Here is a 72,089-nt window from a genome sequence, read left to right as displayed (position 1 = left end):
AGGACACCAGCATCACCTTCACACAACCACAGAGCAGAAATAATGTCTCTTTCCCACTTCTTAGGGAGCCGAAGGCTCCAGAGTCAAGAGGGCAGAGCCAGGTTCTAACTCAGCTGCTTGGAGACAAATAGAAATGGCCCTGCCTCATTTTGGACTGGGGATTAGAATTAATGATGTGGAGAATGAAGGAAGGAGAAAAGACTGGCAGAGGTAGAAGAAGAGCCTTCAAATCTGATAGATGGAGAGTATAAACCCACTCCCTAAGACCAGAGAGCAGCGCATTTCTACTTTGTTCCTCCCCTCTCCCTCACTAAACTGGCTCTCTATTGGTAACCTAAATATAGCCTGAGGCTCTCTTCACCTCAGCGAGGAAGTTTAGTCATTGTTTGAGGAAGCTGAGAAAAGCCTGACCCTGGTGTAACTAACAAATGTTTCAGGTTTCCCCCATTGCTGGCTGTGCCTGGGATGAATGAAGTGGTTTTGTAGCTCAATTCTCTGTTGAGTTTCCGTATTCTGCCTCCTTGTCCTCTTCACCTAGCCTGGCTTTTGAAACTGTTTTCTGTCCTTCAAATACATTGTTACACTGGAGTTCTTCCTGCTAACTGTGCCAGGGCTTGGATCCTGAGAACTTCATTTGAACCCAGGATGGGGCAATGGGTCAAGAACCCTAAGAACATTTAGAGTAACTTCTCATCACCAAGGGAAAAACAAGAAGCTCTTGAACATCTGACCTTGCAGACTTGGAAGTCAGAGTGAGCCCTGGCTGGCTTCAATGTGATCCTGAGACTTCAGCCTCCTGAACTAGGGTGATGAGCAGGAGCTACTGGTGCTCTGATAGGTTCAGACATGTAATAACATTGACAATACCAGTCAACTGCTTATCACAAAGGGCTTGAGGAGCATATTAAGCCTTTCAACAATGGACTTTTCAGAACCCTGTGGACACAGGTTACAAAGCTAGAGTCTGTGAGACTGAGCATGTGGACCTGCTACACTTAAGCCTGGAGGTCTGACTCCAATTCTGGTGTATATCAGCATTGATTTTCCAGAGAATGTTATCGTAAAAAGCAATTAGGAAAAGTACTTTGATTAACCCTCAATTTTTTTTTCCAGTTGTGTGTCTTGTATCAACCCTGGGCACTGTCCCTGAGCAATTCAGTCAAGGCTAATTCTCTACCACTTGAGCCACAGCTCCACATGGTATTGTTTAGTGGTTCATTGGAGATAAGATTCTAACAGGCTTTTCTTACCTAAGCTGTATTTGAACTGTGGTCTTTAAATCTCAGCCTCATGAGAAGGTAGTTTTCCAGGTGTGAGCCACCAGCATCTGGCCTATTGCTTTTGACAGTCATAGGGAATGTTTATCTCAATGCTAGCACTCTACCCTTTTAGCCACTCCACTGTGTCTGGCTTTTTCTTAGTATGTGGCGCTGAGGATTCAAAACCTGGTATTCATGCATGTTGAGTGAGCTCTTTACCACTAAGACACATTTCTAGCTCCCCCCTTACAATTTTAACCCACAACTTGCCTGTCCTCAAGAAAAGGCTTCTCATGAGGGAGAAAAAGAGGGAAGACCACTCCTCCCCTCCGCCCCCCAGTACCAGAGATCTCCAGGTAGGTGGAAATGCTAGCTCCAACTCAGGCCTTGGAAGAAAATTAGAGTCATTTAGCAGGTCACAAGAACCTAAACTGACCTGCCAGACTCAGCTCTACCCAGGGAAAAGTCACCTAGCTCGGACGCCAGCCCCAGGAATGTCTTTCTTCACTGGGTAATCAGAGCAAGAGTCTGCTCCTCCCTTTGGCAGCCTTGACAATCAATTGAAATTCAGTAAACATAAACCCTGAGAGTGGCTCCAGGCTAGGTTCTGTGAGTTTCTCACAAACTAGCCCCCGGGAAAAGCTACTGTTTGCTGAAAGGTTTCAAATCTACCCAGAACCTAGCCTCATCACAGCATTTCCAAACTTGAGGAAAAAGCCATCTCCCTCTTTTGTGATATTCAAAGCAGATCTCCCTCCCATTGAACTGAGCTGTGAAGAGGATCACAAAATCCTGGGTAAAGCAGAGCATTTTTCTGCCTGTTCAAAAAACTGATTTAAGAAACCAACCAAGCCACAGGAAAATCAAACACCACAAGCAGACCAGAGACTCCAACAAGAGGCTGGTTATGGACCAAGGGAGATACAGGATTTTCCCCATCCCTCCTAAAAAAATCAAAGAACTTTTTTTTGGTAACTTTTATAAAAATTTTTTTCTAAAACTTTTTTTTTAATTTTTAATTTTTACCTTTTTTTGTAAAAAATTGTTTTCTAGTAAATTTTTTCCTCTTATAAATTTTATTTTAGGGGTATATGTGTGTGTGCATTTTTCTTTCTTTTTTCTTTTTTTAAAAAATTGTTTTTGTTTTTTTGTATAGCTCTACTGAACTTCTGATCTTTTTTCTTTCTTTCTTATCCTTTTCACCTTTTCTTCTCTTTCATTCTTCTTTATGTGACTTAATTGTTGTTCTGCACATCCTCAGATAAACCCATAGTTGATTATTAGACCTTATCCCCCACTGTGTACACACTTAATCCACAAATTTATTACTCAATTCAAAACCTCTTAGACTTAAATTCCTTAATAGCAGTACTACCTCTTTACACCTATATAATATTTTAAGTATTTTTATTTTGTTTTTCACATCTCCTTTATATCCATCCCCTTCTCTCAGTATTTCCACGTTCTTCTCCAAATATTTTGTTCAAAAACATAATATTTTTAAGTCTTACTTTTCTATATTTCCTGGTCTCTTATTTTTCCCTTATTCTGTCTTCTTTTTATTCTCTCTCTACTTCCATCCTATCCAACCTATTTCCTGCTTTGAGATTAGGATTTAGTTAAGTTAACTCTCCCTGTACCTTCCCACATCACTCTATTCCTATTTTTACCCACATCTCTCCCTAAACCTAATAATTTCTGATTTACCAAATTCTTCTTTGTGCTTCGTAGCCCATTAATATATAGTTGTTTAATGTTGAATAGATGTGTCTGTTGAACTAGATTGTATCTGCAGATTTATGACTGTGCAAATACAGACTTTGGTTGATGCTGGCCTTAAGTTAGTGTTCTAGAACAAAACTGGTGTTATTTTCATCCCAAATGGGCAGAGTAAGCCGGTAAAACACAAGAAAAATTGCAAATCCGGGTATCTCCACTCCCACTAATGATAATCAGGGCACAGAACAGATAATGAATAATCCAGAGTAGAGTTCCCAAATAGCTCTACAAACACTGCTGTCAAACATACAAAGGACTCTGTATGAGTGTGATAAGGAGAGAGTGGAGGCAAATAAAAGGTAAATGGAGGCAAACAAAAGGTAAATGCAGGAAAAGACTGAAAGCCTAAAAAGGACTCTGTATGAGCGTGATAGGGAGAGAGAGGAGGCAATCCAAACGTTTATACAGGATATCAATAGCGTGAGGAAGCTACTAAGAAACTGATAGAGGATTTGCATGAGCAGCTTGAGAATACTCTAAGAGAAAGGCAGGAATGGTGTGAGCAGGCTGAGAACACTGAAAGAGAAATACAGGAATGGCATGAACATGAGGAAGCTAAGCAAAGTGTAATACAGGAATTGAGAGAGCAGGATGAGAATACACAAAGATCACTAAAGGCACTCATGGAATCCATTAACAAAGAGCTGAAGGAAGTCAGGGACCACAAAGGGAATGCTGAATGGAATCAAACAGATTGAATGGGAGTCCAAGGAAACCATAGCCAATCAAGTAAGTGATTTGAGAATAAACACTGAACAATAAATTAAGGAAGTAAAGAAGTTCATACAAGATCTAAAACAAAGCTTCAACAAAAAATTTGAAGACATCACAGCTTACAAATTAGAAGGAAAAGAAATAAAAAAAAAAGTAGAAAGTCTTGACAGCAGGTTAGAACATGCAGAAGATCGAATCTCGGGGATTGAAGACAGCCAAGATATTATAGAGAAAGAATGTACAACCATCGAAGACAAGTTCAAGAAATATGATAGATCTATCCAACACTTGGAAAACACCATTAGAAGGCATACTCTAAGGATAATGGGTGTAGAGGAGCACCTAGAAACAGAAGTTAATGGTCTAGGAAATTTGTTTAACAGGATCCTAGCAGAGAACTGCCCAAACATGCAAAAAGATAGGCCTATTCAGATACAAGAAGCTTGTAGAACTCCAAATAGAACAGACCAGAATAGGATATTCCACGGTCACCTTATAATCCATAAAAGATCAATTCAGACCAAGGAAAAGATCCTTAAAGCTGTGAAGGAGACAAGATTAATAACCTATAAAGGGAAACCAATTAGAATCACCTCAGATTTCTCAGCAGAGAAAATCAAAGCAAGAAGAGCCTGGACTGATGTATGCCAAGCCCTAAAAACAAAAAAACTATCAACCAATATACTGTACCCAGCTAAACTCTCCTTCATAACTGAAGGCCAAATAAAAACCTTCCATAGCAAAGAAAAATAGACACAATAAATCTCCACCAAACCAGCCCTACAAAATATTCTTAAATATGTCCTACAGATAGAAAACCAACAAGACCACAATAAAGGCCAAGAAACTGCACCCAAGCTGAAAATCCAAGAACCATGGGAAAAACCCAGTTTTCGCAGCCCCCAAAAAGGTGGATAACATGTCAAGAACTCCCGAACACCTCTCAGTCCTATCTCTCAATATTAACGGACTTAATTCTCCAATTAAGCAATATAGACTGTCTAGTTGGATTAAAAAGCAAGATCCATCTATCTCCTGCCTTCAAGAGTCACATCTTGCCCATAAAAACAAACGCAATTTCAATGTTAAAGGCTCGAACAAAATCTACCAAGCAATCAGAACCAATAAACAGCCGGGAATTGCAATTCAAATATAAGATAAAATAGAATTCAAATTCAAATTTGTGAGAAGAGATAAAGGAGGTCACTACATACTAATTAAGGAATCTCTCCTTCAAGAGGATATCACAATTCTAAATATTTGTTCGCCAAACTACAGAGCACCCAAATTTATTCAAGAAACACTATTTTCCCTCAAATCCCACATAGATCCAAAGACATTAATTGTTGGGGATTTTAACACACCACTCTCCCCACTAGATAGATTAACTCGGCAAAAATTCAACAGAGAAACTGCAGATCTAAACAACTGCATATATCAACTAGATTTAACAGACATCTACCGAATATTTCACCCAGCAGCATCAGAATACATGTTTTCTCAACAGCACATGGAACATTTTCTAAAATAGACCAGATTTTAGGCCACAAAGCAAACCTGTCCAAATTCAGAAACTGAAGTTATACCTTGCATTCTCTCTGACCACAATGGAATAGAATTAGAACTCAACACCAAAAGCCACCAAAGAAAGTCCGGTAACACATGGAGGCTGAACAACACACTGCTGAATCATGAGTGGGTCATGGAAGAGTTTAGAAATGAAATTCAAATGTTCATGCTATTCAACAAAAATTAGCAGAGAGATTATCTCTCCTCTGGGACACAGCAAAGGCAGTACTCAGAGGCATGTTTATAGCTCTGAGTTCCTACATCAACAAATTGGAGAGATCTGAAACCACCAATTTAATGAGACATCTGAACCTCCTTGAAAATGAGCAGCAAGAAAAACCCCAATCAAGTAGACGGAAATAAATAATTAAAATTAATCAGAATTAAATGAATTAGAATCCCAAAAAGCTATAGAAAGAATCAACAAAACAAAGAGATGGTTCTTCGAAAAAATGAACAAAATTGACAGACACTTAGCAAATCTTATCAGAAAAAGAAGAGAACACACCCGAATAAATAAACTCAGAGATGAGAATGGAAACATCACCTCAGAAACATCCAAGAATCAAAACAATATAAGGGAATAGTTCTCAAAACTTTATGCTAATAAGCTTGAGAACTTGGCAGAAATGGACCTTTTCCTAGCAAATATTGATATGCCAAAACTAAACAAAGATGAGTTAAACCATCTTTACAGGTACATATCAAGCATTGAAATAGAAACCGCAATAAGAGACCTCCAAGCTAAGAAAAGTGCAGGACCAGATGGTTTTACAGCAGAATTCTACAAGGCCTTCAAAGCAGAGTTCATACCAATACTCCTCCAACTCTTCAATGAAATTGAAAGAGAAAGTTTACTACGAAACACTTTCTATGAAGCCATGACAACCCTCATCCAAAAACCAGGCAGGGACTCATCAAAAAGGAGAATTATAGACACATTTCTTTGATGAACATTGATGCAAAACTTCTCAACAAAATTTTAGCCAATCGACTTCAACAATTCATCCAAAAAATCATACACCATGATCAAACAGGAATCATTTCAGGGATGCAAAGCTGGTCCAATATACGCAAATCAATGAATATTATTCATCACATCAACAGGAGCAAGGATAAGAACCACATGGTTTTCTCCATAGATGCAGAAAAAGCATTAGACAACATTCAACACCTTTTTATGATGAAGGTTTTGGAAAAAATAGGAAACCATGGAACATTCCTCAATACAATAAAGGCCATATATGACAAACCTACAGCCAGCATTATAATTAATGGTGAAAAACTACAGCCATTTCCTCTTAACTCAGTAAAAAGACAAGGATGTCCACTCTCTGCACGTTTCTTCAATCTAGTATTAGAATGCCTAGCTACAGCAATAAGACAAGATGCAACATAAAGAGGATCCAAATAGGGAAAGAAGAAATAAAACTCTCCATCTTTACAGATGACATGATCTTGTATTTAAAGTGTCCCTTAGACTCCACTCCCAAATTACTCAAGCTGATTCAAAATTTTGTCAAAGTAGCAGGGCATATTTTTAATGCCCCAAAATCAATGGCTTTTCTGTATGCCAACAATGAGAAAAGTGTGGCTGAAATTAGGAAAGCAACTCCATTTGTAATAGCACCACAAAAAATAAAATACCTAGGAATTAATGAAATTAATAAAATACCTAGGAATGATGAAAACTTTAAAAACTTGAAAAAGGAAATCAACACAGAACTTAGAAAATGGAAAAACGCCCATGCTCCTGGATTAGAAAGATTAACATCGTGAAAATGGCAATATTTCCCGAGGCTATCTACAAATACAATGCGATACCTATCAAAATTCCAATGTCATTCTTCACGGAAAAAGAAGAGGCAATCAAAAAATTCATATGGAACAATAAAAAACCCCGTATAGCAAAAAACAATCCTCAAAAGAAAAAAATACTGCTGGAGGAATATCAATACCAAATTTCAAACTCTACTATAAAGCCATAGTAATCAAAACAGTAATCAAAACTGGCACAAGAACAGACCTAAGGATGAGTGGAAGAGAACTGAAAACCCAGAAATGAACCTACAGACCTATAGCCATCTAATCTTCAATAAGGGAGCTAAAAAAGTAGAATGGAAGAAAGACATCCTCTTCAGTAAATGATGCTGGCAAAATTGGTTAACTACTTGTAGAAAACTAAAGCTAGATCCTTATATATCACCCTGCACCAGAATCAACTCCAAATGGATCAAATACCTTGAAATCAAAGCAGACACTCTGAAAACATTACAGCATGGAATAGGAGAAACCCTAGGTCTCCTTGGCACAGGCCAAATTTTTCTGAATAGAGACCCAGAAACACAACAAATCAAAGAAAGGTTGGACGAATGGGATTGCATGAAGTTGCAGAGCTTCTGCATGGCAAAGGACATAGCTTAGCAAGATCAATAGAAAGCCCACGAATTGGGAGAAGATCTTCACTAGCCATACATCGGACAAGGGTCTCATATCTAAAATATACTTGGAACTCAAAAAATTAAATCCCCCAACAACAAATCCTCAAAGAAACGACTGCCCAATTAATAAGTGGGCTAAAGACTTAAAGAGAAACTTTAAGAAGGAAGAAGGATGGCCAATAGACACATGAAGTAATGCTCAACATCCCTAGCAATAAAGAAATGCAAATCAAAACAACATTAAGATCCCATCTCACCACAGTTAAAATGGCAAAATCAAGAACTCTTAACAACAATAGATGGTGGTGGGTATGTGGACACAAGGGAATCTTACTTCATTGTTGGTGGGAGTGTAAACTTACAAACTTACAAACAAGACCACACTAAATTTACCACCACAACTATGTTTATTGCAGCACTATTTACTATAGCTATGATATGGAACCAACCCAGATGCTCCTCAGTAGATGAATGGATCAAGAAAATGTGGTGTACATAGACTATGGAATTCTATGCCTCCATCAGAAGGAATGACATTGCCCCATTTGTTAGGAAATGGAAATACTTGGAAAAAATTATATTAAGTGAAGGAAGCCAAGCCCAAAAAACTTAGGTCCTATGGTTTCCCGTATTTGCAACATCTAGTGTATGTACGAATCAAGCAGAAAAGGTCAGATAAGGTGATGTTAGGAAAATGAACCCTAAGATATGTATTTAATTTTTTTCTTTATTGTATTTGTTTCTAACACATTTATAAGATTATTTCTTTGTTGCTTTGTATGTTCCTCCCCCATAGGATAACCCCTGCTTTCACTGTATTTGATGTCGGTATAATTTGTGGAGGGGAAGGGGAAAAACAAGTCGTTTAAATAAGGATACAGGTAGACCCTTTGCAGCAATGAGAAATACAAGTTTTCATGTCAAAAACGAACTTTATAACTTTGGTGGGCGTGGGATTAGGTGGTGGGAGGGGAGAGGCTGGTAATGGATGGGAAGGGGAAACAAAGGTGGAGGCTACAATGCTTGATAAGAAATGTAGTCATTATCTTGCCCATATAATTGTAAACCTTCTGTAAAGTATTTTCACAATAAAATATAAATAAAATTTAAAAAAAGACTTCCTTGTATAAATCATCTAAAGACATCCCTATAGGAAGGTGTCCAAAGATAAATAAGACAAAGCTCATTCTTGGGAGAGACTCTAAACGTGAGAAGACTGTGACAAATGCCTCTATTTAATTATGTATCATGTTTCAATGCAAAATTTTTAATGATAAATGAGTCAATGTCCTAAATTATTGTGTATAATTTTATAAAAATGTGCAAAATGTAAATGGGAATGATAATATAAATAAAATAAACATTAAAAGATTGAATCAAATAAAAAATAAATACAAAATCATCAATAATGACAATCATAACATATAATAAACATACATATGTAAGTATATATCATATATTACACATGTATAGAAATACCTTTTCCATTGCAAGACCTTCATTCAGGACATGGGAACACTAGCCTGAATTTCTTTTCCTCAAATGACAGTAAATTTTTCCTTCACCCATGGTATAAAAGAGTTACCTGGACGGTGAGAACAAATCCCACCAATGGTATAAATACTGGCCCCAGTTCCAAGACAGTAACTTAATTTTGTAATGGAAGCAGTTTATTCAGTTCCATACTGAACATTAAATAAAAAGCAGTATAGAATTTTGTACATCTATTCAGACATCCTTCACTTAACCCAAAAGTGCTTCTCGGAATACTACATTGTTTCTGTTTTTATATGTTTTTTATTGTAAAAATGTTGTACAGAGTGGTCACAGTTACATGAGAAAGGTCATGAGTATATTTCGTATTGAGCATTGTTCCCTCCTCCTTTCTTTTCCCCCTATCATCCCTTACCTCCCATCTCCACAACTACTCCCCCTGCCAAGCTCAGTGACTTAATTTTTTAGTTTTGTCTTGGCACGAGGTTTGAACTAAAGTAGTAGCAAATCTGCACTTCCCTCACATTGCTACAAGTTCCTGAGTTCAAATCCCAGTCTAGAAAGAAAACTGGCAGAAATTCAAAACCAGAGAGCTCGATTATTTTTAAATTTAGTTAAATAATCAATTAATTTTTGTCTTTTTTCTTTTATTTTTTTTAAGGATGAAAAGAATAGTATTCCTTTAATTATGGTACAATAAATACCTAAGAGTTGGTAGGAATATAGTGTAGGTCATTCAATCATAGATAGGTGTCTATGGTGCTTTTTACCAACATATATTTATTTGTACAATACTCTCTGTCTATCCTTTTATCGCTGTTTTGGCCAAACCTGGGTCACGATCTCAGCACCTGGGAACCACCTCACAGCTTCATTGGCTAGAGGCTGTTGTGCACACACTCAAGCATTCATGAATTATACCTGATAGGCCCTGAGTTCAGATCCTAGCACTGCTAAAAATTTAATCTCAGAGTATGAAGCCAAGTGTGACACCTGTTTTCCTTTTCTGGGAGACTCCTGGGTGTCAGGCATAATGGAGAACACATCTACAAATCTAGATGATATGTGATCTTATGTAAACAATGTAATAAATAGTTAGGATTCATCACAGTCAATAAAATAAATGGTAAGTTAGAAATTCCAAACTCTACTATAAAGCCATAGTAATCAAAACAGCTTGGTATTGGCATAAGAACAGAGCTCAGGACCAATGGAATAGAATTGAAAACCAAGAAATGAACCTACAGACCTATAGCATTCTAATCTTCGATAAGGGAACTAAATCAATAGAATGGAAGAAAGACAGCCTCTTCAGGAATTGGTGCTGGCAAAATTGGTTAAGTACTTGTAGAAAACTAAAGCTAGATCCTTATATATCACCCTGCACCATAATCAACTCCAAGTGGATCAAAGACCTCGAAGTCAAAGCAGACACTCTGAAAACATTACAGGATGGAATAGGAGAAACCCTAGATCTCCTTGGCTCAGGCCGAAATTTTCTGAATAGAGACCCGGAAACAAAAAGAATCAAAGAAAGGTTGGACAAATGAGATTGCATAAAGTTGCAGAGCTTCTGCATGGCAAAGGACATAGCTAGCAAGATCAATAGAAAGCCCCTGAATTGGGAGAAGATCTTTACTAGCCATACAACGGACAACGGTCTCATATCTAAAATATACTTCGAACTCAAAAAATTAAATCCCTCAACAACAAATCCTCAAAGAAACAACTGCCCAATAAATAAGTGGGCTAAAGACTTAAAGAGAAATTTCTCTGAAGAAGAAAGAAGAATGGCCAATAGACACATGAAGAAATGCTCAACATCCCTAGCCATAAAAGAATTGCAAATCAAAACAACATTGAGATACCACCTCGCTCTAGTTAGAATGGCAAAAATCGAGAACTCTAACAACAACAGATGCAGGAGGGGATGTGGACAGAAGGGAACCTTACTTCATTGTTGGTAGGAATGTAAACATGTTCAACCACATTGGAAAGCAGCATGGATGTTCCTCAAAAGACTTCACATAGATCTCCTCTATGACCCAGCAACCCCACTTTTGGGCATCTACCCAAATGTTTACAAACAAGACCACACTAAAGCTACCAGCACATCTATGTTATTGCAGCATTATTTACCAAAGCTAAGATATGGAACCAACCCAGATGCTCCTCAGTAGTAGATGAATGGATCAAGAAAATGTGGTATATATACACAATGGAATTCTATGCCTCCATCAGAAAGAATGACATTGACCCATTTGTTAGGAAATGGAAAGGCTTAGCAAAAATTATATTAAGTGAAATAAGCCAGGCCCAAAGAAACATAGGTCCCATGGTTTCCCTTATTTGCAATATCTAGTATATGTATGAGTCAAGCAGAAAAGGTCAGATAATGTGATGTTAGGAAAATGAAACCTTAGATATGTATTTTAATTTTTTTTGTCTTTCATGCACGTGTTTCTAAAGCATTTAAAAGATTATTTCTTTGATGTTATGTATGTCTCTCCCCCACAGTATAACCCCTGCTTTCACTATATTTGATGTCAGTATAACTTGTGGAGGAGATAGGGAAAAACAAGTCGTTTAAGGATACAGGTGGACCTGTTGCAACAATGAGAATTACAAGTTGTCATGTCCAAAACGAGCTTTACTACGTCGGTGCGGGGGGTGGGGGTGGGGAGTGGGAGGGGGGAGGCGTGGGAAGGGATGTGAAGGGTAAACAAAAGAGGAGGCTGCAATGCTTGGTAAGAAATGTACGCATTATCCTGCCCATGTAATTGTAACCCCTCTGTACAGTATGTTCACAAATAAAATAAAATAAAATTTAAAAAAAAATAAATAAAAGTTAAATTAATGAAAAATATAAAAAAGTACAATGAATAACCACACCACACATAATATAGACTGAACATCTGTATGGAAGTTTAATCCTATCTTTAAAATGTATATAAAGAGTACGTTTGCCAGGTCAGGGGCTTGAATTCAGGCCTAGGGAACAGGCCTGACTTACTGGTCTTCAAGCACGGTGAGCTTCCCCTTTCCCCACAGTGCAACAGAGTTACCCAGACCCCGGTTTCAAATTCCAGGACTTGCAGACAAGAAAATGGCACACATTCCAAACCAGGGAGCTTCCTTAGCATTTTTAATATTTTTTTTTAAGTTCAGTTAGCATTTATTTGATACATATTGATTTTATACCATGAGAGGTTTTCAAAAAAGGGGTTTAAACTTTGACATTTCAGCATAGCACATTGGTGTTTCTATTATGACCATCTGCCCTGAAGAGTGAGAACAAAAATAAGGATATCATTTCTCTCTAGAATGTCGGGACACTTGAATTTATTTCTATTTAGAGTTATTTCTACAATTATAAACTCTCTGCATTTGTGTCGTATGAGTTTTCGTCAGTGCCTACCACGACACACACTAGGGGAGTCCTCATAGCACAAAAAGTTTGGTTTCTGAATAAAACCTCACTTCTGTGAGGACAGTAGGTACTTCTAAGTATTTTGGGAATAAACTGGATTGTTAAATGAAAAACGAAAACAATGGGACTGTGATGTATCTCAGTAGTGGAGTACTTGCCTAAAGAGCATAAGACCCTGGCAGAAAAGGTTCCTAAATCTCAGGATTTTAGAATTTTATGATCTGCAAGAACAAACTTCTTTTTTTACTTATTTTTTGGTCCTGGGGCTAGAACTCAGGGGTTATCCCTGTGCTCTTCAGCTCAAGGCGAGTGATCTGCTACTTCATTCACAGCACGACCTCGGTTTTCTAGTAGTTTATTGGAGATAAGAGTCACTCGGACTTTCCTGCCTGGGCTGACTTTGAACCACCAACCTCAGATCACAGCTTCCTGAGTAGCTAGGATTATAGGCATGAGTCTCCGGTGCCAGGCACGAACAAATTTCTTAAAGATTGATTCTGAGAAAAGAAACTTGGAATACACTTTTAGTATAAATAATTTATAATGCCATGTTTAAGGCACTAATTCAGAAATATTTATTCCTTGGCTTGTTTCTTATTTTATTTAAAGATATATATATATATATATATATATATATGCATTATTAATATATATACATATATATTTTTAAAAACATAGCTTAGAAGTGCACCTAAGAGCTTATGTGCTCATGAAAAGTTATAAAACTGCACAAGCTTCATTTTTTTTCAGTTTGGTTGGTACCTTAAATTAGGTGGGATTTGTGTATTGACTTTTTGTTCTCTGTTTTTGGAGGATTTCTTTCCCTTTTATCCCCCTAACTCCTCTCCTCACATTTGAACACAGCTTGCTTTTTCTTGGCTTCATTGTTCATTGTTGATTTTCTACCACTTCAGCTATGCCTGTAGCCTGGCATTTGCCAGTTAATTGGAGCTGATATCTCTCAGGCTATTCTGCATTCATTGGCTTTGAAATTTCATCTTCAGTTCTCAACCTCCTGAGTATTTACAGATGTGAGTCACTGTGGTGCCTAGGGATAAATTATACTTTGGTTGGTGTATTATTTTTGTTTTTCTAAGCATGGGATCATCTACTATAGTATTTCTCTTAATGTCCTAGGTCTGAAGTAAGATATAATACATATGTAAATCTGTATAATTTTCATAAGATGTAGTAAATTTAATATTTGTTATAAGTGTAATAATAGTCAGTAAATATAATTAATAAATAATACAAAAAGCAATATGCAGTAAACATAAGTATGTAGATATTAATCATTTCAAATGTGGATGAAAATTAATTTACAGTGCTGGGAATTGAATTCAGGCCTAGGGAACAGGCTTGGATTGCTTGTATTCAAAGAGTGAGTTTCCCCATTCCCCACAGTGCATTAGAGATTCCCAGACTCCAATTTCAAATCCCAGGCCAGGCAGAAAAAAAAATGAGCATGCATTCCAAATCAGGGAGCCCCAATAGTATTTTTAATATTTTTGAAATTTATTTTATTTTATTTTCTATATATTTTAATATTTTATTTATTTATTTAGCCTTGAAGTTAGGTCGTGGCAACTCTGCCTCAGCTTCCATCACCCTAGTCTGGGTTGGTGCAGCCTCTGGACACACACCCCATCCTGGGATCCTAGGCCTCAGGGGCTGATAGGAAAAAAAAAAGTGAAAATGGCATGGAAAAATAGCCAAGAATTGTGAACAGTTAGAGGTTTCTTGGTTTTCCTTCCTTGCATGGTGACCATGCCGGGTACAAATGACAAAACTGCAACCTGTAGGTCACCTGGCATTGCTGTCAGCTGGCTGTCAGCGAAGCCATAGGCTTCTGCACAACTAGGCCCTGAGTTTGAATCCCAGTCATGACATTTACACAGGGATGGAGAGCCTAAGAAACTATTGCCTGTACATAGGAACACCAGAGAAATGTGGTCAATGTCATGGTTGGATGAGTAGTTTGTCAATTAGTCTAGCAAAAATTAAATCCAGTATTCACAAGATGTGGATTGATTTTAATTTATAGTTTATTATGTATTAAAAATTGTGTGTGTGTGTGTGTGTATGTGTGTGTGTGTGTGTGTGTGTGTGTGTGTGTGTGTGTGTGTGTGTTTTGTCAGTAGCGGGGACTGAACTCTGGGCCTGGGCGTTGTCCCTCAGCTTTTCAGCTCAGGGTTAGGGCGGTAACATGTGAGACACTGTGCCATTCCCTGCTTTTGTTGACCATGTGTTTGCTGAGGAATCGAATCTGGGACTCTTGCATGCAAGATAAGCACTCTCCCACTGAGCCACCTTCCCATCCCCTAAAAGAATACTATTGATTAAATGGAGTCCTCACTAAATACCTGAGAATCACTAGGAAGGTAGTATATGTCATTGAATACTAGATAAACATCACTCGCAGTATCTAAATATATATTTATTTGTATACCACCATTTGCATAGAAATATACTGCTATTTTGGCCAAACCTGTATCTCCATCCTAGGTCCTGGGATCTACCTGGCACCTGAATGTGCTAGCGGCTGCCGTGCTGACACTCACCCATTCGTGAATTCGGCCTCTAGGCCCTCATTTCAGGTCCCAGCATTGCTAAATGTCTTCCTGGAGTAAGATTGCAAGTGTGATACCTGTTTTCCTTTTCTCTGCAAGTGCTGGGTGTCAGGTATGATGTTTATAATATGTCTGCAAAGCTACATGCTATGGAATAGATTTGAATGAATGTAATAAATGTTATAGGTGCACTCACAGTCCATAAAATAAATGGTAAACAAATAAATATATAGTAAAATACAATGAATCATTCCAACAAACAAGATATAGACCGAATGTATGGATGTAATTATAAATGATATAATAAAAATGTGTATAAATGTTATGTTCTCCAAGGCTCAGGATTGAATTCAGGCTTAGGGAACAGGCCTGAATTCCTTGTCTTCAAGGGAGGAGAGCTTCCCTTTTCTCCCATCCCCTGCCCCAAGTGCATCAGAGTTTCCCAGATCCCAAGGTGACATCCCTGGCCTGGTAGACAACAAAATGTCACAAAATCCATGACAGTGAGCTTCAATAGTGTTAATTAATTAATTTATTTATTATTTTTTGCCAAGCATGGGGTTTGAACTCAGTTTGTGGCAAATTCTCCTCAGTTTCCCTCACCCTAGCCTGGGATGGTGCAGCCTCTGGACCCACAGCCCATCCTGTGGTCCTAGGCCTCAGGGGCTCACAGGAAAAGAAAATGAAAACAGCACCAAAAAAAAGCCACAAACTGCAGACGGTCAGCAGTTTCTGTTTTCCTTCCTTGCACATTGACCATACTGGATGTGAGTCATATTTCTGCAACCTGTAGGTCATCTAGCATTTCTGATGGCTGGCTCTATCAGTGAAGCCATAGGCCAATGTGGACACTAGGCCCTGAGTTTGAATCCCAGTCATCCCACTTACAAGGGACTGAAGTGCCAAAGAAACTATTGTTTGTCCAGAGGAATGTGATTAATGTCATGGTTGGATGAGTAGTCCGTCAATCAGTCTTGCATAAAATTAGACCAAATAATCACTGGACAGGAAGTGAATTTAATTCATAGTTTATTATGCATTAAAAGAATACTATTGATTAAATGGACTGTCAAATTCTCTATCTTGGTGTGTGTGTGTATATGTGTGTGTGTGCGTGCGTGCGTGCGTGTTTGTGTGTGTGTGTGTGTGTGTGTGTGCGTGTGCCAGTCCCAGTGTTTGAATTCAGGGCCTGGATGCTATCCCTGATCTTTTGTGCTCAAGACTAGCACTCTATTACTTCAACCACAGCTCTACTTCTGGCTTTTTGGGTGTTTAATTGGAGAAAAGAGTCTCATATAGACTTTCCTGCTTTGCATTTGGCATCCTCAGATCTCAGCTTCCTTTGGAGCTAAGATTAAAGGGGTGAGCCAACAGCACCTGCCCTCTACCTGTTACCCATAACCTTGGCCCTCTTCTAAGTCTCAGTAGAAAATGTCTCACCATGCTCACTTTTTTTTTGGCCAGTCTTGTGGCTTGAACATCTATCTATCTATCTATCTATCTATCTATCTATCTATCTATCTATCTATCTATCTATCTATCTATCTATCTATCTATCTATCTATCTATCTATCTATCTATCTATCTATCTATCTATCTAATCTATCTATCCACCACTAATATTGCTTGATCACAGGTTCTCAGAAATGGCTGGCAGTTCAGTTTGCAAAGGCTTTTCTTTTACAACTTACCCATTCATGATTTGTGCACTGTGGGTGTGAGTTCAAATCCCAGCATGGCCTAAAGTTTATATGTGGAGTCAGATGCCAATTTTAACTCATTTTTTTCCTTCTCTGTTAAAGTCCTGGGTCTCTGTATTATGTATAATCTATATGCAAATAAATCTATGTCATAAGATGTAATAAATGAAATAAATGTTATATATGTAATAATACTAAATAAAATAAATAAAAATAAAGGTAATAAATGTCATATGGAGTAAACACATGTATGTAAATAGATCTCATGTGTGAATAATATTTTTTCCAGTGCTGGGGCTTGAATTCAGGCCCTGGAAACTGGTCTGAAATTCTTGTCTTCAATGATGGTGGGTTTAAGCCTTTCAACAATGTCCCTTTCAGAACCTTGTAGGATGCAAGTTTATAATGCTAGAATCTGAGAGGCTGGGATTATGGATGTGCTACACTTGAACCTTGAGGTCTGACTCCAAATCTGGTGTACATCAGCATTCATTTTCCAAACCATATTCTCATAAATAGCAAATAGGAAAATTATTTTGATTATCCCTCACTCTTTTTCCAGTGTGTGTCTCAAACTGAAGCCTGGGCGCTGTCCGTGAGCCATTCAGCTCAAGGCAAACACTCTACCATTTGACCCACAGTGCCACATGGGTTTTTTTGATGGTTCATTGGAAGTAAGAGTCTAACAGGCTTTCCTTCCTTAGGCTGTCTTCAAACTGTGATCTTAAGATCTCAGCCTCCTGAGAAAGCAGGTTTCCAGAGCCACTGGAATCTGGCGTATTGTTTTGCCAGACCTGGGGCTTCAAATTAGGGTACTGTCTTTGAGCTTCTTTTTCTCAATGCTAGCACTCTACCACTTGAACCACACCACAGCTTCTGGCTTTTTCTGAGTATGTGGCACTGAGGATTCAAACCCTGGCATTCAAGCATGCTGAGCATGCTCTCTATCACTAAGCTACATTCCCAGCCCCAACCTTATGATTTTATCCCTCAACTTGCCTATCCACAAGAAAAGGCTTCTGAGTATAAATCATCTAAACAAATCCCTATAGGAAGTTGTCCAAGATAAATAAGACAAAGCTCATACTAGGGACATACTGTAACCATGTGATGACTTGACAAATGCCTCCATTTAATTATGTATCATGTTTCAACACTTAATAAAGTATTAATGAAAATGAGTCAATGTACTGAATTATTGTGTATAATTTTATAATACATGTACACAACATAATAAATATTATATGTATAATAATACTAAATAAATAAACAATTAAATGAATAAAAAATTACATACAAAACCAATAATAATCATAATATGAAATAAACATACATATGTACCTATGTACCTATATATCTTATATTACACATGTATACAAATATTTTTTTCAATTGCTGGGCCTTAATTCAGGCCCTGGGAACACTAGCTTGAAAATCTTTCCCTCAAGGACAAGGAGCTTAGCCTTCACCCAAGGTGCAAAAGAGTTACTTGGAGAGTGAGCTCAAATCCCAGCAATGGCAGAAATACTGGCCCCAGTTCCAAGACAGTGACTTAATATTTGTAACAGAAACAGTTACGTTTATTAAGTTCCATACTGAACACTGAAAAAAAATCAGTGTAGAATTTTGTACAGCTATTCAGATATCCATCCCTTATCCCCAAAGTGCTTCTTGAGCACTACATAATTTTTTGTACGTTTTTCATTTAAAAATGTTGTACAGAGTGGTCACGGTTACATGAGCAAAGTAATGAGTACATTTCCTATTGAGCATTGTTGCCTCCTCGTTTGTTTTTCCTCTACCATCCCTTCCCTCCCATGTTCACAACTAACTTCCCTTCTGAGGTCAGTGACTTAATTATTTATTTTTGGCTTGGCATGGGGTTTGAACTCAAGTAATGGCAACTCTGAGCCTTCCGTCACATTGCTACGGATTCATCAAGACTCTGAGTTGAAATCCCAGGCTAGGAAAGAAAACTGGAAGAAATTCCAAACCAAGGAGCTTTATTATTTCAATTTAGTTAGTTAGTTGGTTAATTAATGAATTAATTAGTTAATTAATTTTGCCAACCACGGGGCTTGAACTCAGGTCATGACAACTCTGACTCAGCTTCACTCTCCCTAGGATGGGGTGCAGCCACGGGACCCAAAGCTGATCCTGCGACCCTAGGCCCAGAGGGTTTGCAGGAAGAAAAGAAAAGCAGAACAGCACAAAAAGTGGGGAGCTGTAGTGGGCTCAGGGTTTTACAAGTTTTTCTTTGCATGGGGACCATCCTGGGTCTGAATGACATGGTTTCAAAGTGGACCTGGCCTGCCATTGCTGATGGCTGGCAGGCTATCAGGGAAGCCATAAGCCATCAGGTCAACATAGGCTCTGGGTTCAAATCCTAATCCTTACACACTAATGGCAGGAGATCACAAGAGATTCATTCCTATGCATAAGAATACAGATTGAAAGAGTAGTTCATGCATTTGTCTAGTCTAAAATTGGATGCAATAATCCTAGGATGCTGATTGACCTTAATTAATAGTTTATTAAGCATGAAAAGAATAATATTTTTTCAATGGAGATATAATAAATACCTAAAAGTTGGTAGAAACGTAATAGATGTCATTCAGTCATAGATAGACTGCTCTGGAACTCTTTAACAATATATATTTATTTGTATACCACCTTCTGCCAATCCATGTATTGCTGTTTTGGCCAAAATTGGGGCTTGATCTCAGTGCATGGGAACGACCTCACAGCTTCATTGGCTAGAGGCTTCTGTGCTCACACTCATCCAATCATGAATTGGGCCTGCTAGGCCCTGAGATCCGATCCCAGCACTGCCAAAAATTTAATCTTTGAGTAAGAAGCCGAGTGTGATATATGTTTTCCTTTTCTGGGAGAGTCCAGGGTGTCAGACATGATGGAGAACACATCTACAAATCTAGATGGGATGTAATATGATGTAAACAATGTAATAAATGGTAGAGGTGTCATGAAAGTCAATGAAATAAATCGTAAATAAATGAATAAAAAAGAAATAAAATGAATGACCACACTAAACATGATATGGACTGAACATCTGTATGGAAGTATAAATCCTACCACACCAAACACGGTATCTACTGACCATTTGTATGGAAGTATAAATCCTATCTTTAAAATGTATATATGGAGCCGGGCGCTGGTGGCTCACGCCTGTAATCCTAGCTACTCAGGAGGCTGAGATCTGAGGATCGCGGTTCAAAGCCAGCCCGGGCAAGAAAGACAGTGAGACTCCTATCTCCAATAAACCACCAGAAAACCGGAAGTGGCGCTGTAGCTCAAGTGGTAGAGCGCTCGCCTTGAGCTGAAGAGCTGAGGGACAACGCCCAGGCCCAGAGTTCAAGCCCCACGACCGACAAAAAAAAAAAAAAAAAAATGTATATATGGAGTATGTTTTCCATGCCTGAAGATTGAATTCAGCCCACTCCCATGAGAAAGCAATGGCGGGAAATCCTGAGATACAGAAAAAGTCATGGAATGCGATTGATATCATCGAATAAGTAGTTAATGCATGATGTGACTAGGAAATGATAGGCAAGACTCATGGGGTATCACCTATTTGTAAAGCAGTGTTGATTAAGCATGACAATAATCATCATAGTCATGAAATGAAGGCATCTGGAAAGATCCAAAAATCAGTAGACACATGGTAGATTGGATTCCATCACAGGTTATCATCTCTCCTACTCTCTACAATTGTGTACTTATTTGCATACTACCTTCAACTTATGAATGGATGACTGCTGTGTGCCCTCCACCCAAACCCTCACCTGGGGGTCCATCTCAGGTCCTGGGAATGGCCTTACTCCTTAGTGGCTCACATTCGTCAGTTGGGTCTGCTGGTCCCCGAGTTGAGATTCCAGCAGTGCCAAAAGATTCATCCTGATGTCAGAAGCCAATTGTTGCACCTGTGTTCTTTTCCTGTGCAAGTCCTGGGTCTCAGCTAGGATGAAGAATGCATGGGCCACCATGTGGCCACGGAAATAGGTTGTTATCATGTGAGCCCAGTTATACCTGTCATCATGTACTGAAGAAAATACACAATACATCCATGAATAGCATACAAAATAGAATAACTACACTAAATGCACAATGCAGTCCACACATAGATTTGAGTATACATCCCATGTTTAAATGATGCATTCAGGACAATTGTGCCCCCCCCCCCGGTGCTCTATCTCTGTTCCTGGGAACGGACCAGCTCCTTAGTGGCTCACAGTCTGGTGTGATCACGTGTACCCATTGGGCAGTTGGACCTCCTAGGCCCAAAGTTCAAATCCCAGCACTGCCAAAATTCACCCTGATGTGAGAAGCCAGTCATTGCACCAGTTTTCCTCTGCTGTGTAAGCCCTGGGTCTCAGCTAGGATGGAGAATGTATATGGAACTCTATAGTCATGGGAATAGTTTGTCATCCAGGTCACCATAGTTATATCTGTTATCCTATACTCAAGAAAATACACAATACATGAATGAATAAGACACAAAATAAAAGAATGACTACACTGAATGCAAGATGCTGCCCATCCATGTATGGAAATATAGATCCTCTGTTTAAATGCTGAATTTATGACTATATTGGCCCCAACCAGGGCTTCATCTCAAGTCCTAGGAATGGCCTACCTCCTTAGTGCCTCACAGGCTGGTGTGTTCACTGTGACCCATTCACCAATTGAGCCTGCTAGGCCTTGAGTTCTAATCCCAACACTGCCAAAAGATTTACATTGATTTGAGAAGCCAATCGATCCACCCGTTTTCCTGTCCAATGAAAGTACTGGGTCTCAACGAGGATGGAGAATTCTATATAGACAACTCTATAACCATTCAAATGGGTTGTTATCCATGTCAGCATAGTTATATCTATTACCATACACAATAAAATACACAATACATCCATGAATAAGACACAAAATAAAAAGAATAATTACACTGAATGCAAGATGCATACCACACTTGTAGGTAAAGAGAGATCGTATGTTTGTTATTTTGTCCAGTGCTGGGGCTTCAAATCAGGCCCTGGACCAGGCCTGACATTGTAGTCTTCAAGGATGGTGAGATTTCCCTTCCCCCAAAGTGCAACAGAGTTACCCAGACCTCAGTTCAAATCCCAACACTGACAAAAGATTCATTCTGTTGTCAGAAGCCAGTCGTTGAACATGTTTTCCTCTCCTGTGAAAGTCCTGAGCTTCCACTCGGATGTAGAATGCATAGGCAACCCTATAACTATGGGAACAGGTTGTCATCCATGTCCACATAGTTATACCTGTCACCATACTCAGTAAAATACACAATAACTCCATGAATTCAACACAAATTAAGAAGTGCACCGAATGCAAGATGCTGTCCACACAGGTATGTAAATATAGACCCTATATTTAAATTATGAATTCATGACTATCTGGACCTCCCTGGGACTTGACGTCAGGTCCTGGGAATGGCCTATCTGTTTCGTTGCTGACAAGCTGGTGTCCTCACCTTGACCCTTTCTCCAATTGGGCCTGATAGGCTCTGAGTTCAAATCCCAACACTGCTAAAAGATGAATCCTGATGTGAGAAGCCCATCGATTCACCTATTTTCCTGTCCTGTGAGAGTCCTGAGTCTCAGTTTGGATGGAGAATGCATAGGAAACCATATAGCCAGGGCAATAGGTTGTCTTCCATGTAAGCACTGTTATATTTGTTACCTTACTCAGTAAAATACACAATAATTACATAAGACAGAAAATAAGGAGAAAAAGTACTCCAAAGGCAAGATGCTGTCCAAACATACATGTAAATATTGATCCTATGTTTTAATTATTAATTTATGACTATCATGACCCACCCTGGGGATCAATGTCAGATCCTGGGAATGGCCTAACTCCTTTGTTGCTCACAGGCTGGTGTGGTCACTTTGAACTATTCACCAATTGGTCCTGCTAGGCCCTGAGTTCAGATCCCAGCACTACCAACAATTGGATCATGCAGTAAGAAACCAAGTGTGAAAGTTTTTTCCTTTTCTCTGAGAGTCCTGGGTGTTAGGCATGATGGAGAACACGTCTACAAATTTAGATTCCATGTGATAGGATGTCATCAATATAATAAAGGGAATGGGTGTCATCATAGTAAAATCAATGGTAAATAAATGAATAAAACAAAAAGTACAAGGAACAACCACACCAAACGTGTATGGACTGAACATCCATAGGTAAGTACAAATCCTGCATTTTCAATGTATATAAATAGCATGTTTTCCAAGGCTGGGGCTTGAATTTTGACTTAGAGTACAGGCCTGACTTTCTTATCTTCAAGTACGGTGAGCTTGCCTTACTAACGCAGTGCTGCAGATTTACCCAGAACTTGAGTTCAAATCCAAAGCCTGGCAGAAAAACGGGGTGAATTGCAAGCCAAGGAGCTAATTTCTTTTCATTATTTTTTGCTCAGTAGGGGCTTTGAACTCAGGTTGTGGTAACTCTGCCTCAGCTTCGACACCCTATGCTGGGGTGCAGCCACTGGACATACAGTAGATCCTGAGATCCTAGACCCCCAAGCCTTGTGTGGCAAAAATGTACAGAAAAAATGCAGCGAGATGGCCTTTTTATGTTTTCTTCCTTTGCACGGTGACCCTCCTGGGTCTGAATGACACTGTTGCAAAGGGTACTTCACCTTGCATTGCTGAAGGTTGTCAGAGTATTGAGGAAGTCATAGGTCCACGTGGCAATGTAGGCCTTGATTTCAAATCCTAGTCCTGACACCAATCAATGGCAGGAGATACTAAGAGACTCGTTCCCATCCATGGGAATAACAAGGTAATATTATCAATGTCACAGTTGAATGAATTGAGGGTGAATGATGCTCCTATAAAATTAGACAGCATCATTTCAGAAGACTGATTTTATTTAATATTTATGAAGCATTAAAATAATACTATTACTTACAGAATGTAATAATTTCAGGATATTGATTGATTTAGTTAATAGTTTGTTAAGAATGAAAACAATAACATTAATTATATGGAGGCATTATAAATATCCAAGAATTGGTAGGAATGTAGTCTATATAACCGAATAATGTATAGACATCTCTGACACTTTATAAGGATATATATTTATTAGTGTACTACCATCTGCATGTCAATCTGTTCTTATTTTGTCAACCGCTGGGGCTCGATCTCAGGTACTCGGAACTGCCTGTCAGCTCAATTTGCCACAGGATGCCAGGCTGACACTCACCCATTCATGAATTAGGCCTTGTAGGATGTGAGTTCAAATGCCAGCACTCCCCAAAAATGAATCTTGTATTAATAAGTTGATGCTGACACGTTTCCTTTTCTGTGAAAGTCCTGGGTGTCAGGAAGGACGTGCCATACATATGCAAACCTATATCCTATGTAATCAATGTAATCACTGTTCTATGAGTCATAATAGTCAATAAAATGAGAAGTCAATACATGAATAAAACAAAAAATAAAATAAAAACTACACTGAATGCAATATAGAATCAACATATGCATATAAATATAAATCATATATTTAAAATGTACACAAATAGGATGTTTTCTAGTGGTGAGCATCGATTTCAGGCCTAAGGAACAGACTTTGAATTTCTTGAATTCAAGGAGGCTAGCTTCCCCTTTCTACACAGTGCAACAGCAGGGATCCCTAGGCCATCAGTTGAAATTCCAGTCCTGGCAGAAAAAAAAATAGCATCTCCATGCTATCTGATGCCCAATTCGTAGGTATTTCATTTGGCCTCCATTTAATGAATGTGATTGTTTAAATGCTTCATAAATTATTAATTAATATCGACCAGTGTCCTATAATGTAATTGTGTATAGTTTTATCCTCAAATCATTCAAGTACTGCCCATTTAATCATGATATACATCACATTCCTTTGGTAGTCATATGAATAGGAATGAGTTTCATAGGATCTCCTGCCATTTGTTGGTGGTAGGACCAGGATTCAAACTGTGGGCTCCAGCTCCTACCACTTCAACCTGAGGATAGGGAACTCACAGGTCTGTCAAAGAACATCAGCAAAACCAATGATTAGCCAGGCATCAGTGGCCCCCAGCAGTCCTCCTTAAAACATAAAAGGTTGTGAAAGGAGGATCATGGTCAAAGTCACCCTAGACAGGAAAGCCCTTGAGACTCCTGTTGAATTAGTGCCAACAAAGCCAGAAGTAATGCCATGTGGCTCCAGTGGTAGAGAGCTAGCTTTGATCAAAAGCAACTCACAGATTGTGCCCAGATCCTGAGTTCAAGGTCTGGGAACAAACAGACATAGACAACAATCTGTGCAGCCATCCGGCTAAAGCAGGTCACCCTCTTGTCCCCAACTGGCATGGACAGAGTTCCCTGGGAAATGGGCTGCGTCATTTTGACTCCGCCCATTCTGTCTGCATCACAGGATTCCAGCCACACCCCCATTGTTTCATGGTGATTTCTGACCAATAGGATACAAGAATGGTGGCCACGCCCACATTCCATGTAGACCAGTAGCACCATGATTCCCTCTGTTTGTTGACACCACTACCAGCAGTTGAGGAAGGTAGAGGTGGCTGAGTGGTGAGCAAGATACTCGAGGCCTAGGAGGAAAGGCCTTCCTCAGGCCCATCGTGTGCCTGCCTGAGCCCTGGTCCCCTCCCCCCTTCCCCATGGAGCAGCATTTCAAACCTGGTGCTGTGGGCTCAGACCCATGGTTTCCTCAGGCAATGGTGCAATGGTGTGCCACGAGCCAGCTTGCGGCCTTGACCTGGTCCTGGCTCCCCTGTCCTCTGCTCAGGGCCTGAGTGTGTGTCATGCCTCTGCCATTGCTGCTTGCCCCACCTGTAGCAGCTGCCAACAGCTTCTGCCAGCAACACATGTGAGTGGCTGCCACACATCCCTGCACCTTGCACCCCATATCCCCTCCTCTCTGACCCGGACCCGCGCCTCCCCTGTGCCCCACAGTCTGGCCCCCGCCCTGCCACAAATGTGCCCCAGGGGTGGGGGTGGGTGTTGGCCCGAGGATCTCACCCCCATCCCCAGCAGCTAGTGTCCCAGGAAACCGGGAGATATATGGTTGAGTGAGGAGTGGGCGCCGGAAATCCCCTGGCCTGGAGAAGTGGGAGCCACACTGCCGCACATTTGCACCCGTCCTCTCCCTGGTGAATACCCGGTGGCTTTAGTCAGAGGTGGGGAGGAGCATGTCTACACCTGCCTTCTGGGGTATTTTTCTTTCTTTCTGGGGATGGGAGGTGTTGGATGCAGAAGATAGACACCCTTGCTGTGTGAGCCCTTGTGTTCTGTGTTCGGTCAAACTTTCACATGAAGACAGAGAGACAGAGAGACACATAGAGAGAGAGATAGAGAGACAGAGAGAGAGAGATAATATTTTTCCTTGTACAACCTTACTGTGCTCAGGGGAGTGATCAGTTGGCAAATTGCAGGTGCTGCATGGATGAGTCTTCTGTCACCGTTCTGGATGTGTGTGTGTGTGTATGTGTGTGTGTGTGTGTGTGTGTGTGTGTGTGTGTGTGTGTGTGTGTGTGTGTGTGTGTGTGTGTGTGTGTAGAATTGGGTTGTAACAAGGAGGAAGAATGCTTTGGTAACTTCTACCTGCTATCTTTGAGGCATGTATGGGCTTCACAGCTGAGGTCTGGGGGCCTGGAAAGGTGTGAGGCTTGAAGGGGACACAGCACTGTTAAATTACAAGAACAAGCGATCTGTGTGCAATGGAGCTGGGTACTCCCTTGAGCCTAATTGGTGGCAGTGGGAGATTTGGAGGACCTGGGAGTGTGGTCTGCAGGGGATGGCTTCCCAGGGGGACAGAGAGCATGACCAACACTTAGTAAGGATACGAGTTCTGCTAGTATGGAGCGCAACAGCATAGGTCAGACTCTGGGTCTTCTCATCATGAGGTCTGATGGGCGAGGCCAACCCTATCTTAAATCTTGAGCTGTGATCTTCAGATCTCAGCCTCCTGAGTACCTAGGATTATAGGCATGAGCCTCTGACACTGGCACTCTGGTTCTTTTTGGTATATTAAGGTTAAACCTAAAGACCTTAGGCTTGCCAGTCAGGTCTTCTACAATGCGAGTCAAGCGTTTCTGTCTTGGGCTTTTCTGAGATGGAGAATTAACATATGCTCAGGCTGGGCTGGATCATGGTCCTCCTATCTGTGACAGGCATGAGCCACCAGGCCCGGTCTAGTGTAGTTGGGAAGGTAGACATGTAGCACCACGCTCAGTCATTAGTTTAGATGGATTGTCCCAAACTCAGTCCACGGCAGCCGATTCTTGACCAGAGGTGAAGCTCTGGGTTGGGCCTCAACCATTGGACTTCAATCTCCTCCTGGTACAGTTGAGGAAACAAGGGATTAATATAGAGGGATCTCTGCAGCAGAGACAGGCACAGAGGGAGGGGCCATCTGATCCTGTTCTTGGCAATTCTGTGACCATATGATAGGAAGAGTCCCAGAATGATCTCAGATGGTGTGTGTTATTAATGGTGAAACAGGTATAGGATTATGAAACAAAACATGGATCTCTTTCTTTATTACCCTATCCCCATGAGTAATGGGATCCTTCATTTTGTTCACTTTTGAAGCTGGGGAAACTGAGGCACAGAGAATCCAGGTGACCTACTAATGACTCCTAGCTGACAGGAAGCTCGGCCTGACTTCTCTGCCATGCTCCTTAGGACAATGGGTGCTATTCAGTCCACTTCTTGTGTTGGGAAGTCCACTTCTTTTCAGTCATGGGCTTGAACTTTGGGCCTGGGGCAGCTCCCCGAGCTCCTCAGCTCAAAGCTAGCACTCTACCACTTGCGTCACAGCACCACTTCCAGTTTTCTGGTGTTTTTTGGAGAAAAGAGTTTCACAAGTGTTCCTGCTGGGCTGGCTATAAACCACGATCTTCATATCTCAGCCTCCATTGTACTTAGGATTATAGGCCTGAGCCACCGGCACCTGGCTTAAGTGTAATTCTGACCTTCTTTCTTTCTCTTTCTCTCTCAGGAACTGATTCAATGGGTGCTGGAGGAGGTGGCCGAGCATCCCCATATGGTTGGAACCAAGGTGGCCCTCTCATTCTGGAGGTAGACTGTGGCAAAGGCTCTGTCATGCTCACTCTGTTGTACCAGCTCCATGAGGTAATTCCCTCTGTGCCCTCGCTACACTGTGACAATAATCCATTGTCCAACTAGCCTTACTGGACTCAGTACTGTGTTCAATGCTCTTTTCTAGCAAAAATTTCTTGTTAAAATTATGATACATAGTTACATAATGAAAATGTAATGCCATCTTAAGAAAGTCATTTAGGGTTCTGGGAATGTGGCTTCATGGTATGGTGATTGCCTAGCATGCATGAAACGCTGGGTTCAATTCCTCAGTACCACATAAATTGAAAAGGAATCACTGGAAGTGGTCCTGTGCCTCAAATGGTGGATGGTTAGACTTGAGGGGGAAAAAAGCACCGAGTTTTAGCTCCAGGACTGCCAAAACAACAACAGCAACAACAAGAACAACAGTCTAAGTGAGATTTGGAAACTCTTTTGGCAAGTCATCACACCAAAAGGGCAGAGGCTAATTAACAGTTGTGACAGAAGAGAAGGAATAACTCCTGATGGAAAGAAAAAATGATAGTAACTAAGGTATAGCAGAAACCGTTCTAGGAAACCATTTTTGGATATTGAAGAACTAGTTATCAACTAGGCTTATTCCTCATTGCCTTTAGCATTCAAAATCTCCTAGGCTAGTTCTTAATCTCTGTGTGATAAATGTATCTCCTATGCTGTTCTTTCATACCTGATCTCCTTTGCTTTCTAAAAATCTGTCTTTCTATATTTCTCTGTGAACATTTTCTGATACTAAATACACTTACAAAGATGGAAGAGGATGCTAATGTAAGAGACCCATAGCTCATGGGTCATTAATGTAACAAAATGGGAAAGGAGGACATATTTATTGCTAACTCAATCATTCTGACAAGCTTCAATGTCACATCATTTGGTTCAGATTTCCATTCTTTGTCTACATAGTGACATTAAGTGAACATAAATGCAAATATGAGCCGGGTGTTGATGGCTCATGTCTGTAATCCTAGCTACTCAGGAGGTTGAGACCAGAGGATTGTGGTTCAAAGCCAGCTTGGTCAGGAAAGTCCATGAAACACTTACCTTCAATTAACTCCAGAAACTCGGAAGTGGTGCTGTAGCTAAAGTGGTAGAGTGCTCAATTTGTGCTGAAGAGCTGAGAGACAAGGCCCAGCATCAATATTCAATAATCACAACCAACAAAAAATTACAAATATGGCTTTAAGTTTCCCTCAAAGGAATGATGAAGTCAATAGTAATCTTCCCAAATGATTTAGTAGTGCACCTACTTTTGCTGAGTTATTTTTTATGGCTTCTTTGCTAAACATATTCTCTTCTTTAAAAATTGCCAAATAGTAACTTTATAATAAACTTCATCTAATATTTCTTGGTTCAAAAAGAAGTACATACAGTTGATGTCACTTAGCTTTCTTACTGTCTTAGTTCAAAGCCAACCAAGGCAAGAGAGTCTGTCAACCCTTATATGTAATTAAACACCAAAAAAGCCAGAAGTGGAGGTTTGGCTCATGCAGCGGAGTACTAGCTTTGGGCCAGGTGGGAAAGAAAGACAACTGGTTAGGGACAGGGGCCAGTCTCTAAGTTCAAGCCCCAGAACCAGCACAAACTAAATAAACAAGGAAACAAAACAAACCCTGGGTATTTCTTTGGGACTCTCCTTAAAATAGTGGTGGTCTGAAAATAGGCTGCTTTTTCTGATCATACTCACTGGATCCTGCTTTTTTGGAATCCTTATTGCTATGGAAAACTCAGGACCAGACTAAAGGAATTGATAACTGATTCCTGCAACAAGAGAATCATCTCAGGAGTGAAACATCCATCCATAAGACACTTTAAAACCTCCATATCTTTGCTTCTTTGCAGTAGAACATTTTTAAAGTAAAGTGACTTCCTTTTGTTCTATACTGGGCTTCAAATGACACATTGTTTCCTTTTGTAATACTCTCAACCAGAAGTTCACAGACAAGTTTTATATGAGTAAAGGACACACTCACAAAAGTCAGGGACAGAGTTTCCTTCCAGCCTAGGATCCTTTTCTTATACAGTAAAAAAGAAAGCAATAGTTAACTTGAACTTTGTCATTTCTCTATGTTCAATTCCTCTCCTAGGATCAGTTTCCACATCCAGTAACAGTTACTTCCACTTTCTTCCAGTAACAATCTATGGTACTGCTCCAGAAAAAAATGAATGTTTTCTGGCTTCATTGAAATAGCACAACGATAATTTTGGCCATGAGGTAACACGTGTTTCAGAGACAACTTAGTAAAGAGAAATGAAATTTAAATTGCTTATAAATACATTATCCATGAGAACATTTTGTTCAAACTTCCTATGTGCTCTGTAAATTAAGGTGAATTTTAAATAGGAAGAAGGTTCTCAGATCATTTTTGTGAGTCTATGTGCTGTGCATTAATTTCCCAAGTGTACATAAGTTAAGAGTAAGACAAACAATAGCAATTATAGGAGAAAAAGAATTTCTGTGTTTATGTATAAGTGTTCAATAAAATATAGAAGACTCAACAAATCAGAACACATTGAAAAAATAAAGCCAAATCCAATATGTAGATTTATGGGAGTGATATAGAGAAAGCATTACTCCTAAGTGGAACATGAAGCATGAGGCCACTGCCTTTCTAAATCACGCTTGCTAATCACGTAAATGTGCAAAAAGGAGAATGGAAGAATGATTCTGTTTCCAATGCAAGTCAGATATATGAGAGTAGACACATAACTGGAAAAAAGAATCCATCTTGAGAGAACAGGAATTATACTAGCAATGAACCTGGTGGCTAAGATCACATTTCTTTTTCTTTCCTTTTCTTATATTCTTTTTGTTGTTGTTTTTGTTGTTTGTGGCACTTGAAATATAGGACAGGTTGCTGTCCCTCTGAAATGCAGCTCAAGGCTAGGGCTCTTCCACTCGAGCCACAGTGCCACTTCCAATTTTCTAGTAATTATTGGAGAAAAGAGCCTGCAGGACTTTCCTACCCGTGCTGGCTTTAAACCCAAATCCTCAGATTTCACAACAACTTGGTTTATGATCACATTTCTAACAGCGTACACTCAGGATATGTAATGTATATGTTCATCTATCTTTATATGAATTCTTGAGTTAAAAATCTGGGCTACAGGTTAGACTTTACACTCCCAAAAGTGTTTGAAGTTTAAAAGTTGATACTCCTGGAAAAATAAAACCTCAGAATGTAAAGGAGTCTGGGAAGTTCAATTTGCATCCAACTTGGACAGTATGGGCTTTGAGACACTACCTATAATTAATCAGGCAAAAGCTGGAATACCAGTCACGAGCAACATTGCTGAATAACAGCTTTAGGTTTTTGCATACATACATACGAACATACACATACACACAGAGGCACATATAGGTGCACACAAAAAGACACAAATGAAACAACTCTCAGAATATGTATAAAAGTTAGAAAACAATAGAAAATAAGTCCTGAGTAAGATTAGAATCAAATGATAATTTTAAATATTAGAAAGCCTTCAAGTGAACTTTCCCCCAGAAGTTGATAATATTACATAGGTAGGGACCAGAGATAGTAAGAAAGTCAAGTAATCATTATTATTATAGGATCCATGGTGGAATGAATCAGGGAACCCTGCAGGTGCATCTGAAAATGTTCATATCCTGTGTCAAATGTTAAAACATCTTTGAAAATAGTACATAAACAGTCTGAGCATTCAGTCTAGTGGATAAGATCATAGGAGAAGTTCAGAACTGCTAGTCTGTTTCTAGATTAAATAAACAAACTATGGCAGGGCAAAGTGCTACAAGCTTGGAATTGTAGCACTCAATTATTCTACCTGGACCAGGTAGAATAATTTTGTCTCATTAAAACAAACCAAACAACAAAAAAGGAATACACAGTTGGAAGTTTGGGCTAATTTTGTCATTATGTTTTGAGAAGTCAAGTTTCCTATTGAATGCAACTAATATATATCCACACTTGTGTTTTAAATGCTCTCATCATTACAGATGAAAAATAGATCATGATTCCCATCCAAAAATTTGCAAAAGTAAGTAAGCCTCATTCTGTTGGATTCCAAATTAATGTTGAAGGATTACAAAAGCTTAAATCTGGAGAAATAGCAAAGATCGTCTAATGTAGGACTTTGTAGACCTTGTTAAATTAGAATTTAGATTTAAAATATATTTTTTGGTTTTGTTTGTAATTTCATATTCTATAGTATACTACAAAATTCTTTTTAAGTAGAGGGATTAATTGTTAATTTCACAAATGATTCTGGCATTCTATTTGTCTAGATATTCTTTCAAGAGAGTTATAATTAGAACATAGTTAATAGATAATTCCCACAGTTCATGTATACTGTGTTAATGTGAATAATCTAGACAGAGTTGCCAAAAATGGATGACATTAATTTATACATTTAGAAAAACCAATTTTTTAAGGGTTTGGTTTAATATGGTTTGAAGAGAGTAATTGTGTGACATCTTCTTTCTTCTACCTATTTGTAAAACAGGAAGTCATTTCCTTATTCACGTACCTCTGTATACATGGAGAAAAATGCTAGGTTTGGGGTTTGTTTTCAATTTTGTTTTTGTTTTATTGGCTCATCCTAGAGCTTGAACTCTTGGCCTGGACAGTATCTCTGAGCCTGTTGATGCTCAAGTCTCGTGCTCTACCACTTCAACCTCAGTGCCACTTGAGTCTGGCTTTTGTGGAGAATTTTTTTGGAGATAAGATTCTAAGAAACCTTCCTGCCTGGGTGGGCTTTGAACCATAATTTTTTTTTTATCTTAGCATCCTGAATATCTATGATAGTTAAAAAAATATAAATATAAATAATATTTGCAAGTGTTCTGATCTCAAGAATACCAGTGGAGGAAAAATGATGCAGCTGAATGTATTGTGGTGTTCTTTTCAGAACAAGGAGGGCGTCACATTAGCAGAGGTGTAGCATTTTTTTCAAAATAGAGATAAGGTATTCATGATGTGAATTAAGGAATTTTAAGGTGCCCCTTAAAAGTTGGAAACTGTTGGGCTAGGATGACTTTATGGCATAAATCTTGGGATTGATGGTCATAGAAAAAATAGCTTACGCTGATAAACAATAGCTTACTCTTGAAGAATTAATTATTACACATACTTCATAGTTTTATCCTCTACCAGAATGTGGCTATTTTTCTGTTGACTTCTCAGTCTGTAACACCCCATTGGAAACTAAATCTATTGCAGAATTATATAACATGCAAACAGGTACTGTTTGGAATCTCTCAGGAATGTTTAGAATTTAAAATTGAGTAGTTATTAGTCATAGGAATTTTGAAGAACACATATATTCTGTCCTATTAACTACTTACTTTTAAAAGTTATGGGTTTCCATAGCATTAAACAGTTTTCTGTTTTAGAATGAGAAAGTACTAAATTTATACTTTTTTGAAAAAATTGGCAAGTATATTGTGAAAATATTGTCTAGTTGAATAACATTCAAGTTGATGACCCTCTGATAAAAAGGGGTAATTAATTCAAATTAGATGCCAAATAGTACTGATTTTTAAAAGATTACTACATAAAGAATATTATTTCCTGTGCCAATACAGTGAAATTATATTTTATGCAGTTTGTTTTTCAATTTTATTATCAAAGTGATGTACAGTGGGGATACAGTAATTGTAAGGTATTAAATAATAACTTTTCAAATTTGTTAACCTTCTCTCATTTTTCTCACAGTTTTCCTTCACCCCTTCATCCCTCACAAGTTGTAATGTACATTTCCAATATATTGTCTTGTGAGTATTGCTATTGCATTGGTTTCCCTTTTGTCCTTTGTCTCACCATTATGCTTTTCCTCTTCCCTTCACTAATCAAGGTAAATGTATATACAATACAAAATGATATACCGGAAGGATAAACCATAGGGGGAAAACCCAAAGAAAACCGAAATCACATAGTTCATCAAAAACAACAACCACAAATGAAAAAATCTGGTTCCATATCTTGGAATTAATTGTGCTTAGCATCAGCTAATATGGTTATTTATATACATAACAAAGCCACTGGAATATAATAGCTGCCGGGATACTATATCATGAAAATAGCATGTTAACTTTTTGATGGTAATGGTGGAATTAGGATTGGTGAATTCGTGGTTCTGATAAAGGATTTTCAAAAGTTTTAATGTTATGACAGGTAAATTTTAATTGTTCAAAATTTTAACAACTTAGCCTATTACGAAAACTGAAATTGCCTGGAAGAATAGTCTTTTCATGCAAAGAAATCCAAGGAGACTTAGTAGAGAGGGAGCAATGTGAATGAAGATGGCTCTTTTTCACACTAAACAAACAAACCTGTAAATCCTGTAGGGTCCCTTGGAATTGTCCTTACCCAGGAAATATATTTTCACTGTTTGAAACAAAGTTGTATTGAAATTTAAATTCAAAGTTCTTAAAAAAAATAAGGCATCAAAATTTGTGAATTTACGTTTAATTACCAAAGAGTAATTCTCTGAAAAAGATAATTTGTGTCAAAATATTTAGGGAGAAAGTGACCTTCACAATGAAAGAAGGTGTTGGGATTACACATTTTTGTTTGTAACACTTTCCACAATGTCTTTGGATGTGAAGCAGTGAAACACAGAAAAAAATCTGATCGGATACTTCAAACCAATGATTTCATATTTCTAAGTGGCTCACAAAAGTAATATCCTTATTAATATGAGATAGTGAAGACTTCTGTTATTACATATGCCAAAAAGTTCAGAAAAGAATTGAGCAAAAGGAAAAGTTAATAAAAAAAAGTTTTCTTAGAAGACTTAGTTAAGCATATTGTATTCAGCAGTGAAGGGAGGCCAAAACTTTTTGATATAAATTGTGTTAGAATTTTTACTCCCTAAAGTGAGTTTACAGAGCCTATTTGGCTCACTACAGTGCAGAACTGATTGAATGAAGACATGAAAATAAATTCCACGTCCAAATGAGGCAACTTAAAGAGTTTTAAAAGAGAAATAATGAAGATTTAACAGTGGTGGAGCCCATATAGTCCTTCAGCTTCACTAGACATGAAGCCAAGAAGCTGTGATTAATTGGAACTCCGGCAACAGCTAAGAGGAGGACATAGAAGTAGGACATAGAAGCATTGTCCTTTTGTAACAGACACTGTCTTCCAAGGTATGGGTCATTCAACTCTATTCTCCTCCATAAATCTTGGTGAACAAATGCAAGACCAAGAGAAAAATAATCTGTTGAAATAATTTTGCCTAGAATAACTTCACTGTTACTGATATGGTATCTAAGGAGAATCTTAAGAGAGAAGATAAAAGTGCAGTATTTTTTGTTTCCTATCAGCATCTTGTTAGGAAAATATATCTTTGAACTTAGACAATTCTGATTGAACCAACAAGTGATGGAGTACTTATTTTTGTGGGCACTTTAGACACAAGAAGTCTTTTAAGGTAAAAGAAAAAAATAGCCAAATATTTGTGATCACAGCTTCTAGGTCTGTATTCTGGAGACAAAGTTTTACATTAGATTTCTCCTCATTAACATAAATGTTGTTTCATAGCAACCAAATGCAAGAGGGATATTTAATGGACTCACTTGGCCAATTAAACATCATGAAAGAAGAAAATGGCAAATAATATGTAATGAATTATTTTGCCAGAAGAAAGAAGGAAAAATGTAATTCAAAATCAATTGACTTAAAAGTATGAAGAAAGAGTAGTGAAGAGAGATTAGAGAAAATATAGAGTATTGTTTTCTCTCCAGTGGAGTAATGGGTTCATGATCTTGTTTCTTCCACTCTAACCTCACAAGCTACCAAGTGTGTCACAGGACTGGATTATCCAGTTCAGACAGAAATCTCGTAGAAGAAAGATACTATTTGCAGCAGATGTAGGTGATTTATAACCTTAGACAATCTATTTAATTCTGTTCAAAATTCTCCCCTATCCCAAACTTCCCTCTTTGAACAGTTTTGTTTGCTTTTCCCAAGACTGCCCTTCATTAATAGATTAAAATTTTGAAAGGTCATATTCATACTCTCTGGAGATTGCTGTTTGGTTGTAATTTTTCTGTTTTGTGTTTCTTGTGTTTTTTAACTGAATTTTAAAAGGTTGTGCAATTGTTTTACAATTAAATATATCCATCTAATTGTCCAATGCTCCTAGATAGGAGTCATTCTTTCCATCATTCTCAACCAACCCTTTCCAATTTCCAATTTCCAATTACCAATTTCCAATTTACCACTTCCTTTATCATATGTGTACATTGAATATTCTAGCTGTACTTGCCCCTTGTTCATTTTTCATTCATTCTATGTCTTTACTATAATTCCACTATGGTTTCAACTTCCTGATAGTCAGTGTTAAACTGTCTATTAATACTTTGAATGGTTTATATGCATTCCATGGACATTAAATCCTGCATATTCTTGAACTGATGTCAGCTTATATTTCCATAATTGATTTATCTGCAGCAAAAGTTTGCTGGAGACTGGAGAGGTGAAGCACCTAAACAAGATTTTATTCTCATCCATTTGGAAGATTAATCTTTAGTCAAAAAGAAAGTTAAAAAAATGGCTTAGAATGTATACCTAACTACGAATTTTTATAAATGGCTTTGTACAATGGTGTGATTATTTTATTTTACATGGAATAATATTTTCTACTGCCTATAAGTTTTGAAAAAGAAGAAAATTAAAATTTATTCCAAAATAGGAATATGATAAAAATAGAAGACAGATATTATGTTTGTCATATCTTTGATGAATACCCATATTCAAGACTTAAAGTCATATTTCTTACTATGTTAGACAGAGGGAAAAAATAAAATAACATATGATAAGGCAACTATTTGTGACTTTTTAAAGTGTACCTTATTAAATGATGAAATTTATTAGCTCAGGTTTGGGTTTGAAATTTAGGAGGCTAACCTATTTAACACATTTCTGGAAGGCCCTTACTGAAAAACACAAATTGTGGGTGGTACTATTTCTACACTTTAATGAATGGTTGAACGTGTTTGGCATTAGTGCTGTGTAAATAATTCAACTCTATTGTAACTTGCTCCCTACACTTAAAAAACTTGTAATGTCTTTAAGTATCATCAACTTGTAAAATGTCATTTTGACGAATGTGATTTTAAAAAGTTTATTTGAAAAGGAATACACTTTCAGAAGATTAAATGTAGATTATCATTGGTTTGAGAGTGACATTTTTATACAACAGAACCATGTTGTACTGAACTCCCAGTGTTTTGAAGCACTCCTTAGTGCTTCAAATATTTTTCTGAATTACATTTGACCTCTAAGTCAAGTTTTCTGGGCTTTAGTAGACCAATTATGGATCTATCCTTCAAGGAACCATTTTTTGGCCCACTTATGTTGGAATAAAATCTTTCATTAATCATAGGGGAGGGGTATTAAAAATAATCTTATGACACTTTGTGAAATTGTTCACTCATATGGGCTGGTCATCTATAAGTTGAATGTTTTAATTACAGTACTTTCTCTCAAATTTTGTTATTTCATTCTTCATTTTAAGTTGCCTTGCATTCCACAATTGCTTACTGCTAATTCCTGCATCTCAAGTAATTGGGGCCCTGAAATATAGGAAATGAGAAATTGAGATTGGTCTTCAATTACTATGTGCTGAAATGTTGCATGGGCCTTGGTGAGAAGTCTTGCCCCTGTTATCTGATGATGCAGGTAACTGGGACCTGGGATCCTAGGACCCATGGGGACTGCAGAAGAATAATGTTTTTTTTAGATATCTCAGCAAAATTTGGGTATAATCAATAGGAATGCTTCTGAAATATGGAGAAAAACAGTTTGGGACAAGAGAGTTAAAACAATAGACAGAGCAGCAGAGTAAAATACATTATAGATTAGAGGAAAACATTGTTTTTTTACCATGTGGATTCAGAAGACCAAGAACAGTTAGGATGTATCACAAGTTTATACTATAGACATTGCATTGATACTTTTTATATTCTAATATATATTTTAAACCTAATTATTTATATTCCAATTCTATTTATTGGAATAAATAAATATAAATTTATTTGTCAAATTATCAACTAATTCTAGTAAGTTTTACTGTGTGAAATATAAAATCAGCACATATAAATATAAAATATGTAACTATATATAATATAATTAAAAGGCACAGGTTTGCATTGTTCTGTTGTAGTTACTGTATCAAACGCAACTCTGTTTTAAAGTATTATTCCATTATCTCTACCTTAGTGTTTGATAGAGTTAGACCTAAAGCTTTACCATTTTTATATTTACAGCATGGAGGCAAGAGGAAACACTGTGATTAAAATATTATCAATTTAATGCCTAATAACGAGGAGAAACATATGAACTTCTCCTGCAACTATGAAAATATTTGGTGATAAAAAGGCAGTAGTGTAAGTTCCTGCCTGGTTGGATAGTAGACAGGCCAGGACATTAAGTAATCATGCATATGAACAATTTTTTCACCTTCTTGGCTTTAGCTACTTTTGAAATGGAAGGTATAATAAACAATTATATTTTGATAAAATACCTTCTAGTCTGAACAGTTCTGTTTGAACTGTTCATCTCTCTATGATCCCTTGTAACCAAGATTAGTTTTGTTCTAGTAAGACAATCTATGCTGTCAGGGTAAGATATTCTGGTTGGTCTGTTCCCACATGGAAGAAGGGTGAAGGCTCAGGTAGACATTTGTGCCAGTAACACCTCATTTGGGAAAATATCAGCTGAAGAAGTTTAGAAGTAGCTCTTAAGCAATGCTTACTTTGAATCCATTAGGTCCACATAGCTAACACAGTTGGATAAATTATTACTTGAAAAAGCCATCACCTTTGGACCTATCTATAAATAATTGAGAGTACGATCAAATTCCAAATAAAAAGACTTAAGATAGTCATTGACAAAAAAAATTGCAAATGTGAGCAATTGATCGATCAATATAATTTTTCTACTATTCACAGAATTTTATGGAAATAAGATCGATAGCATTGTTCGGAACAATACGGTTTTCTTGTTACAAGTAGGCACCCATAGATATAGGCTTGTATAAAGATTGCATCATTAACTACTTAAATTTAGAGGATACTACATGCTTCAGCAGCACGAATACTCAAATTACAATGCAGAGATTAACATGGCACTTGCACAAGGATAATATGAAAATTTGAGAAGTATTCCATATGTTTCATTCTTCAGATGCAAGAAATGAAAAACAGTTATTAAAAAGTTGATTACAAAATTACAACTGTAACAATACACGTAATTCATATAATTAAATTTAGTTTGACATCAGTGTATTAAATATTCACCTCAGGAAGGCGTTTACATAGCATAAATTTTACAAAACTTTTCAAATTAGACAACATTGTCATTTTATCCTAAAGAAAATAATATTAAGACCTAGAAAAAAAGGAATCAAACTGTTTCTATATGGAATGTAATCATAAAGGACACATTAATGAACCTAAATATTATAAAATAATGTAGAATTCAAAGTATATTTAGGAGAAAATAAAATAAATTATGAACATTATGCAAACATAGAATATAGGATATTGTCAAATATACTTTTTCAGACAAGCACCAGAAATATTTTAGTTTCTGTACTACTCATTTCAACAGGTAAGTTAAAATTGTTTCTGATTAAAAATTCACAAACTCTGAAGAAATCATTATACATGTATACAAAAACTATTGAATACATTTTGACATCCAATGCAGGCAATTCACTTGGAAGAATTCTGCAGAATCCATGAATTTTTACAGTAAAATATTGGTGTTGCCGGGCACATGTGGCTTATGCCTATAATGCTAGCTACACAAGAGGCTGAGATCTGAGATCATGGTTCCAAGGCAGCCTGGGAAGGAAAGTCTGTGGTACTCTTATCTCCAATAAACCACTAGAAAACTGGAAGTGGAGCTGAGGCTCAAGTAGTAGAGCTCTCATCTTGAGCTGAAGAGCACAGAGATAGCTCCCAGGCCCAGAGTTCAAGCCCCATGACAGACCAAAATAAAATATATTGCTCTTATTTGGATTGTGTAAATATTTTGTAGGGACACAAAAGATCGACTTGCATTTTTGAAAATTAAGAAACTTAACCCGACCATTAGGACACAGGTGAACAATTTGTACAGCCTTCCACAACTTCATAGAAGTAGTGATACCTACTTATCCTTTTGGCAATATCAAGTGCAAGTTTTTCTATGTTGTTTTCCAGGCCTGGTTTATTTAATGGTTCAACAGAAGGAGATCCAGCGTATCTTTGCTAGCTCAATTCTCAGCAGCAAGATGTAAGGGGGACAAGAGGCCTTTAGTTGGGCATTGGTATTTGGATCATGATGAAGTAATAAAGAAGTCACTCTGGTATTATTCCACGTATATGCACTGTGCAGGGGTGTCCAGTCATCTACAGTTATTGCATGTGCCGCTTGAGATACCAACTCACTGACAATGTCTAATTGTCCACTGTACGCTTCTCGATGAAGAGGGGTATACTCATCGTCATCCCTACTATTCACATGAGTGGCCTTTTGGGAAAGAAGTCTCCGCACTGTAGTAAGCCGAATATTTTTGGCAGCCCATTGAAGAAATTTGCTTGGATCCTTCTCCATTTTTTTCTTGCAATTGATGTCATTCGTTATTTTTTCATCTTGTTCTTCATATTCCTAAAAATTGCCTAACCAGAAACTTTGAGTGCCAGTGGGAATGAGGTGTCCATGTATTTTCCTAATAGTTCACATTGGTTGTCTGGACAGAAATATCCAAGGATTTTTCTGCAACTGTTTATTCACCATGATTTATTTTCTCTTTTTCCAATTTTACTATTCGAAATTATTCTAACTGGAAAGTAGGGAATTGATGGAGAGCAGCGGAAAGATGTTCCTCCGTACTCAAATGTACACACTGAAAATGAGGACCAGTGATCTCTTCATGTGCAGCTTATTCTAGGAATGAGAAATTAGGAAATAACGCCTTCTATATAAATGATTTGGGAAATGGCAGAGCAAAAACTGAAATGATGCAACCAAAAAATATGAAAGCAAAATAAATCAGGATAATTATGGAGCAATCATATTATCTATGAGAACCAAGAAAGGGAGAGAGAGAGACAGATGATGTGCAATGACCTAGTTAGCGACAAAATCCATGCCTCTGATCAATTTATAGAGCAAACAAAATTTTATTTTTTAAAAAAGATGGGAATAGAATTCATGTATTTACTTGAAATTAGTAAATACATTTATAGTAGCCTACATAAAGAGACATAACTTTCACCAAATTACAGACAATAAACTAATTCCTTGATAATTCTAGCAACAGATCTGACTGAAATCAGGTGAATCACACTTTTCCTATATAATGAAGAAATAGAAAGGTAGTAAAGTAGCTAGAGAAGGCAGGGAGATTGTATCTGTGACAAAACTTTGTGAAAATTGTTATTGAGGATTTCTTACTGGTGATCCACTTGCACTGGAAACATGATTCTGAACTATTGATTTCTGATTCTGAATTATTGATTTGATCATTATATTCTCCAAGAAGAAAAATGAGAATTGATAGTTAAGGACTACTAATACATTTTGACCTTCTCACTAAGCACTTTCAATTATTGAAATCACATGAAGGCAATAGACAGGCCTACTTTTTAGATGAAAGCACGTGTCTTTAAAAAAAAACAAGGAATGTATGTAGTCATACAAAGGACTTCTATTTTACCAATGCCTCATACATTTTTCCAATGTTGGGTAACAATAAATAATGGATCTATTAGAAAGCTCTTAAGGCTCATATGTTCAATAGTGAGTTCTCTTACACTATAATATGGTATTTTTTGTGTATGGTCTTAAGAATAATTTACATTACTAACTTGAATTTCTGACAGGACAGTATCATCACTGTACATCTTGCTTCTATTCTCTCAGTTTTAAATTACTATTTAAGTATGTGCATTAGATAATTATAGAGGAAAAAGTAGAAGCCACACTGATGGCTTATGTCTTTAGTAGTAGTTAATCAGAAAGATGAAATCTGAGGATTGTGGTTTGAAAGCAGACCAAGAAAAAAAAAAGTCCATTAGATTCTGATTTGAATGTAACCAGAAAAAGCTAGAAATGGAGCTGTGGTACAAGCAGTAAAATGCTAGCCTTGAGAAAACTGAAACAAAAAATAAATTCTGGGACAAAGCCAGGCCCTGAGTTCAAGTCCTAGTATTAGCACCAAATGAATTAATAAGGTAATCAATTAATTAAAAATAAATTAAGTGGTCACATTTGGAGAGGCAGGTAAAATGTAACATGGGTGGTGATGGTTCATGTATTATTTTGTAATAAGGCATATTATCATTTGTACAAATCACTAATATTTTATTTGAACTTTTTTGTACAATAAACCCTGAATTTAGCATGCATGTATATGTGTATGTACATGTGCGAACATGTGTATACATGTATATGTGTGTGTGTGCTGTTGCAATGTTGCTTGCCAATGTGGACATGGTGAGGCTGAAAAGAGCTAACTGTGTTGCAATGTTATTTATCAGTGTTCTGTCATCTCATTTCAGTGGAACCACCCTTCTGTACATATTATTTGTCTACTAAAAAAGTCATCATAATCAAAGCATTTACAGCATTAAGTTAGAGAAAGAGACCGCTTTCAGCTCTTATAGTATGTGAGGTAAGAAGCTACGGACATAATTAGGTAGTAAGTTATTGCTGTAAGATGATTGTCAGTACAAAATTCATATTTGAACTCTTAAATTGGTTATACTTTTAAGATACACTCATGGAGTGATTTGGACCGACTTGACCAAGCAGGTATTACTCTCTGGTTATTCCTGTGAAACACAAGTTGGATAAACTCTTTCCGGATTTCTGTAGAGAATCACTTTCTTTGCAAGACCATATCTATTCGCACTAAGATTTAATCAAACCCATATTACGTTTCAATATCCCATCTTATAGACAAAATAAGTATTGTCGATATTCTTGTTAGATATTCCTTCCAAAAACGAACAAACAAAAAGGATGTGTCATGTCCCGATTGTGTATGCATTTGAAGGTGTTTTGTACATGCACAGGGATCTTTACCAATGGCTCTTTTGTGGGAGTAACTATGACAACTTTAACAAATAAGGCTTTTTGAATATCGTTTCCAATATACATAACATCCCAGAGGAAGTCTTGTAATTTCTGAAAGTTCTTTGAATATTTTAATATTATTTCAGTTCATTAACTATAGAGCTAAATTTTCTGAAATAAATATTGTTAAGATCTGAAAATGTAAGTGAGCATATAGGCTTTTTTATGCATCATTTTATGAAAACCCAGTTTTTATGAAAATAAATGGAATAGAATAAAAGAATGTAAGTGAATTGGGTAAGCTAATTATTAGTATAACTTTGTTTTCTATTAACAGTTCATTGAATGTACATGATGCAGTTAAATTAGTTCCTATGTGTCTCTGTACTTCAGTTAGTTTTAGAATCTTTATAGTTATGAGTGAATGTTTAGTATAAATAAAGGTCTTTTTAAATGATTAGAATTAACCTTGTGTTTTGTGTCCTACTCCCAAGAAAATGAGTTATTTTTAAGTGTTAATAGTTTATCATTTTCATTATCATTATCATAGGGAATCATTATCATTATCATAGGGAATTTAAAAATGCAGTAGTATTGATGTCTTTTAAAACCAATTGTATTCACAAGTTGGATATTCTTTAATTCATACTTAGGTCTTGGTGCCTATGATTTTTAACCTCTCATTCCTAACATTAATATGTCAGACTGCATTTTTGTGTATATGAAAGGTAAAATATTTATCTGTGGTGAAAAGTGATTTTTATATCAGTTTTTCTTTAATAACATTATAAAGTAGTACATTTCTCTCAAAATGTTAGGTATAAAAAGCAATCAAAATACTTCTAATGGTAAACAATTTAGGTGAGCTACAATGTGGAAACGATTGCTCCAAAAGACCTGCAGTCTGTTTCCATCAGGAATTGGGCAGGTCATTCTTTCAGTAAGACTGAGTTAACCAGAGATGTGGTCCCCAGGCAGTGCAGTGTTGAGTGAAGGGATAAAATATGATTTCTAGTATTTTGAGCCAGAAATCAAGAATGTTATAGTTTAGCAGTTCTTTTCACCAGGGAGGTATAAATTGATTATGAACTTGGAGTTTTCATATTACAGTTACTTATTTTCTTTTTTTTTGTTGTTGTTGTTCATGGGGCTTGACCTCTGGGCTTGGGTGTTGTCCCTGGTCTCTACCACTTGGACCACAGTGCCACTTCCAGTTTACTAGTGGTTTATTAGAGATAAGAGTCTCACCGTCTTCCTGCCCGAGCTGGCTCTGTACCACAATCCGCAGATCTCAGCCTCCTGAGTAGCTAGTATTACAGGCGTGATCCACCAGTGTCCGGCTTAGTTACCTATTTTCTAACAAAGATAAAGTGAAATATTATTAGAGTGTGCACAATAATTTTGGGAAATTTTCCTAGAATTAGTAGACTGAGTGCTGGTATTTAGTTATAAAATAGAATGAGGTTATTTGATATGGTGGGAATGGACCGCAGCCTAACACTTACCGTGTGTACAATGTTGTACTAGTAATTACAACTCTGAAGACTTACATATCATCATCTTAGAATTAAAAATAGAAGTATTTCTACTTTATGGGATTATTGTAAGGATTAAATTAGATACCAAAGGTAAAGTACTTGGAAAAACAATCATAGTTTGATATTTTCTACTTGTTATTTTATCATGTGATATATTCAAATATTTGTACTGTGATTTTATATTGTGTCTATTTAGGATAGGCAAAGTGATGTATTGATATTCATTGTGTTGTTCACTTTTCTGTTATTATGAGAACAATACCTGCAAAGAAAATTTCTGAGAAGGAAATTATCATATTGATTCATGGGTTAAGATCAGATGTCTCCATTGTTTTTCATTATATTTTTAGTAAATAGTTGTACGAAGGGTTTTCCATTCAATGAATTAGTTTTTAAGTATGATGGATCTTTACATAAATTTCTCACATCCTTCCAAACCTCACCCCACTTTCATTTTTTCCTAGTTTCATACTATCTGCATTGAATATTATGGCTTCACTCTCTACCTCCGTAAGTCTCTTTAACCTTCCCTTTGACTTCCCCTCATATTTTCCAAGTGATAATTTCCTGGTATTCATTTTGTTGGATTAAAAGTTCAATTTTATAAGAAATTACACCTTTTAAATACTCCTCTGCAAATAGCATGCTTTGATTAATACTGTTGTTTAAGTTGCATAAAATTCTGGCTTCCAAATAAGCGTCCTTTGTGTGTCTGGCTCTGACGTCGTTTGCTTAACATAATTTTAGATCTATCCATTTGTTTGCAAATGCTGTAACGGTCTTTATAATGGATGGGTGCAATCCAATTATGTATATGTGCAACACTTTCTCCAACCATCCCTCCGCTAAAGGGCGTCTGGGCTGATTCCATAAGTTCTCTATGGTGAATAGTGCAGTAGAGAACATGACTGTGAGATTATTTTACTATAACCTTTGGGAAGAATTCACCACTGTTTTTCTGGGAGCAACCCTCTAACCAATTTTCCAGAATAAGCACATCCCTTCCTTCATCTCCACCAAAGGATTTTCAAGTTCTCAAAAACACACTACCCCCTACAGGTCTGAATCAGCTAAAACCACATTGTTTCCATATTCTTTGTTGTTGTTGTTGTTGTTTTCTGTCCAGTCGAGGGGCCTGAACTCTGGGCCTGGGCGCTGGCCCTCAGCTTTTCTGCTCAAGGCTAGCAATCTACCATTGGAGCCACAGCGCCACTTCCAGCTTTCTTCTTTTTGCTTATGTGGTGCTGGGGAATCAAACACAGGGCCTCTTGCATGCAAGGCAAGAGCTCTACCACTGAGCCACTTTCCTAGCCCCGATGTGCCCATATGCTTTTAATACATTTTTCATAATTTTACACATAATTTAGTGAGAATCTTCTATGTACTTTCCTAATGTGGTCATGAGGGATATGACAATAGAGTAAAAATAAGAGATATGGAATTTAATTAGCTACTATCATATTTAAAATAATTTTCAGCTCTCATAGCATCACTTACTATTATTTTAATCTTTATTTGATTACTTCTCCTATCCCCTAAATTATAGCATGATTTAACTACAAAGGCAAAAATGTGTGGTTTGACTTTGACACTCATGTGTGAGGATGCAAAATATGGGCAAATAAAGGGATTGGAATTAATAGCCATTATCCATTTTGTTAAATGGTTTTCTCAAACTGATTCTCACAATTCATATTTCATTCAACAAGAAACGTGACTATTCCCTATGCTTTGCTCCTCATTAAACTTGTTTCCATGTTATTTTGTAATGAAGGATGATTTCATAAATCTACTGTAGATACAAAAATACATTAAAATATTTCTATATGTATGCATTGATATAAATATACACACATATATCATAAAAGTTATAATGATAAAGTTTAACTTCTGTAACTGTACAATTTACTAAATTATTAAAAAACATGGATGGCTCAGGCCTGGGATCCTGGTTACTCAGGAGGCTGAGATCTGACGATCTTGGTTTGAAGCCATCCTGGGCAGGAAAGTCCATGAGCCTCTTATCTCCAAACAACCAACAGAAAATCAGAATTGGAACTGTGGCTCAAAGTAGTAGAGTAATAGCCTTGAGAGAAAAGACTCAGAGATATCACCCAGGCTCTTAGTTCAAGAACTAAAATCTACCCCCAAAAAGCATTTAATTTACACCTGTGTAAGTAGAGTATTTCTTTCACCCAAATGCACATCCATGCTCATTGCAAGGTAACTCTGTCTTATCTGGAGTACCACATAATATTATCACATAAATAGAAAACATTGCAACATGGGTAAACTCTATCTCTCTCATGGATTTTTCTCCACTCAATATTCAAATCTTGCAATTATTCCAATTATTTAAAGTCATAGTTTTTTTTCTTTAATACCCATATTAGAATTTCAATTGAGTGTCTTGTGTCTTCTAAATGGATGTTCTTACGACTTTGGCACGCCCCCAGCCCTAAATTATCCTGATTAACTTTCAGATTGAATCTTGCTTCCTACTTGTGTATGATCGTGGGCTCAGTCTACTTGGTGTTATTCTTCCTGGAAATTAGAATAACTGGTTCCTGGCATTGTGTACAGATCTTTCGGTCCAGTCTGAGCTTTAACCACTATACTCACCACAGTAGGCTCCAATGTAGTCAGGATTTTCATAAGCTTATCATAGCTATTTTTTTTGAGTCCGGTCTTGGGGCCTGAACTCTGGGCCTGGGCGCTGTCTCTCAGCTCTTCAGCTCAAGGCTACCACTCTACCACTTGAGCCATAGTGCCACTTCTGGCTTTTTTCTTTTTGCTTATGTGGTGCTGAGGAATCAAACCCAGGACCTCATGCATGCAAGGCAAGCACTCTACCACTGAACCATCTTCCCAGCCCCTATTATAGCTATTTTTATAAACCTTTGAATTTCCTGCTGGTTCTTGAGTACTGAGTTAATTTGGTTTTGCTTGGGTTGTTTTGTTTCTTTTGAATGTATGTGTTGAGTTGTTCCTCATTTTTCCTTTTGTTTCTTTCACTCAAGTTCTTACCTATAGTGCTGAGAAACCAAATCTTCTTTCTCAAGATAGTCAAGGTAAAAAATATTTATTCCAAAACAATTTCAGTAACATTTAAACACCTTCAGGAATTTCAAGAAGATGGCAGAGGAGAACTTGGTGGCTAAACAAGATCTTGCAGAGAAAGCAGTTCTAATGTTCCAGTGAACAGTCCTAGGCACACCAAGTGTGCATCACAGTACAGAGAGTTTGGCCAGAGAGGGAAAATCCAGGTAAGGAGACAGATGTGAGCATTTTCTGGCAGCCATGGCTGCGGCGGCTGTGGCGGCTGTGTTGGCACCCATAGCCACCATACCTACAACCCAGAGAGTTTGGGACAAAGGTGCCAGATGCAGCTGGTGAGCAGATTTTACTCAACACCAACAAAAACTGACAAATAGCAGATATCTTCATCCTGCAGATAGCAGAACATAGGCTACCCAGGAACCAACACTCCCGCATGAGTACAAAACTGACATTCTCACTGCTTCTCAAAGGAAGCAGAGGAGGGAAGGCCACTCCTCCCCCCAACAGCGGAGATCTCCATCTTTGATACAGACAAAGGCCTGGCTAAGTAACTAGCTCCAACTCAGTCCTTTGATAAAAAGAAAAGAGTCATTTAGCGAGTCACAAGTACCTACCCTGACCTGCCATTCTGAAGTCCACAACCAGGCAGAGAAAGCTACACGCCCGAAGGAGTGGCTTTCTTCACTGGGTAAAAAGAGCCAGAGGCTGCCCCTCTCTACAGCAGCCCTGACAATCAATTGAAACTCAGTAAACATAAACCCTGAGAATGGCTCCAGGCTGGGCTCTGTGAATGTCTCAGAAGCTAGCCCCTCAGGGAAAAGCTACTGTTTTCTGAAGGGCCTCAACTTTTCCCAGAACTCAGCCTTTTCACAGCAACTCCAGAAACAGCCATCTTCCTCTTTTGTGATAATCAAAACAGATCTCCCTCCCACTGAACTAGCCTGGGAGGAGTATCACAAACTTCTGGGTAAACCAACAGAATTATTTCTGCCTGCCCAAAGAAACTGACTTAAAAAAACCAATCAAGCCACAGAAAACTAAACACCACAAGCAAACCAGAGACTCCACCAAGAGACTGGTTACTGACACAAGGGAGATACAGGATTTTCCCATCAACACTCCAAAAACAAAATCAAAGAAGTCTTTTTTTATATTTTTAAAATATTTACTTTTTAATTATAAAAAATTGTTTTTATTAATCTTTTTTTCTTCCTCTTATAACTCTTATTTTAGGTGTATATGTGTGTATGTGTGCTTTTTAAAAAAATCTCTACTGACCATTAGGTCTTTTTAGTTCTTTCTTTCTCATTCGTTTTACTTTTTCATCTTTTGTTCTTTTTGCATGAATTATTTGTTGTTCTGCTTATCCTCATATATACCTGTCATTGATTATAAGACCTTATCCCCCATTGTGTACATACTTAATTCATAAATATATTCCTCAATTCAAAACTGCTTAGGATTAAATTCCTTAATAGCAGTATTATCGATTTATATCTATACAATATTTGAAGTATTTTTAAATTTATTTTTTATTGTGAAAATAACGTACAGAGAGGTTAAAATTACATGGGCAAGATAATGAGAACATTTCTTATCAAGCATTGTAGCCTCCTCCTTTGTTTTCCCTTCCCATCCCTTCCCAGCCTCCCACTGCTCCCCATTTAATCCTTCCCCCCCCCCACCAAAGTTGTAAAGTTCGTTTTCGACATGACAACTTGTATTTCTCATTGTTGCAACGGGTCCACCTGTACCTGATTTAATCGACTTGTTTTTCCTCTTCCCCTCCACAAATTATTATTTTTTAGTTTTTCAGGTCTCCTTTCTATCCCTCCCCTCCTCTCATCCTATCCCCGTTCATCTCTCAATGTCACTTCTTTTAATTTTCATTACTTTTATGAGTTTCACTTTTTAAATTTAAATATTTGTCTTTCCGTTTTTTTCTTGTCTCTTCTTTTAATTTGTTTCTCTCTCTCCTTTCATTCTTTCCAATCCATTTCCCTCTTTAGAGTAGGACTTGGTTAATATCACTCTCCTTTTACCTTTCCACATCCCTCTAACCCTATTTTTCCACACCTTTCTCCCTAAACATAATTATTTCTGGTTTGTCAAATTCTTCTTTGCTATTCTTACCCCATTAATACATAGTTGTTTAATGTTGAATAGACTGTATCTCTTGAAATAGATTGTATCTGCAGACTTTTGACTATGCAATTACAGGACTTTGGTTGATGCTTGCCTTAAAATTGTGTTCTAGCACAAAACTAGCATTACTTTCATCCCAAATGGGCAGAACAAGCAAGAAATACACAAGGAAAAATGGCAAGTCCGGGTATCTCAATTCCCACTCAAGATAATCAGGTGATAGAACAGATAATGAATAATCCAGAGGAGAGTTACCAAAAAGCTCTACAAACATTACTGGTAAACATGGTGAATGAAATGATTGAAACCCTGCAAAGGACTCAGTGTGAGCATGAGAGAGAGAGAGAGGAGGCAAACCAAAGATCAAAACACGAAGCTCATGGGCTTGAGGAAGATACTGAAAGGTTGATACTGGAATTGTGTAAGCAGGTTGAGAACACTCAAAGAGAAATAAAGGAATTGCATGAGCAGGCTGAGATCAGACAAAGAGAACTACACAAGTTGCCTGAACGTGAGAAATGTAATCAAAGAGTAATACAAGAATTGCAAGAGCGGGATGAGCATAGACAAAGATCAATAGAGGCATTCATGGAATCCATAAACAGGCACCTGAAAGGACTCAGGACGACCACAAAGAGAATGCTGAATGGAGCCCAACAGAAGCAATGGGAGTCCAAGGAAACCATAACCAATCAACCAAGTGATTTGAGAATAAACACTGAACACAAATTAAGGAAGTAAAGAATTTCATACAAGATCTAAAACAAAGCTCCAACAAAGATTTTGAAACCATAAAAACCGACCAATCAGAAGCAAAAAAATGAAAAAATGTAGTAGAAAGTCTTGACAGTAGGTTAGACCATGCAGAAGATTGAATCTCCGGCATTGAAGACAGCCTAGGTATTATAGAGAAAGAACATATAACTATCCAAGACAAATTCAAGAAATATGATAAATCTATTCAACACTTGGAAGACACCATCAGAAGGTCTTATCTGAGGGAAATGGGTGTACAGGAGCACATAGACACAGAAGTTAATCGTCTAGAAAATTTGTTTAACAAGATCCCAGCAGAAAACTTCCCAACACACAAAAAGATAGGCATATTCAGATACAAGAAGCTTTTAGAACTCCAAATAGACCACACAAGAACAGGACATCCCATCATCACATTATAATCCACACTGGATCAATTCAGATCAAGGAAAAGATCCTTAAAGCTGCCAAGGAGAAAAGATCAGTCATCTATAAAGGAAAACCAATTAGAATCACCTCAGATTTCTCAACAGAGACAATTAAAGCAAGAAGAGCCTGGAATGAGGTATGCCATGCCCTAAAGACAAACAACTATCAACCAAGAATAGTGTACCCAGCTAAACTCTCCTTCATAACTGAAGGTAAAATAAAAATCTTCCATAGCAAAAAAAACAAACAATATATGTTCATCAAATCAGCTCTACAAAAGATACTTAAAGATGTCCTACACATAGAAAACCAAGAAGACCACAATAAAGGCCAAGAAACCACACCCAAACAGAATCCAAGAACCATAGGAAGAATGCAGTAGGCGTAGCTCCCAAGAAGGAGGATAAAATAGCAGGAACATCCAAATACCTCTCAGTCCTATCTATCAATATTAACGGATGTAAAACCCCAATAAAGCGAACGCTTTCTATGAAGATATCATTACCCTCATACCAAAACCCTCATCAAAGAAAGAGCACTATTGACCCATTTCTTTCATGAACATTGATGCAAAGCCTCTCAACCAAATTTTGGCTAATCGATTTCAACAATTCATCCAAAACATCATACACCACCACAAGCAAACAGAATTCATTTCAGCGGTACAAAGCTGCTTCAATATACTCAAATCAATTAACATAATTCATCATATCAAAAAGAGCAAGGATAAGAACCACATGGTTATCTCAATAGATGCAGAAAAAGCTTTTGACAAGATCCAACACCCCTTTATGTGGAAGGTCCTGGAAAAATTAGGAAACCATTGAACATTCCTCAATACAATAAAGGCTGTGTATGACAAAACTACAGAAAGCATTATACTCAATGGTGAAAAACTAAAGCTATTTACTCTAAACTCTGGAATGAGACAAGGATGCCCACTCTTTTTTCTGCTCTTCAATCTAGTATTAGAATGCCTATCTACACCAATAAGACAAGATGAGAACATAAAGGGGACGCCAATAGGGAAAGAAGAAGTAAAACTCCCCCTCTTTGCAGATGACATGATCTTGTATTTAAAGAATCCACTCCCAAGTTACTCAAGGTGACTCAAAACTTTGGCAAAGTAGCAGTGTATGAAATTAATCCTCAAAAATCAATGGCTTTTCTGTATGCCAACAATGAGAAAATTGTGGCTGAAATTAGGAAAGCAACTCCATTCCTAATAGCCCCACAAAAAATGAAATACCTAGAAATTAACTTAACCAAATGAGTGAAGGACCTTTATGATGAAAACTTTAAATACCTAAAAAAGGAAATCAAAACAGACCTAGAAAGTAGCAAAAACCCCCATGTTCTTAGATTGGAAAGATCAACACCGTAAAAATGGCAATACCTCCCAATGCTATCTATAAATTGAATGTGATACCTATCAATATTGCAACCTCATTCTTCAAGGAAATAGAAAAGGCAATCCAAAAATATATATGGAACAATAAAAGACCACGTATAGCAAAAACGATCCTTAACAGAAAGAACATGCTGGAAGAAAATCAATAACAAATTTCAAACTCTTCTAGAAAGCCGTAGTAATCAAAACAGCTTGGTACTGACACAACAACACATCTCAGGACCAATGGAATAGAATTGAAAACCCAGAAATGAACCTAAAGAACTACAGCCACCTAATCTTGATAAGGCAGCTAAAAAAAATAGAATGGAAGGAAGACAGCCTCTTCAGTAAATGGTGCTCTCAAAATTGGTTAACTACTTGTAGAAAAGTAAAGCTAGATCCTTATATATCACCCTGCAGCAGAATCAACTCCAAATGGATCAAATTCCTCGGAGTCAAAGCAGACACTCTGAAAACTTTACAGGATGGAATAGGAGAAACCCTAGATCTCCTTGGCAAAGGCTGAAATTTTCTTAATAGAGACCCAGAAACACAACAAATCATAGAAAGGTTGGACAAATGGGATTGCATGAAGCTGCAGAGCTTCTGCATGGCAAAGACATAGCTAGCAAGATCAATAGAAAGCCTAAGGATGGGGAGAAGATCTTCATTATCCATACAACGGACAAGGGTCTCATATCTAAAATATACTTGGAACTCCATAAAATTAAATCCCCAACAACAAATCCTAAAAGAAACAACTGCCCAATAAATAAGTGGGCTAAAGAGAAACTTCTCTGAAGAAGAAAGAAGGATGGCCAATAGACACATGAAGAAATGCTCAACCTCCCTAGCCACAGAAAAATGAAAATCAAAACAACACTGAGATACCACCTCAGCCCAGTTAGGATGGCTAAAATCAAGAAATCTAATAACAACAGATTCAGGAGGAGATGTGGATAGGGCAACCCTACTGCATTATTGGTGGTAGTGTAAACTTGGTTAACCACTTTGGCAAGTCGTATGGAGGTTCCTCAAAAGACTCTACCTACATAGAGCTCCCCTATGACCGAGCAATACTACTTTTGGGCATTTACCCAAATGATCACAAAGAAGACCACACTAAAGCTCCCAGCACAACTATGTTTATGGCAACATTATTTACCATAGCTAAGCTTAGAACCAACCCAAATGCCCCTCAGTAGATGAATGGATCAAGAAATTGTGGTATATATACACAATGGAACTCTTTGCCTCCATCAGAAAGAATGACATTTCCCCATTGTCAGGAAAATGAAAGTCTTGGAAAAAATTATATTAAGTGAAGTAAGCTAGGCCCAAATGCACATAGGCACCATAGTTTCCCTTATTGGTAGTAAATAGTATATGTCTGAGACCAGCAGAAAAGGTAAGAATCGTTGATGTTATGTGAAATGTACCCCAACATAAGTATTCAAATATTTTCTTCTTTCATGTGATTGTTTGTAATATATTTTGAAGATGAATTTTTGTTGTTTTGTAAGTCACTCCCCCACGATATAACTCCTGTTTTCACTGTATTTTATGTTGGTATAATTTGTGGAGGGGAAGGGAAAAAAACAAATCGTTTAAAAAGGGATAGTGTTGGACCCATTGTAACAATGACATTTACAAGATGTTATGTCGAAAAACGAACTTTAGAACTTTCACAAGGCGGGGAATAACGGGGAGGGGCAGAAGGGGTGAGATGGAAAGGGATAGAAAGGGGAAACAAAGGAGGAGGCATCAATGCTTGGTAAGAAATGTACTCATTATCTTGCCCATGTAATTGTAACTCCTCTGTATGGTATTTTCAGAATAATAAAAAAACCTTCATACTTATTAAAGGTATCCTATGTGCTTAGAAGGGTCTTTTTATATTCACAACCGTCTTTGGCATACACAGACAGATCATGGGTTATATGAAGATAATAAATTTCCAGATGCTTGCCAGGAGGAGTAAAACCTACAGTTTTTTTTTTCCCCAGAGGCTTCCCTGTTCATGAAAGAAATATGCTACTTGATGCAGGAATTCACAAAATTACATTGCTAGGAAGAACTTAAACAATCATCCAACATTACAGAGTTGAGGGAAATGAATTGATCTCCTGAATAATTTACTTTTTGGTCAAATAAAAGCAGGCTGCCATGAAGAGAGTATACTTTAGAGAAACATGATGAGTTGTATGTAAATAGTTGCTTTGCTAATTTTCTTAATTTGTGAACTAATACAGGGAAATAAAGTACAGCAAGGTAAAAAAAATAAAGAACTCTGCATTGAAATACTCATTTGTGTGTGTACACACACGTGCATGTTCATGTGCTCATGCATGCATTCCTCATTCCTGCTCTAAGCATCTGTGCCCCAGGATAGTGGTCTACCACTTGAGCCACTGCTGCACTTCTGGTTTTTTGGAGATAATCACATATTTTTTCATGATTGGACTGGCTTTGAACAGTGGTCTTCAGATCTTGGCCTCCCGAGTAGCTAGCTAAGCTAATTCACCCTCTGAGTAGCTAGTTAAAATTCTGTCTGTCCTCAATGCTTCACTGCATTTTTATCCTTTTCCTGAGGTAATCACAAGCCTGTCATCTATGTGTCTAATTGCTTTAAAAATACTGTTACTGCTTGGCACCAGGGACTCCAATCTGTACTCTTAACTACTTAGGAGGCTTGAGAACAAAAAGCAGGACAAATTTTAGGGGAGTTCCTTCCCAATCTATACCTGGGTGCATTGGATCATTTCCACCATCCTGCACTATCTAGAGACTAAAATTGGAAGGACTGCAGGATCCAGGAAACTAGACAAGTTGGTGTGCAACTCGGATGCCATTGATGCATCAGGTGCATGTCCTTGTGGGAAGGGAACCCCTATCCTAAAATTAACCACTGATATAATGCCAGCCTAGCATTATTGTTCTTGTTAGGCTGGAATTATATCAGTGGTTAATTTAAGGACAGGGCTTCCCTTTCCACAAGAAAAAGTTGAAATCCTCACAATTTTCCAAAACCAAAATAAGTACATATATTAACATCCCAAAACTTAGTACAATCTGTTCTTTGCTCTAATTATCGTATGATGTGACAGAATAGTTTCTTCATTAATCTTATGATATATTTTAAAAGACCTAAAAAAATCTTTCTCACTTATTAAGTGCAAACGAATGGCATATTGCCTCATTTCTTACATATTTGACTGCCACTAAAAATCCATTCAATGATTATTATAGTAATATATTCTGATTTATAACTTTATTTGTAAAAGATTTTAAACATTTTGTTTTCTGCTGAAGTTTAAGTATTTAAATAATATCATCAAAATATATTCCTTGGTTACTTGGGGCAGTTTTTTATAATGTTTAACTAATGGCTTCTAAGAATTCTTAATTGCTATATTATCTGTTTTATTTTTAATTTCAATATAATTTTATTTAAAGGTAATGTACAGAGGGGTTACAGGTACATAATTAAGGTAATGAGAACATTTCTTTTGGAAGGAATATTGTTATCCCCTCCATCGATTTTTTTTTGTACACTCAATTACTGATGCTTTTGCTGTTGGTATTGTTCAAATGTACTTTTGCTTTCTTTGTTCATACTTTTTTATTATAAAATTGATATAAAAAGGGTTTACAGTTACTTAAGTCAACTAAAGGGTACATTTCATTTTATTTTCTATATTTTAAATTTTGGTCTTAATTAATTATTTTCTTGTTTTTTAAGATAATTCTTTTTTCAGAGTTGTAGGATTAGTTCATTTAATTTTGCATGATTTTTACACATGTAAATTATTCACATATATGTTACTTTTAAAATATTTAACATGTGAATATTTAATATTATTTTCTTAATTATTATATGGTTGGTGAATTTACATAAATTGGTTTTCTTATAGTTCTAAACATATTTTTCCAGGTAACAAATAATTACTCTATTTTCAAGAAACACATACTATATTAAGAAAGGCTTCATTTCCCGGTCACTTTTTGTAAATATTTGTACTTGAATTAAAAAAAAAAGTTTGAGCTGGGCATGGTGATTTGGGTCTTCCATTTTTTACCTATGGTAGGAACTGTGAATAGGGTTTGTAATTCGGGAGAGCCTGAGAAACTATGAGACCTTATCATAAAAATATCCAGAGTGAAATGATTTGAGATATAGCCACCCATAGCGAGATACAGAGCACCTGGTTATCATATTCTAAATCTTGAGACTTAAACACCAGTAACATTAATCTTTTGTCAAAATTAAAGGATACATGTTTCAAAATGTTTATTATTTAAAACTTGTTTACAAAGGTTCTCATGTCTTCTATTTCTTATTTTTCCATTTACTTAATCTATAAGAATCCAAGTATATTGTGATTATTTGATTTCTACTAAAAGTTTAAATAATATGAGCAATATTATGATTTCATTTATTAATCTATTTTTACTATTTGTGATAATTTCCTCTATTTAATATTATAATATCAATATTCCAAATGTGTGTATGTGGTATGTGTGTGTGTGTGTGTGTGTGTGTGTGTTTATGTGGTTTTTGTGTGTGTGTGCTTTGTGTGTAACTTTGTAATGCTTGGGAGATCACACCATTATTTTACATATGCTAGGTCAAGATTTTACCACTGAACTACACTGTGTAGTTATAATGTAAATAGTGTTTTAAATTATGACTTTAAAATTTTCATTCCTAGTATGTTTTTTCAAAATTAATATGATTAAATGTGATCCATTTTCTATCCACATTAGCAATTTGTATTGTTATTTTATTGTTATTTAGAGTATTTCCACTGCTTTTTCACTTCCAAATTCTTGTGTTTGTTATTGATAAAGGTTTTACTTTGCTTGTTTTCTCTCTTCATTCTTTTTGCCTTTAGAGTTTAGCTATTGTTTCCTTTATTTCTTTGGAAATTAATTATCATATTGTTATTACAATTTATTTACATTGTAAGAGGTCTATACAATGCTTTATTTTCTATTTTATTTTTCCTGTCTTCTCTGACTCTCAGTCGACACTATTAGGTGGATTAAAAAGAACTTGATTAAGGACACTTTGATTATTTTCCTCCTTCTCTTCTCTGAAGTCTTTCTGTTTTTGAAACACAATAACAATGACATACAGCTCCTAGGTGGTCCATCATTCTATCCCCTTTCACTCTTCTCCGTAGTCGTTATCATTCAACTTTATTATTCTATAGTGTTATCTAAATCTTAACTCATTCCTAAATTAATTTTAGTTGTTTTAAGCATTCTCTAAAGACATTTTTCACTATATAATATCTGGGGTCTTGTGTTTTCACAAGGTGCAAAATATGAGTGACTATCAAACATCTAGATATCTGTAGAATATTGGTCCACCTGCTCAATAAACTTGTATGTAAATTCAAGGAATACAGGTCAATCAGAACAATCTTGTAAAATGGTGTAGCTTGAGCACTATAACTAGATTTGAATCTTATTACCATGTTTATTAGTGAAAGAACCGACACATAGAAGAATGTAACAGATTTATCAAAAATAAATTCTTAGTTTTATTGTCAATAGATTTTGAAAAGGATGCCATGACTTAATGAAATAAAAATAGAATATATTGGCACTACTGCCTCTCTAGTTTTAAAGAATGATCTTAGACTACTACCTCAAACCATATACAATAATTTTTAAATAAAAAATGATTATCAAACTAAATGTGAGTTGTAAAATCTTACAAAACATACATGTAAAAATTCATGACAATGGATCAGTAACAGTTTCCAAAAATTTGACATGGAAAGCCTTAGTGGCTGAAGAAAAGCAAGAATAAACTAATATCAACTGATGACCTTTCTTAATTCTATGAAAGTAGTGAAGACATATCCAACAGATAGAGGGCACATATTTGTTAATGCTACAATGTTAATGTTACAGTGATCCTGAATCTTAAGTACTATTATATCTTCTAATTCTGTATAAATTTTTCCCGAACAGGATATTTCTATAAAGAACATATGTAAATTAATAGTCAATAGGAGGAGCATATGAATTAAGCTCCTCTTTAGTATCTAAGAAAAAAGAAATAGAAAATTCAGTAGTATGACCATAATATAAAAAGATGACACAAAATATAGTAATGCATTTGTGGAGAAATTGATATACTTTGAATAGTAGAATGATTTGTGTAATATTGCAGTCATTTTATTAAGCAATTTTTCAAGTCTTCAAAAGGTCAAAGAGATTTGTATATATTCTAGGTATTACACTTCTATGTATGTATTAAAGAGAAGTAAAAAACTTGTATGGATCGGGAATGTAGTTCATTGACTGTGCACTTGGACAGTATGAGTGAGAACCTGAAATAATTCCTCAAAACAAATTTTGAAAAGACACCCTATAGAAGATGTATGCAGGACAAATTCTTGTAACTCAATTTTATATCTATTTTAATATCTGTTCTAAGATTTATAGCATTTCTATTTGAAGAAATCCAAGTTTGTGAAAATTAGGCTTGGAAAACCTATGAGTGTACAATTCACTTCCAAAGCACTAAAATGTATACAATGAAAGGAGATAATATATTGTATGTGAATTTCATGTCAGCAAAAATATACAACTATAGTTAAAAATTCTTCCTACAAAATGCAAAATACCTAATATTTTTGGTGTTGGCTAAAAATTCTTTGTAAACTGCAGTTTCTAAACAAAGATGTGATTTCTGTTTATTTTGAGTTTTTTGTCTGTTTTTATACTTTATGCAGAGATAACCTAATCAAAAAATGTATGTGATAACTGGAATATCTAGGAATTATATATCACTTATACGTAATTGATAACCTTTTCTGGAAGAAACTTTTAGCAAATGATAGAAAACACAAATCTATGCATCTGCATTTTTTGATAGCCATATGTTACTTGCTCAATCCAATTGCTTTTCTCTACTTTGCTAGAAAAAAGTATTCTCAGGATAAGAGCCAATAACGTGAAAAGAAACAAAACATACAGTCATCTTGATTTATTTGTGACAAAAACAAATGAAATAAAACAATTCCACTTAAGCGACTCCATTATTAGTATCTATGAAGATGATCCTGAATGCTAACATCTATTGAATTTTTGGAATTTTAATTTCTATGAACATATGAAAATTAGAATAAGAAAACAAATATAGTTTTAGAGAAAACCAGCCTTGGAAAAATTTTCTTAATTGTTTTGAAATTACAAAAGAATTAATACCATTAAAATTAACCTTTCCTATGGAAATCATTTATAAATGTTTATCACTTATTATAATTAAAATACCAAGCAAGAGTAATTTTACAGAATAATTACAAATATTTTATTACTATCGTAAAATAGAATAAAAGACACTCCCAATACATTATCATTATCCTTAATTTTAAATCATTACCTAAATATCTTAAACAATCTAAATAGTCATGTCTTTAACATAGACGTTTTTACCTAACATTTTCCATGGGCATGTATTCATGTTTCTAAGAAATGTTCACAGCAGGTAAAAGATGCTTCTGTGAAATTAATGAGATATATTTTGTTGTTGGTCTAGATGTTGTTTGCAAGGTTATGCATTGTCCCTAAGCCATTTTGTGTTCAAAGCCAGCACTCTACATCTTGAGGTATAGAGCTAATTCCGGGTTTTAGTGGTTAATTGGAGAATCTAACAAGTACTTCTCTGTGTGGGCTAGTTTCAAAAACAATTCTAAGACCTCATTACCCAGAATAGCTCGAATTATAGGTGTGAGTCACTGGCAGTTGGTTTAATGTATTTTTTAATTTTAATTATGTTTCAAGATTTTTGTTTCATTATAATGTATATCGTTCTACACATAAATTTAGATATATGTATATATTTCTGATGACAATTTCTTAATATATGTCTTTCTACACATTATATATATATATATATATATATATATATATATATATATATATATACAAATACATTTCTGAAGACAGATTCTTTCTAAAACTTCTTATGCTATTTTTTTTACCTTTTTATTTCAAAGATATACAGTATGTTTTTCCAAAAGTTTCCTAGAATAAAATATCTGATATTTCAAAAGAATGTAGCATTTATTACTTTTAAGGGAATTTTAGATATACACATGATATTGTAGTATATTACTTGAAATAATTCTGTTCAAACTCTTAAATATTTGTGTGTAGATGTGAGGAGAGAGGAAGTTAATTCATACTTGTTAGGAAATTGCAATACTTCAAAAATCTATTCTATAATATGTTATAAGCACATAGCCAAGCTACCTGTTATGGTTTAGTTTTTTTTTGTTTCTTTGTTCAAAATTTTAATATGGATGCATGCACAGTGATTAACATTAAAATTATTAATCAAAAGGCAAAAGGAAAAATCACAAAATCATAGATACATATCAGAGTTTCAATACTTACCACTTATGATTCCAATAATAATTTTGATGAGGAGAATGATGATCACAGAGTACCCTGATTATGACAATATTGTGATTGAAAAGGAAAAAACTTTACACATTTTTGAAGCTATATTTCCCATATTAAATATATAGTAAAAATAGCGTTGGATTACATACAATAAGAATAACAAGAAGAGAGTTTCAATATCAAGAAATACTATCACATAAATGGGTAGAGACAGTAAAAACTCTAATGTTATTCCTGAAGTCTCTCTAATGTATACATACTTTTCTTGGTGGTATTATTTTCTTATAAATAAAATTATTTATTTCCACATTTTGATGGACTAAGGAATAGTTTTCAGCTTAGTGTGATTAGTTCAAAAACATTATCCTATAGATACTATTCAATAACCAATGTTTCCAATGATACATTAAGGGTATGTTCTTCAATACATCTGAAAAAACATGACACTATTTTTACATAGTACCACTTACATATCTGTAGTTACCTTAAAATGACATATACCTTAGAGCCAGGAGGTAAAATTTATTTTTATTTCTGCAGGAAACAATTTGTGACTTTATACCAACAAACTGAATTTGAGTCTTTCCTTATTCATAAGGTAAGGTGGAAAATGTAAGGATTCTTCACTTTTCTTTTTTCCTGCTCTAGAAGTCAACCCATATATTCTTCATTATTTCTGGTAGATTACATCCATTTATAGATGAGAAATGTAAGGCCAACAGTCAATGTAGTGAGTAAATAATGATACTAGAATTTGTGTCTTAGTTCTTCACTCTGTGTGCTTACAAAGAGAGTAATTTGGTGATGGAAGGGACCAATATGAAAAGACTATGGGGAAAAAGCATATGGTTTTTTTAGGACTAGGTGACAGTGTTGAGTAAATGAAACAGGCTGGTGTCAGGGGCATAAAAACTAGTATATAGAAATCATTTGATTGGGGGCAGGGAAGGTGGCTCATGGGAGAGCGCTTGCCTTGCATGCATGAGGCCCTGGATTCGATTTCTCAGCACCACATAAGCAGAGAAAAAAGCCGGAAGTGGTGCTGTGGCTGAAGTGGTAGAGTGCTAGTCTTGAGCTGAAGAAATGAGGGACAGCGCCCAGGCCCAGAGGTCAGGCCCCACGAATGCACCCACCCAAAAAATAGAAATCATTTGAGTGACAGAAACTGAGAAAATCTGGATCATTCATCTTATCTAATGGGACGGAGTAGAAGGGTAAGAAGAAATCTAATGTGCTCCCACACGTTTGGCTGGCAACTCTGTTAGTGCTACTCTTAGTTATAAGGACCACAGGTGGAAATGATGGATTTAGGGGAAAAATCTGATAGTTCTAAAGTTTAGTTGCAAAGATGGGTCTGTTTAGACATCATCAAAATATCCACGACCATGAATATGAAAAAGAATAATAAAATTGGGGGCAATATTGAAAGGAAAAGGAAAAGGAAAGTTCTTACACAGGTGTGAGCAATGTGAGCACCACTGTAGACAAGATTGGAAGAAAGAGATAAATAAGGAAATAAAAAAGTAACAAACACAGATTTACAGAAGTAAAGGAAGGAATTTGCAAGAAGATATTGAAAGAAATATGCTATTTGGTTTTGAAAATTAAAAGGACATAGACAAGTTCAATAAGATCATTGTTTTGGTAAAAGTCATATTGATAAAATTTTGGGATATGAATATGAAGCCATAAAATTCCGGATCCTTAAATTCAACAGATCCTGTTGAATTTAAATGTTGGGAAACAATGCTTTTATCCTGAACTTAGAAAAATTATACAGATAAACTGTCATGAACTTTACTCATAGGTATTGTGTGAACATTTTTGAAGACTTTGTTTATTCAGGAGTTTGTAGATTGAACTACAGCACAAACAAGCCTAATTTGTCCTACAGTTCCAATGTGTGGCCCATGTATCCACATCAGTTTGGGATTTTATTGAAATATTTTTAGATATTTTTGGATGTCTTATCAGCCTATTCGATATAAATGTAAGCCAAGTAACACTAAGTATTAGGTTGAACAAGCAGCATTACTGATGTGACTGAAGACTCCTCGAATTGATCCTTCTTTAGAATAGAAAATGCCTCAATATTCATCGACACATCATAACTGACATATACTCCCTTTAACTCTAGTTCTTGTTAGGGATATTTCCATGGTGAAATAACCCTGTCAATCATCCTGCCACAAATTCTTATATGTAGGGAATGCTTTTATAAACTTCAAGCTTTTATTGAATTGGAGAGTTCAGACTTTACCCTCACCAGTACGACTGAATGCCTAAAAAGGTAAGACATTTTGCTGTAATGCCTTCCTTTCATTTTCTCATACCCATTGGCAAGTAGGGAAGGATTCACCTACAATGCTGACTTGTACTAACACAACACCTTGGATCTAGTGTTAATTCGGATACTTACTAATTAGCTTTAGATTTTGTGGCTATTTATATTTCTCATGGGAAACCTAATGAGCCCCATGGAAATTGATCTAAGGAGACTTTCAATTCTAATATCAGTTTTTCTCAAAATGTTTTAAATTCTACATTGTCTAATGTGAGCATAGGGTTACACTGTGGAACTTTTCTCCTCAAAGAGTGAATACTACCCTATTGCTTAATATGGACAAAGTACTTTCATACATAGACTGGTCTTGTGCAAACAAGAAATGGTAGTTGAACAATGTTCTTAGAAGTTTGTATAGATGAAATGGAAAGAGAGCAACTATGAACTCAAAAGGAATGTGCAAAAAAGCGAAAGGCACAAAGTAGAATGTGCCAAGGAAATGCTTAAGTATAATTTCAAATTATGTGCTCAGGTGTGAGGGTGTGTTCAAAGTACAGCTTAAGAAAATGTAGTTGGGTATCTTGGGGAAAAACGGCTTTAAACTATTCTGGGATAATTGTACAAATAGAAGCCCCTAACTCTGACTCTAATCAGCCACATCATCATCAACTTAGGGACTATTTTCCAAGTGCAAAGTGAGAAAAAGAGGGCTCATCACAGTTAGTGTTCAGGTTGAAGTAATGGAAATAATATAATTTTTCTTATAAGACTTCACTTATTTTGGTGGGTTAAAGTAGGAAAAACCCAAGTAAATTTTTTGCATGTACCTAAATTAAGTGGGACATAGTATATTACTCTCTTTTTAACTGGGAAGTTGTAGATTACATCTTTTTATACTCTAACTTGGGAAAATGATCTGCTGTCATCGTTTTCTTTCCCCTCCCCATCTTTTGCTCTAACAATTACATAATTTTTATTTAAAGAGACATACTTGAGCTTGCATTTCTAAATCCTCCAAAATTATCTGAACTAATTCATACTTCTGGAAGCCTCCTCAATCTTTCTCAAGGAAATATTTTGTCATTACCATTTTAACCCATATGATATTGGATATCTTCCTGTCTAATTCAGTTCAAGATATACATTAGAATCATCCAGATATCTCAACACTTGTACCACCATGAAATCCTATCTTCATAAAAATCATGATTTTTGAATATCTAGGGAGGTGGCATCTGTCAATTTTGAATGACCCTAAATGATACTTACATGCAATCATGTTTTACATCAATATGCCTCTCAGGAGATGAACGAATTGACAAAATGTGATAAATATATCCAATGTGGAATTCTATGCTTACAGTTCATATGGAAATGGAAAAATACTACTAAGTAAAATAAACAAGACACAAAGAAAGAGATTCCATGATTTCCGTAATTTGCAACAAGTAGGAAAAATCTAGGATAGTCCTAGCAGATGAGCAGAATGGCTCAGTAGCTATGTATAAGATGATGATGAACAAAATGAACTCCTACATATGGAAACAAAGGTTTTCTTCGTGGTTGTTGTTTTTAATGTACTCTGTGATTCTTTTTTCTTTTGTGTTTTCCCCTATGGTTTGTCCCCTGCTGTATTTGATTTCAGTATCATGTGTTATTGTATATATATATATATATATATATATATATATATATATATATATATATATATATATATTTATTTATCTTAATTAGGGAAGGGAAGAGGAACAACGACATGGCGTGACAAAGGACAAAGTATAAACCAATGTAACAGCAATGCTCACAAGACAACAATTTACATTACAACTTGTGAAGGGTATTCGGGTGAAGAGAAACTGTTAGAAAAGTGAGGTAGTATATAAAAAGTTCTACATGTTATGTATTCACCATCTTACAATTACGGCAACCCCTTCTATATATCACCTTGACAATAAAATTAAATTAAAAAATAACTTACATAAAATATAATTTCACTGTATTGGTATAGTAAATACCATTCTATTCCCCATTTCTTTATCAGAGGGTCATCAACTTGAATGTTATCAAACTATACAATATCTTCACAATGTATTTGCCTTTATGTTGAAAAAACCATTACCTCATATTAAAACAGAAAAGTTTAATTCTACGGAAACTCCTAACTTTTAAAACTGAATAATTGTTACGACAACAGAATATATGTATTCTTCAAAATTCAGATGACTACTAACTAATCATTTTCAAATTCTGATCATGCCATGCCAGAGACATTTAAAACAGTATCTGTTAGCATTTTAATTAATTCTGCAATAGATGAAATTTCCAATGTGATGTTACATATCTAAAAATGAATAGAAAAAATAACCACATTCTGGTTGAAGATAAAACTATGACCTATCTATAATAATTAATTCCTGAAGAGTAAATGTTTGTTCACAAAATAAGCTATTATTTCTATGACAATCAATCCCAAGTTTTTATCCTAGCCCAACAGTTGCAACTTATGTAAGGTGCACCTTAAAATTGCCTAAATTCACATCATGACTAGCTTATCACTATTGTGAAAAAAATTCTACACTTCTGCTGTGATGCCCTCCCAATTGTGCAAAGAACACTACACTAAAGTTTTCTGCATCATTTTCCCTCCAGTGGTATTTTTGAGATCAGAACACTTGCAAATAGTATTTATATTATTATTATATATTAATTTTATTATGTATTATTTTTATCTATCATAGATATTCAGGAGATCAGAATATCTGAATATTAAGATCTGAAGATTATGGATCAAACCCACCCAGGTAGCAAGGTTCCTTATATTCTTATTTACAATAAACTCATAAGGAATAGCCAGACACAAGTGGCACTGAGGTTCAATTGGTAGAGCAGTAGCCATGAGCAAAAACAGGCTCAGGGACAGTGCCCAGACCTAGATGTCAAGCCCTAGCATAAACTAAACAACAAAAACAAAATATAAACAAGCATTAAACCTAGCTTTTTTTCCTCATTGTATGAGTAATTAAGAGGTACGTAAGGAAATTTCTTCCTGTGTTATGTATAGGTAGAAGAAAAAAGATGTCATACAATTACTCTCTTCATACAATGTTCCACCAAAGCCTCAAAAAATTGATCTTTTTCTAAATTTATATATTAATAGCATCCCTTTGTTGGCAACTTTGTCTAGATTATTCAGATTATCATGTTATACATGAACTGTTGGAATTATGTATTAACTAATTTCTAATTATACCTCACTTGAAAGAATATTCTAGGCAATTAGAATGCAAGAATCATTTGTGAATTTCTAAATTAAATCTTCTACTTGAAAACATTTTGTAGTATCCTAGAGAATATGAAATTACAAATGAAAAGCATTTATTTCAAATCTAAATTCTAATTTAGGCAGGTCTCCAAAGTCCTACATTAGATGAACTTTGCTATTTCTCCAGGCTTAAGCTTTTGTAATCCTTCATCATTTCATTAGAATCCAACAGAATGGTGCTTACTTTTTCAAATTTTCGATTGGGAATCATGAGCTATTTTGTATCTAGCAATGTTCTGTAATGAAGAGAGCATGTAAAACAGAAGTGAGGATGATATATGAGTTGCATTTCACTAGGAAACTTGACTTATCAAAACATAGTGAAAAAATTAGCCCAAACCTCCAACTGGGTATTCCTTTCTTGTTGTTTGGCTTGTTTTATTGAGACAAATTATACTACCTTGTCCAGGGAAGGTATCGCTATGTAATTCCACTCTCTAATCTCCTATCTTAGTCTGAGTGCTAGAATTCCAGGCTTGTATCACATTGCCCTGCCATTGTTTGTTGGTTTATTTAATCTAGAAACAGGCTATCAATTCTGAACTTCTCCAATGATCTTATCTACTAGACTGACTGCTTTGACTGTTTATGTACAATTTTCAAAGATGTTCTAACATTTGACACAGGATATGAACATTTTCAGATGCACCTGCAGGGTTCTCTGATTCATTCTTCCATGGATCTGATCACTTTAATAATGATTTCTTGACTTTCTTAATATCTCTGGTCCCTACCTTTGTAATGTTCTCAAGCTTTTTTGGGAAAGTTCACTTGAGGACTTTCTAATATTAAAAATTATCACTTTTTGTAGTATTAGGACATATTTTCTATTATTTTCTAACTTTTTCTACACATTCTGAGTGTTGTTTCATATGTGTGTTTACATATATAAATGCCTTTGTGTATGTGCATGCTTGCATGTATGTATGTCAAAACCTCAAGCTCTTATTCAGCAGTCTTGCTCATACCTAGTATTCCATCACTTCAGCCATTCTTACAATGCAGGTTTAGGCTGTTTAATTATAGAAATTGTCACAAATACTATTTTTTCCCAGGCTGGATGCAAACTGAATTTCCCAGAATCCTTTACATTCTTAGGTTTTATCTTTCCAGGAGTATCAACTTTTAAACTTGAAACAGTTTTGTGAGTGTAAAGTCTAACTTGTAGCCTGAATTTTTAACTTAAGAATTCATATAAAGATAGATGAACATACACATTGCATATATTGAGTGTACACTAGTAGAAATGTGATCTTAAACCGGGTGACAGTGGCTCACACCTATAATCCTAGCTACTTAGGAGGCTGAGATCTGAGGATTGCAGTTGAAATCCAGCACAAGTAGGAAAGTTTATGAAGCACTTATCTCTAATTAACAACCAGAAAACTGGAAGTGACCCTGTGGATCAAGTGGTAGACTGCTAGCCTTAAGCTGAAGAGTAGAGGAAGAGTGCCTAGGCCCAGACTTCAAGCCCCACAAATACCAAAGAAAAAAGAAAAGTAAAGTAAAGAAATAAAAATATATGTGAACTTAGCCACCAGTTCATTGCTAGTATAATTCCTACTCTCTCAACATGACATTTTTCCAGTTAAGTCCATGCTCTTATATCTGACTTGCTTTGAAAGGAGAATTATTTTTCCATTCTACTTTTTACAAATTTGCATTATTAGTTGCCATGATTTAGAGCTAGTAGAAGAAACAGAGTGGCCTCATCCTTCATGTTCCACTTAGTAGTAATGCTTTCTCTATATCACTCCCATAGATCTACATACTGGTCTTGGCTTTATTGTTTCAAATTTGTCTTATTTGCAGTCTTCTAACTGTATTGAGCAACCATATTAAACACAGAATTTCTTTTTCTCCTATTATTCATATTGTTTCTCCTACTGTTAACTTATGTACAATTATTAAATTATGCATAACACACACAAATATTTCTGAGAACCTTCTCACTTAAAATTGGTCTTAATTTATAGAGCACTTAGGAAATTTGAACTTAATGTACTCCAGGATAATGGTTTTTTTCATGATTTTTATTGGAAAAATGTTGTACAGAGGGGTTAGATTTATATAACTAAGTTAATTAGTACATAATCTATCAAGCATTGTTACCTCTTCTTTTGTTTTTCCCCTGCTTTCCCTTTCCTCCTTGCCGCCCCAAATTCCCTCTCCTCTCCCCAAGTTGTAAAGTTCATTTTCTACATAGAGTCTTGTAGAACTCACTGTTATAATGGGTTATACTGTATCATTGTTTCAGCATTTTGTTATTTCCCTTCCCCTCCTCACATTAGAAAAAGGTATATGCAAGGTGCAGATCACCGACATCAAATACAGTGAAAACAGGGGTTATACCGTGGAGGTAGAAAATAGAAGAGAAACAAAAAAATCACATAGTACCTGTGAGGTAACAATAAAGATAAATCATGTTGTGTCCTATCTTGGAGTCCATTTCATTTAACATCATTTTATATGGCCATATGTACATGTATAATGTTTTATAAGCGATTTAAATTCTGTATTTTCTCATGACACAGTTGTTTCTGAAACACATGTTACCTCATGTACAAAGATGTTCTTGTGCTATTTCAATGAAGCTACAAAACGTTCATTTTATCTGGAGCAGCACCATAGATAGTTACTTGAAGTAATTGGAAGGAACTGTTACTGGAAGTGGAAACTGATTCCAAGAGATGAATTGAACATAGAGAAATGACAAGTTCAACTTATTTGTACTCTCGTTTTACTGTAAAAGAAAAAAAATTTCAAAGCTTGAAGGAAACTCTGTCCCTGACTTTTTCGAGTGTGTTCTTTACTCACATAAAACTTGTCTGTAAATTTCTAGTTGAGTGTGTTCTTTACTCACATAAATCTTGTCTGTAAATTTCTAGTTGAGAGTATTACAAAAGGAAACAATATGCCATTTGAAGGCCAACAAAGATAAAAGGAAATAACGTTGTTTTAAAAGTGTTCTACTGCAAAGAAACAAAGACATGTAGGTTTAAAGGTACCTTATGCCTTGATATTTCAATCCTGACATGATTGTCTTCTTGCGGGAGCCAGTTATCCATTCCTTTAATCTGGTCCTGAGTTCACCATAGCAATAAGGATTCCAAAAAGCAAGATCCAGTGAGTATGATCAGCAAAAGGAGCCTCTTTTCAAACCAGTGCTTTAAGGATGGTCCCAAAGAAATATGTGGGGTTTTTTTTGCTTGCTTGTGTGTTTAGTTTGTGCTGGTTCTGGGGCTTGACCTCAGAGTCTGGACCCTGTCCCTGAACAGTTGTCTTTCCTGCCCTCCTGCCACCATAGCTAGTACTCTACTGCTTGAGCCAAAACTTCACTTCTGGCTTTTTTGGTGTTTGATTACAGATAAGAGTTTGAGGGCTGGGAAGGTGGCTCAGTGGTAGAGCGCTTGCTTTGCATGTCTGAGGCCCTGAGTTCGATTCCTCAGCACCACATAAGCAAAAAAAAAAAAACCCGGAAGTGTCGCTGTGACTCAGGTGGTAGAGAACTAGCCTTGAGCTGAAGAGCTGAAGGATAGTGCCCAGGCCCAGAGTTCAGACTCCACGACCGGACCTCCCCCCCAAAAAAAAGAGTTTGACAGACTCTCCTGCCTGTTGGCTTGAGATTGTAATAAATCCAAGTGACATCAACTGTATGGACTTCTTTTTTGAACCAAGACATGTTAGATGAAGTTTATTATAAAGCTAGTATTTGACAATTTTTTAAAAGAAGAGAATATGTTCAACAAAGAAACCATAACAACTCAGCAAAAGTAGGTGCACTGAATTATTTTGGAATTATGTTCTCTGCCTGGGAAGATTACTCCTGACTTTGTCGTTCCTTTTGAGAAACTTTTTCTGTTGGTCGTGGGGCTTGAACTCTGATCCTGGGCGCTGTCCCTCAGCCCTTCAAGTTGAGTGCTCTACCACTTTAGCTACAGCATCACTTCTGAATTTCTTGTGGTAATTGAAGATAAGATTCTCATGGATTTTCCTGACAAGGCTGGCTTTGAACCACAATCCTCTGGTTTCAACCTCCTGAGTAGCTAGTATTACAAGTGTGAGTCACCGGCACCCAGCTCATATTTGCATTTATGTGCACATAATGACAGTATTTTGACAAAGAATGGAAATTTGAATCAAATGGTGTGACATTGCAGCTTTTCAACAAAATGGAGCTAGCAATAAATATGTCCTCCTTTTCCATGTTCTTACATTAATGACTCATGAGCTATGGTACTCTTACATTAGCATCCTCTGTTGTCTGGTATGTGGAATTAGTATCAGAAATTGTTCAAAGAGAAATAGAGAAAGACAGATTTGTAGAAAGCAAAGGAGATCAGGTATGAAAGAGCAGTATAGAAGGATATACAACTTATCCCCCAGAGATTACGAACTAGCCTAAGTTATTAGAATGCTAAAGGCAATGAGGAATAAGCCTAGTTGATAATTGTTCTTCAATAACCAAAAATGGTTCTTTAGAACAGTTTATGGTATAATTTAGTTATTATTATTTATTCCTTCCATCTGGAGTTATTCCTTCTGTCAAAACTATTAATTAACCTCTCTCTTTTTGGTGCCATAATTTAGCAAAAAGATTTCAAAATCTCACTTATACTACCCTTCTGATTGTGATTAGCAATGGCCACTCAAGAGCCTGGAATCTGAATTTCCAGAATTAATCTTCATTCATATCTAAGCACATTCCTGGTATTAATTGCCCTGACATATTAACTAAACGTTTTTTTTTGTTCAACACAGTATTCTAATATAGGTAAAGTGCATGAATTAATGACTATTGATAGGTATGAGTTGGAAGGAGCAATTATATATTCCAAGTATGGGTTGTTTATTTTGCATTTCCTAGCTAAATGACTCTTTTGCCAGTCCTGGGGCTTGAACTCAGGGCCAGGGAACTGTTCCTGAGCTTCTTTTTTTTTTTTTTTTTTTTTTTTTTGATCAAGGCTAGTACTCTACCACTTGAGGAAAAACACAACTTCCAGTGTTTCTTTTTCTGTTTATGTCATACTGAGTAATTGAACCCAGGGTTTCATGCATGCTAAGCAATAACTGTTCCATGGAAACACATTCCCAGAGCCCTAAATGACTTTTTTTATGTTAATAAGTTTTTGGTGTGTGAAAATACAGTACAGAGGGGTTATAATTACATGAGCAAGGTAATGAGTACATTTCTTTTCAAGCATTTTTGCTTGCTCCTTTGTTTCCCCTTACCATCCCTGCCCACCGATCCCCCCCATCCACCGGCAAAGTTGTAAAGTTCTTTATTTGACATAATGTCTTGTTGCAATGGGAAATTCTTAAGATGGCATTACTTTTTCATTCCGTTAATATGTATTACAATTTAGGTCAGGTGGTAGAAAAGGGAGTGGAAAACAATACTAAGTCCATTAAGGCTGACATTCGTATCACATCACTAAGGAAGTAGTGTTAAGACCTACAGGACTCTTAGGTCTGTTGTATGTGACATTATTATGTAAAATACTATTAACTGTCATCCCGACATCCATAATATTCTGATTCCACTTTCCAGGTCAAGAACCAAATACCTACGCCTTTTTATTGATTGGGTGTGTTTCTTA

The 72,089-nt window shown here is 36.4% G+C and overlaps 1 pseudogene; it reads left to right on the top strand.

The window, feature by feature from the left end:
- Positions 1 to 39,146: 39,146 nt before the first annotated feature.
- On the top strand, positions 39,147 to 39,243 carry LOC138835901 (U6 spliceosomal RNA; annotated as a pseudogene).
- The last annotated feature ends 32,846 nt before the right edge of the window (positions 39,244 to 72,089 follow it).

Source organism: Dipodomys merriami, unplaced genomic scaffold (assembly GCF_024711535.1).
Source record: "Dipodomys merriami isolate MVZ:Mamm:240054 unplaced genomic scaffold, mDipMer1.0.p SCAF_240, whole genome shotgun sequence".
NCBI lineage: Eukaryota > Metazoa > Chordata > Mammalia > Rodentia > Heteromyidae > Dipodomys > Dipodomys merriami.
This window is presented reverse-complemented; position numbering and strand designations above follow the sequence as displayed.